This window comes from Protomyctophum bolini, assembly GCF_963924005.1.
Source record: "Protomyctophum bolini genome assembly, chromosome: 5".
Classification (NCBI taxonomy): domain Eukaryota; kingdom Metazoa; phylum Chordata; class Actinopteri; order Myctophiformes; family Myctophidae; genus Protomyctophum; species Protomyctophum bolini.
This window is the reverse complement of record NC_137866.1, coordinates 22,810,705-22,882,793: the sequence shown is the minus strand read 5'-3', so window position 1 is coordinate 22,882,793 and position 72,089 is coordinate 22,810,705. Positions and strand designations below refer to the sequence as shown.

The 72,089-nt window shown below is 41.7% G+C and overlaps 4 protein-coding genes across 16 annotated transcripts; 3 read left to right on the top strand and 1 right to left on the bottom strand.

Annotated features, from left to right (window-relative positions):
* Positions 1-3,078: 3,078 nt before the first annotated feature.
* On the bottom strand, positions 3,079-16,296 carry LOC308315861 (membrane cofactor protein-like). 10 transcript variants are annotated; one of them, XM_080764079.1, is made up of 13 exons: positions 16,135-16,296; positions 15,346-15,458; positions 14,141-14,338; positions 12,534-12,636; positions 11,934-12,013; positions 11,673-11,849; positions 11,314-11,490; positions 9,599-9,643; positions 8,979-9,044; positions 8,290-8,352; positions 6,823-6,886; positions 5,538-5,600; positions 3,079-5,265 (listed from the first exon to the last, which is right to left on the bottom strand). In XM_080764079.1, exons 2-12 carry the CDS (start codon positions 15,407-15,409, stop codon positions 5,546-5,548), a joined length of 1,092 nt encoding a protein of 363 aa, XP_080620205.1. In that variant the 5' UTR covers positions 15,410-15,458; positions 16,135-16,296; the 3' UTR covers positions 3,079-5,265; positions 5,538-5,545. The 10 variants fall into 10 exon arrangements, with proteins under 10 accessions (XP_080620205.1, XP_080620207.1, XP_080620208.1 ...); XM_080764081.1 differs by having other exon boundaries at positions 15,346-15,427; XM_080764082.1 differs by lacking the exon at positions 5,538-5,600.
* Positions 16,297-26,165: 9,869 nt separating this feature from the next.
* ptpn22 (protein tyrosine phosphatase non-receptor type 22) lies at positions 26,166-45,130 on the top strand. 4 transcript variants are annotated; one of them, XM_080763657.1, is made up of 27 exons: positions 26,166-26,476; positions 28,522-28,630; positions 28,954-29,030; positions 29,287-29,382; positions 29,639-29,677; positions 30,382-30,453; positions 31,378-31,437; positions 32,032-32,174; positions 34,727-34,793; positions 34,976-35,053; positions 35,183-35,266; positions 35,815-35,948; positions 36,287-36,801; positions 37,420-37,485; positions 37,898-37,975; positions 38,101-38,166; positions 38,278-38,399; positions 39,649-39,676; positions 39,788-39,898; positions 40,480-40,548; positions 41,030-41,163; positions 42,073-42,100; positions 42,838-42,900; positions 43,478-43,575; positions 43,700-43,730; positions 43,835-43,910; positions 44,268-45,130. In XM_080763657.1, the coding sequence occupies exons 1-27, from the start codon at positions 26,372-26,374 to the stop codon at positions 44,314-44,316; spliced, it is 2,598 nt and encodes an 865-aa protein (XP_080619783.1). In that variant the 5' UTR covers positions 26,166-26,371; the 3' UTR covers positions 44,317-45,130. The 4 variants fall into 4 exon arrangements, with proteins under 4 accessions (XP_080619783.1, XP_080619782.1, XP_080619784.1 ...); XM_080763656.1 differs by having other exon boundaries at positions 43,835-43,915; XM_080763658.1 differs by lacking the exon at positions 40,480-40,548 and having other exon boundaries at positions 43,835-43,915.
* A 13,018-nt stretch (positions 45,131-58,148) lies between these two features.
* Positions 58,149-63,830, top strand: ccn5 (cellular communication network factor 5). The gene is made up of 5 exons (XM_080763667.1): positions 58,149-58,395; positions 59,690-59,906; positions 60,426-60,674; positions 62,104-62,354; positions 62,468-63,830. The coding sequence occupies exons 1-5, from the start codon at positions 58,333-58,335 to the stop codon at positions 62,753-62,755; spliced, it is 1,068 nt and encodes a 355-aa protein (XP_080619793.1). The 5' UTR covers positions 58,149-58,332; the 3' UTR covers positions 62,756-63,830.
* Positions 63,831-67,436: 3,606 nt separating this feature from the next.
* LOC308315012 (P2Y purinoceptor 1) lies at positions 67,437-68,384 on the top strand (the record flags this gene model as incomplete). The annotated part of the gene is made up of 1 exon (XM_080762836.1): positions 67,437-68,384. The coding sequence occupies one exon, from the start codon at positions 67,437-67,439 to the stop codon at positions 68,382-68,384; it is 948 nt and encodes a 315-aa protein (XP_080618962.1).
* Between the last annotated feature and the right edge of the window lie 3,705 nt (positions 68,385-72,089).

Genomic DNA, 72,089 nt, shown 5'->3' with positions numbered 1-72,089 from the left:
TCTCATCACTCACTGTCTCTCTACTTCAGCTCTCTGCTTTCTGGCCTGATCCGTGGCACTGCGTTAACCTTTCCCTGGGGCAGAAGACAGAACCCAATTACATCTGGAGCACCTAACAGCGTCCAAGAGGGTTCAGCTGGGGTTCCCTCGCTTTCACGCCGGTGCATTTAAAAAAACACAGTTGAATGAAATATAGAGTTTCCTCCTCCCATTCATAAGGGTCCATTAATAATTCAGCCACGGGCATCAGCATAATGGAGGACTGATGAGGCATAAAAAAACTTTTGTTTTGTTGTTAACGTGCTGTGAGAGGAAGCATGACTCAAAGAGAACTGTTGTACATGCGCCATACTGATCTTATCCAAGTGCCACACAAATATGACGAGGGCTTAGGTTTTCAAATTACTTATTATATTTGAGCCCCTTATTGTGCATGCAAGTCAACTTGAACAAAAAAATTGACGTACAGAGTAAAAATGCAGGTCTACTGGGCAAAATACTAGGCATCTAGTAATCATCTGAAATTACCTTTAATCTGATTCCTGCAATTCAATTTATTAGCATGAATTTTCAACGAGTGCACATTCTTACTGTGTCCACTGGAGATTCAACTGATCACAGTTGCCTTGGATCTTTTTTTAAGGTTCGCCACCATCATTTTTCCTTCCACTGTGATCTTATACAAACTCAAAGGTATAGAACTTTTTAAGAACTCTTGTCCTGAATCTTTACAACCCTCTCCAAAGACCTTTGCAGTTTTCTACATCTATAAGGACCCACAAAGTGCTTTTTTCTGAAACCCATTAATATCAAACTACAAAATACATCGAATCAAAGCTAGTCTAGTTTAATGGCCGTCCCAATGCATTTCCAATGGAAGTCACATGGTTTCACCAAAAAAATTTGTTTGATGGATGTTTGTGCCCCCCCCCCCCCCCCCCATCAAACAAAAATGTTTGGTGAACTTCTTTAAACCCTGTAGACCCGAGTTCACTCTGTACTTTTATGATTTTTTCTGTCTACACCAAATCTCTTTGCCACAAGTACTCATGTTGTGAGTTACTGAGTTTATAGATCTGCTCTTTTTGGCTAATGTTCCCTTCAGCATATGGATACTGGGGTTCAAGTGGTTAAACCCCAATAAGCACATACATAGATGTGTGCCTTCGCAAGAACATTATTATCTTATTTAACTTACAGTAGTTTGTAAAAGATTTTTTTTTAAAGCGCCTGTCAAATACTACTTATACACTGGGCAGTGTCCATAGGTGATATCAGTGGTAGCACATCTATCATAAAAGTATCGCAGTTAGCTTTTGATACAATACAGTGGACAGTGTATCGTTTTACCATAAGAATCATAAAATATCTTGGTGAGGTGCATTCATCAACAGGCAATACATGTATTTAATGCATTGTTTTCCACCGTTGTGTTGGATATGGGGTGTTTTATGTCACAGGGCAGCTTTGCACAGAAATACTCCCCTTGGAAGCTGGTTTCAGATGGTGGCTTAGAGTATTGTCATCCATCTAGCACCATTTGAAATCAGTGTTCTTGGGGTGGGACGTATGTTTCTCTGTGGCACTGACCAGCGCCATGCAAGTGTGCCGTGCTGGGTTGACCAACTACAGTATTGACAAACGCACAGTAGGCAGTATCACTCACAGATTCTTCTCAGCGGTCAACATTGACATCAAAGGCATTGTCCTCTTTCCAAGGTTGACCGATTTCTTCTGGTGTTTAGAGTGTTATTATGTTTCTAGCACCATTTGAAATCGGTTACAATGAAGGACAGATCTCGTCTTGAACCAAACGGGAAACGGAAGTAACTTTCAGGGACCTAAAACAAGGACTTGTTCAACTGGAGATGCTGAATTTAATCTGTGAATAGATGAGCAAATTAATAAACAGTATTTAACCCATTTAATTATTCGTCTGGTTACTTTGGGTAGGATGAAGTACAAACGAAATGACTGAAGCCACAGTTTTGCCGTTTTAAATGTTGTTAAACTTAACTATTACATTGTCAGACATGCAATTAAAATCCATTAAACTTCTCAATCCTTAAAACATGATTTACAATGTCATTGGAAAGTTATCCCCAGGCAAGTCCACTAGATGGCACTGTGTCAATCACATATCCCAGTATTTATCCTTGATGTTGATAGAACATAAATTAATTCACTTCACTAAGCAATTTGATACAGCAGCTGCTCTTATCCAGAGTGGGTACCAAGTCTAAGAGCAAGACTGGAGTATTAAAGAATTATAAATAATTGGTCTTTATTCCTTGACAATGATATAAAAGGTTTTTGATCATTGTTGGATATTTTCATAATTCCAATGGACAGTAAAGTGCCATGTACAGCAATTACACCTATATATAACTCACTGCTTGTTAATGTGTGCATATTCTGTACAATGCAAAGATTCCAGGTTATATACGCAGTGGTTTTAACTAAGATACTGAGCTTTAAAGTAATTGTGCATTTCTTTCATAGCTGTATGTAGTAGTAGTAAGTAGCCTTGCTGAGCCATGAGACCCATAGGGCAGGAGCCTATCTCCTGTTTCTGTAGCGTGAGGCAGCTTGATGTACAAATACACCCCCTGGACATGACGCTAGTATGTTGCAGGGACTTACACCCCAAATCGAACCCTTGATGCTGAGTGTCAAGCAGGGAGGCATTGGGTCCCATTTTTAGAGTCTTTGGTATGACCCGGCCGGGGATCGAACCCAGACCTCCCAGTCTCAGGGCGGACACTCCAACCACAAGGCCACTGAGCTGGTAGTGTTATTGTGTAAAACATCACCTGGACAGTGCCTTGGAGCACTTTCAACCTAGCGTTCCTAATTATTGTGGGCATGACATTGGCAAAAACAATAAGCTCGTTCAGCATTGTTATAAAGTAGTTATGGTATACACATTTTAAAATTAGGTCTTCTCAAAGTGCTTTGTTATGGATTGTTTGACCAACTTGTTTTTGAAAAATAATTATAATTAAATAAAAGTAATATGTCAAAATATAAAGACTTTCATCTATTCTTCATGAAAACAAGGTGGAGTAGACCTCTGTGAAATGTGTGAATGATTTACTTTATTCGAATAACACGTTAACAAAATCGAGATCTGAAAAATAAAGCTGCATTATATGCCGAAAAACACAATATGTATTGTAAATCATACAGTATATACTGACTCACGTAAGTTGCTAAAATATAAAAAAGAAATAAAAGCCTTAGAGGCGAGTGCACACTTTTTAAGAGACCTTAAGATACCTACCAGGTATCTCAAAATATATAATAAATACAATCAAAATGAGTGATCTAAGTGGTCATTTAATAGAATGGCAGTGTGGAATATACGATTGCACTTTAGTCAAATAAATAGTCATCATTCATATCATCTATGAATTCACTTGGTGAGCAAAGTATTAATTAAATTATGGTGCAGCTAGGCCAAAATATAAGCCTGCTCAAAGAACTATCTATTTTAACAATTGTAAAGTTGGTCACGTGGCCAAAAGATGTGCCCACCAGCCAATGAAAAGATGTGCCCATAAATGTCTCCATAAAAGATGTGGCCACTAGCCTATCAGAGCCAACATGTGCTCACTGTTCACCCGTCACTAGCTCTCAGCCCCTCCCCTTTGCCTACTGCGAGCCTGCAATTTGATCCCCCTCTCTCCGAGTCCCGCACCCGCAGGAGAAGACAAACGAGGAAGGGGAGGAATTGGAGCCTCACGATTTTGCTTATTCCTTCTAAATCTCTGTATATAAACTATAGCTCTCTCAGCGATAGTCTTAGTTACATCAACATTGTTGTTTGACAATAGTTGTTTTTTGCCTAAGTAAAACAATTAGACTGTTCGCAACTTCGCATTGGCTTTTGATTGCATGCACACACACACACGCACATGCACGCCTGTAAGCCACCCCCCCACACACACACACACACGTGTCCCACACACACACACACACACACACAAAAACAGCGGAGCGCCAACAAAACGTGCCAGCAGACTCGCTGATTTAATGTTACAATAAGGATTTCATGGGGAACAGACTCAGTGACTGTACTCGCGGACAGTCGACTACCACACATACTACCGCGGACCCCCTCCGCCCCGCGCCGACGATCACACACGGCCACACGGCAAGAGTTCACCAACATGCGATCCAGACGATACATAATGACAGTGGCTGCAGCGGCTACATCATTTGTTTTTTATTCCAATTAATTTTGACGTGCGGAGTCTCTCTCTCTCTCTCTCGCCACGCCACACACACACACACAGGAATAGCCATGCAGGCAATTTCCTTCTTCCCATAGTGCGCGGCAACGTAACTATCTGGGGCACGAAATTCTAGTCCTCAATATGTACAGAGTTAAGTGCACATTCTCCCAATCCCACACATAGGCCTACACCTCAGATCATTCCAGTCTCCATGGAATAGTAGCCTCGATACCCAGGCTTTCATTTCGTCTGCGCGAAATGGTATTTGACAAAAAAAGAAAAAATCAGTGTTCACAGAAAGACGGCAAACTTAAGTCTTCTATTAAGGCATTTAGCACATGACAATCTCAACACTGAAACAGAAGTTACACAATTATTTCAATACTATTATAATTTAGACAAAAAGAATAGCTGGCATGGCACGACGTTTGATCCCCTCCCTCCTTTTACAATAATTTTGCCTGCAAAAGCCCAGTTAAGGTGCATAACAGGAATTGTAAAATCTACTGGTAATTGGATTTTTATTAAGGTACCGTTCTACTTGTTTTTCCCACATATCAAATATGATCAGTAATAACATTGTATGTTATACCTGAAGTATGGGCAAACAAAAAAATAACTTTTTCAAATCTACAGTAGCAAAATGTACAGATTGGGACCTGCTGGTTGGATTCTCTAGTCCTTCCCAATTACAGAATAGCAAAACAGTAGTGAAGCAGATCAGACATATCAGAAAGCTGCATCAGGGCGTAGGAGTGGAAAATCTTTTGATTAGTGGACTTTGAAGTACACAGAAGATATAAACAACTGCCAGCCAATCGAGGCTTGCCACCCTTGCAGCACAAGCAGATGATGGCACTAATTATTACTGTGTTGCAAGGTTTGAGGTTGCAAGGTCCATCCAGAGCCTTCCGCCTTCATGCGTTGTACATTCAAGGGGCTGGTCCAGCCACATCCTTCCATCTTGGTTTAGAACGTCAAAGGATGTTATAATGGTCCGATGTCAGTAGAAATACGACACTTTGAGCTGACAAAAAAAGCAAGATATTTCAAAAGACATACTTCGAGATAGTAGACTAGATTAGGTTTTACACAGGAAGTTTCACAAGATCCCTTCTGAAACAGGAAACCGATGGTTTAAAGATTAGCAACAGGTTGGTATTAATGTATTAGGAAAAAGGTGCCAGGTTAGTCGAAAAGGTAGCCAACAGTACCACACAAACGGGGCAGTTTTATTTTCCAAATCCTATTTAGTCACATGATATTGTTCCCATTATTCACAATATAATTTATTCTTACCCATAGTGCTAGAACGCGCCCTCTTCATCTATGGCCACATTTCCTGAGTAGCCACTAGGAGAGCTGTAAGCCAAAAGTGACTGGTCATCTTTGGCGAAATGTGTTATGTGACATGTCATTTGAAACAAAAATGCATATACTCTACTGAAAAGTGGAAAGTGAGACGAGTCAAAACGTTGTATGTTGCATGTCGTCACACCTATGTATGTATACTATGTTGAAGTAATAAAGTAGGCTTTAGTGAGAACTAGAAAGGATTGCTGGAATACACAAGATAGTAACACAAAGGCCTGGGCCGCGGCCGAGCGGTCCAGGCACCTAGGCCGGTAATCCAGCATGGCGGCATGGCGTGGGTTCGAGTCCCGAGCCTGTCGGCCTTTGTCTCCCCCCACCCCCTCTCTCTCACTTTTTCCTGTCTAATTACAGTAAAACGCCCCAAAAAAATTCTTTAAAAAAGATAGTAACACAAAGACCAGCACTGTGCAGCCATTTCAATTCTCTGCTTATCGAGTTTCCTTGAGGCCAAATACCTTGGGCTGGTGTGTTATTTTACTATAAAAGGAGTGCAGATATCCGCCAGGCTGGATTGCCTAGCCAGGGATGAATAAATCGTGGGTTGCAACTGCCAGGACCCAAGGAAGCTGTGTGTGTCTCTATAGAGACCCGTCACAATGGAATTACAATTTGGGCTTGACTGGATGTCGCATACAAAATCCAGTATACAGGTATTGTGTTATTTGTAGAAATATTTTGGAAGCCAATTACTGGCAAAAGGTATATGGAATATCAAAATTCCCTTTGACGGTCATTGTCATATAATGTTCTTATAGTTTTCCACATAGTGCTTTGAAGACGCTGCAAAATAAAAAGGAGTGTGGTATATATGGCGAGTTGAATCGTTCATGATCCAAGGAAACCAGTGAAAAGGAGTATTGTGGATTGCACAACTTGGAGCTCAAGAGTTATAAAGCCATAGTATGAAGTGGCGTGGTATAGCGCCACCGTGAGGCACATACGGCCTTCCTCGGCCTACTGGCAGCGTGCAAAAAGTTCTACGCTGATCGGCCTAACGGTTTCCGAGATCAGAACAGACAGACACAGACAGACAGGTGCATAACAACAGACAGAGGCAACATCGTCTTCCTCCCGGCCTGGGGGTTGATAAACAAAAAGCTCCACAGACACATGCAACATGGAACAGACCTATGGCCAGCCGTGCGTCAAGAGGACATTGCAAAAGGGCAAAAAAAAGGTGAAAGTTAGTTTGCATGTTGAAGGAGTTTACCGTTTCTTGTCCGTGTAGTACTTATAGGCAACCCCTCCGGTGATGATGATGACGACAAAACTAACTATTTTGAAAAGATAGAAAGAAAGGGAGATGTCTCAGCCCGTTGAACGTCTACCTCGCTAGAGTGAGACATGCCCATGGGCATAACACCAGAGGGAGCTCCCCTGACCTTTTCCCCCTAAATAAGGCTCAAATAAGGGGGGGAAATGCATTGTACCATTATGCTGCCACCAAAATATGAAACATCACTTACATAGTTGTTAAGACACTTACATTAGAATAGGTTATTGTAAATTAACAGCATATTAGTCAACTGTATATCTGTAGCATCATGTTTTTTAAATCTCTTTACCCTCTTTATTATACTGTATACAGTACAAGTAAGACACGCAAACGCGGGAAGCGAACGCAGCTCGTACATATTTGTGGTTTAAGAAGTTTAGTTTTTTTTAAGTTACGTTTTTTTAAGTTAAGGTAGGTGTGTGTGTGTGTGTGTGCGTGTGTGTGTGTGTGTGTGTGTGTGTGTGTGTGTGTGTGTGTGTGTGTGATACAGCTGTATTATAATAATAATAATAATAATAAAACTTAAAAAACTTAAATTAAAAATTTGTATAGCACCTTTCATGACATGAAATGCAGCTCAAAGTGCTTTACAGAAAAATGGAGAATAAAATAAAAGCAAGGCAACATTAAAAACAAGCAGTAATGCAATACAATGAGGACATGAATAACAAAAATAAAAAATGTCTACAGAGGCTGCCTGACGAAGGTACAGTGGGAGCTTGTTCCATGCCGACAGCCCGTAAAAGCAAAAAGCTGATATATAGTGTTCCACCACGCCTACATGCTACAGATTGGCTAAGGAGAGCTATATTTCTGGATGTCAGATCTTCAGGTAGTTTAACCCATTTAGACCAGAGTTAAAAACATTCACTTTGAAAGAATATTTTAAAAGATTTGCGCCCCATTTTTACGATGTTTCTAAAATAGCAGACCTACAAGCTCGTAGCGCACCTTGTAGATCTGCTATTTTCCAATAGCTAAATTATAACACAATGTTTAAAACACCTGCCATAAATGGGTTAAATTAGCTATTAATCAATTGGGTCTTGCTCACTCCTCACATGACTTTCCACACAGCAGACATCTTCTGTGAAGGTACAGCCATTTTCCTACCAACGCATCAATGTGTTTGACACATAATGTGTCATATCGGGTGCCACATATCAGGAATTATTTATAGCCGTCAGATACAATAACACATTGCCTGGATGCAGGTGGTGCAGGGATAAAGATCCTGTCCACCACCGCAAAGACCAGGGGTACGAATTCTCCACTTAAATCAACCATGACATTAAAATCTTTCTAAATTTGTTTTCCCCATTACTTTTCCAGTTGTATTATTTTCCAAAAACTATTTTTTTTCATGACTGTATAGACCCTGTAACGTGAATGTGAACTTACCCCCTAAAACAATCCACACGACTGGCGATGGTGGGGGGGGCGTCGGGCTGGGTATCGGTGGATCTACAATTAACAGGAAAGATATTGTTTTGACGACATCTATAATCTATACACATACTTATTACATGGCTTGGTTGAATGCTTGATTCCGATTGGTCAATCGCTGAGTTCAGTGGTGTGTTATTTCTTCATAATGTCCGCTTTATTTATTAATTTATATATTAAGTAGCCATGTAATAAGCATAATATTATAGGATAATGTATGGCTAAGGTGGTCATTGTTGATATTATAAATCACCTTCTGGGTGATTTATAATATATGAACAATGACCACCTTAGCCATACAGGTGATTTATATATCAACAATGACCACCTAGCCATACATCCCATATATCCCTTGCATACATGCATACATACAATGCAAGAATAATGTAAAGCAAGTAAAGAAAATACCATAGAAATTTGAAGACAAAACATTCCATTACAGATTCAAGCAATGTCAACACATACTACAGCAAGGGTGTCAAAATAGATTGAATTCTCCCCCCTCCCCCCCCCCCCCCCCCAAATAAAGAGATAAAAACCAAAATGAATCCCATGGGCCAGAAATTGTAGGTGATTATATGACACCCCCGTTTGACGTTTTAGATGAAATGACAAGTTCAACATGGACTACCAACATGGACTACCTGGCACTAGGGCTGTAGTGGAATGAGGGGTGGTAGTAGTGGTGGTGATCGTCGTGGTATAACGCTCTATAAAAAGGTATAAAGGTTTATTAGGCCAGGATTTCCTGTTCTCTTTGCACAAAAAAGGTTTAAGCTGTTTGACTTTATGACATCGCTTGAGTAAAAGCCACCAGGAAAAAGCCACAGCTACTAGCAGCCAAGGTTTGCTGTTACAGGGATAGTGCAAATAGTGCATTACCTGATCTATAAATGTACTGAATTATTAATTTGAGGTCGTTTGATCTCAAAGATGCATCCACACACACACACACACACACACACACACACACACACACACACACACGCGTACAAATTCCCAATTCATTAGTCATGTCGAAGGCAACGAATGACTTCACTTTCTTTTAGTCGACTGTAAAAATACAGTCGAAAAGATATCCTGCAAGGTCCGTGACTCTCTCCCCCTTGCAGCCTTAAGTGTGGCATTGGAAAAAGAGGACAGCTACCATACATGGATAACTAGATGTGAATATTTCTATGACAAAAAAAATGAGGTAACTAGCCAGACCTTGCAGGAGATTTTGACAATATAGCATTTTAGATTTAATGGCAATATGGACTACCTGTCGTCGTTGTAGTTCTAGGAGGGGTGGGGGGAGTCGGAAGCGCTAAAAAGGCATAAAAGTTTATCAGGAATTTGTGTCATTCAATTACATCTCCAAAACAGGTACCGTATTATGTGTTGAGTTTGCACACAAACAATTCTGAAGTTGTTGTTTTTTTTCACTAAAAGCAATAAGAAAAATGGCAGTTTGCTGTTTAACACAGACTGGACACAACTGTAGAGTAGAAGGAGAGATAGGGATAATCCAATGATCAAAGGATCCCCTGATGCTGGTCACACAGTTGGCATGTGATGAAAGAACAACCACCACCCTCAATTGGAGCATTTAACAACAATTAAGTACACAATAATACTGTCATTAAAAATCTACCAATATCTTTTTTTCATTTCACATTTCCCCATAGATAATTATTAATTTGTTTTCAGAAACCTCTGACTACAGGACTACAGAGCTCACTTAATGTCAATGGGTGGTGCTCATACATACACACTCAAACTCATACATACGGACATACACACTCATACATACGAACATGCACCGCTCAAACATCTATAAAAATGGAAATGAAAGTCCCACATGAAGTCATATCCATTACTTAAACGCAAGCAACACTATGTAATAGCATACAATGTCCCACAAAATGACAACGTTCAATTTGTAAACACTCTTCCACAACTTTATAGACTCAGGGAGGGCCCCTGCTAGGGGCTTTACTGTATTACCATGTACAGTGTATAGGGAAGACAGTTGAGGCTTTATGCCGGCATTCAAGCTCTAGGGTTGCACTGTGGTATAAACTATGAAGTTAGCAACATCACAGAAGATTATCAATAATGTATCAATCGTTTCATGTGGGGTCCGCCCACCCCTTACACTACGTCCACACACCATCTGCTGCAGGACTCTGAATAGTGCCGGCCTGATGCATGTTCTCATTTAGACAGTGGGCACATTGGAGTTAAGCAGACTGCACGACCACGTGCCAAAAATACCCAACAACACCACATTGTGCTACAATGTCCTTATCATGAAGATGCAATAGCCTACATTGACAATCTTCAACTGGTAAGACGACTGACATGTTACTATAATGACAGTGTCCAACGTGTGTTTCTAATGGGTAATGATGAATCTACCATATAAAACTATGCCTTTTCATGGTCAATTCCCAGCCCACAGAAGTGAAATCAGGGAGGGTAAACGGGCATGCTGAAACATTGTAAGTTCCTAGTTCCTGCAAAGCCACGCCTATTCAGACAAAAGTCTCAAACGAGAGTCTCACGTGACTCAACTGAGCAGAGGCGCAGAGAATCCTGGGTAATGAAGGCAAAGACGTGGCCACTGATGTGATACCCTACATTACATAGTGTCGATTTAATATATATACTCAATTGTATGACATTGTTTCCCGCTCAAAATAGCAGATCTACAAACTCACATTTTGCGACACTGCATGGTGAAGTATAAATCAGGCTTAATTTGGTCAATGCTATTGAGCAAATAGCACTAAGTGAATAAAAGTGGCACCAAGTGTATAGGTGGCACTAACTGAATAAAAGTGAATCTCCATCCATCTTTGTTTGCATTAGTAGAGAAAGTACTATTTTCTTTATGCTACTAAAGTGTAGACAGCATAAACCTTGTGAGGAAAAACATAGTCGTAGTTAGAGAGGCCTCGCTAAAGCAATGAACCGGAGCTACATTAGCCATACCTCTGCATGTTGGAAGTGGAGGTGTCCACCCGCTAATTTCACACGTCGAACTGTCTGAGCCGCTCAAATCAAATCCAGGATCGCACCCGAATGTCACATGATACTTATGTTTATAAGGTGGTGGAGAACCCTCAACCCGCCTCAGATGTGGGACATTAGGCGTTTCACATTCGACCACTGAGAACAAAGAAAACTATTTTAAGCTGGGCTGAAATGGCTGAGAAATATGGGACATGTTGACAGTAATGGTAATCAAAATTAGAAGGCTTTAAAATATATATATAATAATTGTTTGAGGAAGGATTAGAAATATTGAAACAAATGTTTGCGGAATGGATGAAAACAACACTGAAACTTACTTATACATTTTGGAGGTGCCGGACGGAACTGCCCATCTTCACAGTGTATCTGACTCGATCCATCGAGTGTGTAATCCTTATTGCATTTGTATGTGACAACATCTCGAAAAACATAATTCTCAGTCACTGGACTGTATTTGCCGTTTAAAATGTCCTCTGGCTTTTCACATGTCTCCACTGTAGAATAAAAATAAGACATCAGAATGTAGATACTCAAACATAATTACTTTATGGTCTTATTTAATTATTTGGATTACCAACCTTCACATCTTCCAAATCTGCCATCCCAGTTCGAATCAGCTCCACAACTTATTGTTTTTTGACCACCTACCAAATTGTGTCTGGGGGAAACAGGACAAAGACATTAAACTGCTGTAACGCACAATATAAACTCCTGACTTAATTTAACTCCAAATGAACACTGAAAAGTGCACATTCCAGCAGGATTTAGACCATGTGCGTGCAAGTCTACTATGATGGGACAATATATTTCCATCTACCCCAAGGTTATTAAACTGTCCTACAACGCCCACAAGTGCAGTAACTACGGTACACAAAATGTCAAACTGATACCCTAACCACTTAATCTCTAGATCTAGATACTTCGTTGCCCTGTAAAAAAAACAACATAAAAGAACATCCTCTTTGTTTTTGCAGTTAGGAAGTAGTCGGAACACCAGATAATGTACTTTTTTTTCATTAGCCAAATGGTATCAGATTTACTTGCTAAGCCTTTTGCATGCAAGTCCATGGAGCAAAATGAACTTTAAATATAGCACAGATTGTCAACCATGAACTTCTGAAATGTCATTGATCAAGATTATGAAACGAGACAGATGGAAGCATCGAGTCATCACTAACCCAGGATTGCAGATTAACTCAGCCCTGTCACCAAACTGATTACCATCATCAAGATATTCTATTCTTCCATTGTCCTGGTGCTCAATTGAGCTACAGGATCTCCCTGAAAAATAAAATAACAATAATTATAATAATTAATTAAAATAAAAAGCAGGTCGCATTTACTATGAAATCGTGCATTTCAGTCAGTCGGTTTGTTTGTCACCCCCACTGGCCCAGGCATTTATGGTCATGCCTGGAATGGAGATCCTGATGTCATCAATATTAAGCCAATATGGAAATGCCCATGGAGATCCCTGATGTCATTAGTATTGGCCAGCAACTCTACATATTACCAGTAAGACGCGTTAACGCGGGAAGCGAACGCAGCTGTTGTGGCAGACACACACACACATTGTGTGTGTGATACAGCTGCTCCCTCTGGTGGCGGGCGGGTGGTGTAACAGCGGGACAGACAGACAGACAGACACACAGACACACAGACAGACAGACAGACAGACATGATCTGCAGGGTCTCATAGTTAGTGCTCACTGCGTTCGCAATGACCTCAAACCCTTAGATCTCCATATATGGAGCTGACCTGTTCTGACATTCCATATGTTGATCCTTCCCCATCCATCCTTCCTCTTCGATGTCTCCCTTTTGACTGATACCCGTCCATTTAAACTCTAGACGGGCCTGCTCCAAAGTTATTAGTGCAGCCGCTCCCGGCAGTTCTTAACAGGCCCGAAATTTTGAGTGTATAGAGTGCTCTGCCTACCTGCTTAAAGATGGAGTGCCACATTTGTTTCCCCACATTTTTCCAGTTTTTCATGTGTCTATGAGGTGACAGTACGAGTACTTCATTAGACACCCTGGAGCCGTTTTGATGTGAAATGGTGTATTCACTTTGTATTTAGGGTTTCTTCCTTGAGGCTGAACCCTTGACAGTCAAACGGGCCAATGAAATAAACAGTAATATAGTGAAATCACACTATCAGCCCCTCCCCTAACCCCACCCCCTTTATCATACAACTACAGCTGTGGCCCACAGCTGTGGGTGCGGCTTCAGTTCAGGTGGATCACCACCCATCACCACGCACCAGGCAAACCAGGCATGAACTGGTGGGCGTGTCCACATAAAAGCATGATTTTAACAAATACTGTACACTTTTTGGAAAAAGTTCTTCCTCCTTATATTATAATAATACCTGATGATCATGTTTTAGGGTGGAAAGAAATCGTGGCACTCCATCTTTAACCCTTTTCCAATAGGCGAGTATGGGTGGGGCATTCGAGCCCATCTAGTGATGCGTGTGGGGCATCACAACACTCAAGACACGCTCCATATATGGCCAGTACATAACTCATTCCATATGATGATCTGACCCCCCCATGCCAAAGCGCCGGCGCTCGCCCTGCAGTCTGCCGTCACCTAGGCGGATGCGTGCACGCTTCTCGCCCTCAGGCGTCTTACTGGTAGAATTTATGTATGGGTTGCAAGTGTGATTAGATAAGCTGTGAAGAGTGTCTGAACTCAGATAAAAGAGGCCATTGTGTCCTTGAACTTTTGTTTTTACTACAAATAGCAGTCAATGTTTTAAGAATTAAAAGTGTAAATATTTACTCTCGCATGTCATCGCCACAATAGCAGGACTCCAGGTTCCAGCGTTGCATGTCTGATTCCGCACGCCCCCTCTCCATTGATAGCCAATCTCACACTCCCAGGTAGCATACGCTTTATCTGGAAATGTCTTTTTCAGGATATCGGCGCTAGTCAAAACTGTGTTTGGAGCTCCATCTTGGGGTCGGGAACAGTTTTGACCTATGAAAAACAGGGATACGTTGTTAAGTTTCATATCCGACCTGAGATTCAAATCCAGGTCTCACAATTTTATGTTGATTTTATCCAAATGTCACGCAAATCTGTACACATGCTCTCCATAGACATGTGATCAAGACAGGTTTGTTTGATTTCTCATAATCCATCCTGATTGGCTACGAAGCCAGTTTTCAGGAGTAGCCCGCTTTGTACAAATCGCCACAACTCCTCAACGCAGCGTCCGATTGCGGTGAAACTGTGCTAGGCTGAGGAAGAACTTGACAGTTTTCAAATCAGCGTCATGGTGGCGCTACAACAGGCCAAGTCACATCACACACACACGTTTATATTACTCCTAAACATTTTGCGAAAACATCACACACACACTATCCTCCTGGTGGATACCTGTGCCCAGAAGGGCACTTTTTCTAGTTTGTTGTGAAATCGTACCACGGTCTGTGTTATTAGCAAAGCAAACTGTAAATAAAGTACCCAACGGAGAAAAAAGAATTCCCCGCTGTGGCGGGGAGGACAAGTTCAGGTTTTACCCTTGGCAGTTATAAGAACGAGACACAGTGACACATTGACACTAGAGCAGTGGTTTTCAACCTTTCTCAGGTCATGCCCATTATTTGCCATTTGAGCGACGGACCACCATTTGATGAGATTTAGCCTCTCAGAAACAATAGTTTGAATATTTTTTGATGTTGGATTCTTCTACTACATTCTCTAATTGTGTAGATGTCTTAAACAATACTTTAACTCTTGAGAGCATGACATGAAACCAAACCAAATTACTCTCCATTGTTTAGCTGAGGACCACCTGGAACCCCCTCAAGGACCACTGGTTGAAAACGACTGCTCTTATAGGGTGATGTCATGTGATATAATGGAACAGTGCTCAGTGCTCACAACTGGCCACTGGAGCGTTTTTTCCCGGCGAGCGACAACTTTGTAGGACGGGATAATATTAAGCATAAACTGAACATTATTTACACTACAGTACTTACCCTGTACAGCAAAGAGGACAACGCTGAGCGTTACGAGCAAGTACAAGCCGCCCACGGCGACCATGACGTCTGTAGATCTTCTCTGCAGGAGGATTGGGAAGGTTGTTGATTTCCTGGCAATTGATTGATCCGATGATTTACTTTAACAGTTTGCATGGACAAGCACAAGGAAGTATAGTACAGTACGAATCATGCCAAATTACAAGGTCTACTAAAGGGATGAATCCAAGAAAGCTTGTTCCATTGTAGCCCTGATACATGACTGCCATGATGATTATCATGACAGTGACAATACGAGAGTCAATAGAACCAGGGCTATAGTTCCATTGGGGTCTTGTACTCGAAAATGAATGAAAACGGAGTGGACGGAGTGACTTTGCTTTTGTTTATAAGGTGTTAACACTTTAATACACGTTCCCGAATTGTACAACATTGTAATAAACACTTTCACCACTATCTGCTGGACGATTCTGAATTGATCTATCGTGAAGTTGAACAAAAGACGTGATTCGACCATTCGGCCGTTTTGGTTGGGAAAGCTGAAGCTAACGCAATCTGGGAAACCATTGGCAAAACAAATAAAAAACAGCCCCCTCTTTTCCGTGTAAACAGAGACTAGCGGCCCATATGTGCCCTCTCCCCACGCTCATTCTGTAGCTCCGAGATGAGCTACAGAATGAGCGTAGTGCTGAGGGAACATACTGGGGCTACAGACAGACAAGCTAACGCGACGCGCTGATAGCTTGTAGATAGCCTGGGACAAGCAACGTTCGAGATTAGGATACTTACAGTACTGTATATCCATTATCCAGTGGGTTGTGGCTGCCGCTTGTTGTCGCTGCCTGAATGAGGAAGGTTGGGTAAGGTTGTGTGTGTATACTTTAGTTTTCTGCCAGACAGCTCTGCTCTGCTGCCGGTTAGTTGCCAGGGGGTTACCCGGGTTGCCACTTGCCAGTCATTATTATCGTGGCGAGTCTTTCCGGTTAAAGAGGTGTGGCTTTAAAACTTAAAGGCACAGCCTGGGCTGGCTGTCACCGCCATATACAGTATATCTGTCTATGGTCACCGCTGTGTGACAGTGTGACTCATACTTGATAAAGACCTCACGGTGGAAATTATTATTATCGTTGTGTTTTGTTGCTAATAAATATCCCCCATACACACACTCCCTTCCGTTGACATTGATGACGAAATCCATCGGAAATTCGGAATGGCTTCATTCACAGTCAAACGTCCCACCCTTTCTCAGAGCACTGCCCTGGCACTGCCCCCCCCCCCCCCCCAAAAAAAACACACGCGCGCGCGCGCACGCACACACACACACACACACACACACACACGTCACACACACACACACACACACACACACGCACACACACACACACACACACACACACACACACACACACACTACCAAGGTCAGCCAACATAATAATCTAAATTAGACCCCTCAGCCAGGCTCACATTTGTAATTTTTATATAATTGAGTTGTGCTTGAAATGTAGGCTACTATAATTCTCCAAATTGTTAATAAATACTTCAATCAATCAAAGTGAAAGCACATCAATCAGTCAGTCAGTCTAGGGTTCTCAAACAATTTCAAGCACCCCAGGCCATCATAAGGTATAATATATAAGGCCACGGACAAATCATGCATGATTTTAGAATATCTTTTGTAAAAATGCACACTGTTTGAGTCTGTATTAGATTTAATGCTGGCAAAAGAAAATCAAACAAAAAATTATCGCCAGCCTGCAATAAACAGAGCTATATTTTGATTTAGGATGGGGTAATATTGCGTCCATCACTCTTACTCATAGCTGCTTCCTGTCCCTGTGAGTGTGTGCATACGTGTGTGGTTGAAAAGCAGTAAAACTAAATGACAGCCCTATATAGGATACTGTCTGCTGGGTTAATCTTTTGATAAGTTCTTAAAGTTGTGCGGACCACGTTATTATTGATGGTGCATGATCACCAATCATATTATAAAACCTTTTACATTAGGCCTATGTACTTTATGTTGTATAACCATTAACCACCTCACTGCTAATTCATTATTTGTTCAAGAGATACATTTTCAAATTCTGGAATGGTATTTGCATTCTTGTATCTCTGTGGAAGCAACCTTCGCTCCTAAATAGGCCTGCTTACTGTAACACGAATTAATGAGTAATTCACCAAGTATGAACACATGTTATACCTGCTGAGATGTCCACATATTTTGTGGACATCTGAAGATAACAGATCTTTAAAAAAAAAGTACATATTTTTAAGTTGACTTTTTGTTATGTTCAACAAGTGACACTGTCTTTCAGATCAGGCTGGAAGTGCTATGTAATTTCCGGGCCAGGATCTGATGGGTGTGTCTTGCTATTGTGAAAAGTACAACATCCGAAACCTGAAAACACACCCATATTCTCATAATGCTCTATTGTATGACCCGTTTCCTGGGAGGAATGGAATGACTATAAACACTATAGTCATAGCTTTGTTAGTTCAAAGAGAACATATTTTTCTGGATTATTATCGTCATATAACATTTTTGACTGTCTGGATACTGGATAGTGATGTCCTATGCATTAAATCTGTTAAATAACAACACTCACGGTTAAAGATATGTGGGAGCTACTGTATATGCTACCATGACATAAACCTGTGGGGGTTGCTATAACCTATCCTATATTAACCAAGATGTTAACCAAGATTTTTTCCTATGAAAGTAATGCACCATAGCATTTGTTGTGTGTAAGTTATTCACTTGATCCTGGCTCATGGGCTGGCATATTTCATGCCATTGTCTGTCTGTCTGTCTGTCTGTCTGTCTGTCTGTCTGTCTGTCTGTCTGTCTGTCTGTGCGTGCAATCATCATGTAATGAGCAGTCCATCTCGCTCTCTCACTGAAAATATTTAGTGAATCTATGAGTTATTTTAGAGACCCTGTTGTGGCCGAGTTATGTTACAAAACCCCAATACAACCACTCAGGAGACAGGAAAGGGTTTATACCTTGTCAGGCATTTTAATATCCAAAAATATAAATCTAGGTAGCAGAACAAGCATTATGTATCGATGTAGATACATTAATTAATTATATATAGGCTATTATAAACCAGGGGTCTTCAACAGGGGGTCCTCAGAGTTTTCTTTGTGATAGTGTAATTGAACCCTATCCCTATTCGGAGCGGAACTTTAGCCAAAGATATCTGATTTATAAATAAGCTAGAATTTACATAAAGATAAGCTTTTTAATTATATTATTCAATGTAAGCCAACACAAATACCTTTTGAGTAACACGGAGGTTAACAAGCCATATGGGACTTTAATTTGTCAGAAGTACACCCCTGTGTCATGAGAAGTTCTTGATTCTTGCATGTGTACAATAATGTTCAACATCCACACAGTTGCCAGTAAGAATTATGCAAAGGAACCCCAACGGGTCAGTGTATACGAGAGTGGCAGGCCTTCCCATGTCCTGAAAAGAATAAGACAAGAAAATAAAGAAATACTTAGTGGAAAATGGTGTTATTTCCACCGGGATATTTTCTTATTTTAATGGTGAATGTTCAACACACTGTAACACGATGCATTATAGCTATATCTTAGGTATGAAATCCAATGAGCAGAAGAATGTTATAATGAGACCTGTTGTCAAGCAGTTCCCAGAGTGTTTGATTGGTAAGAGAAGTGTGGTTTCCGCTTTCAAAGTGATGGGCTTGTTGCGTAGCCAGCCATGTAGTCTGAGACAGAGAAGAGGAGGTGCTGGTCCTCATGCTCAATCAATTCAATTCAATTCAAAGGGCTTTATTGGCATGAGAAAACATACGTTTACATTGCCAAAGCAGAAAGAACAATACAACAATACAGCAATACAATCAAAACAAAAATTATGTACTTTGAAGGTCAGAATCTTCAATAGATCAACTTCTGTGTACCAAGATAACTCGATGCAGGTATAGTGCAGGAATATACACAATGATTAGTCTTTAGGGTGGTTGTGTTCCATTTGATATCCTTCTCCTATCACAGCAACTCACAAATCTTGCTGCTGTGTTTGCACATTGTTGCTATCAGTACAGTCATAAATGGGTTGGCCTGAAGGGAATATAAAATAATATCTTATGAACTTGCACCGTGTGCAAAGCAATTCTAAAAGCATCATAACAAGACATCAGTAAACATTTTCACAGATTTGGGATTGCTATATAGGAAAGAAATACCTGACATAGCAATGATGTAAACACAGTTGTTTTCTCCTGGCATTAGGACCAGCACAGACAGCATGTTGCTCGTCTGGGTGCTGCTGATGTCATTCCTGGCAGTACAGTACAGTTTGGACACAGGCACTGCAGGGGGAGAGAGGGAGATAGTAATATGAAGTAAATATATATATTTGACCACACAGGGATGATCTTTGATATTGACATAGTTTTAAATAAGTTTCATTCTTACCATCAGTGACAAGCACATTTATTGAAGCCATGATGTCAGGATATTGCATTTTGTCGATCCCGACCCAATATTTCCAGTGTCTTGGAATTGAAGACCTATGACTTTTACAAATATCCTGTGTCTTCCTTTATCTATGATGCAAGACTTGTATTTGGCTTCTGCTTTGACAAAGCCCTCAGAATCCATTAAAATCTCACAAGTGGCTCCTCGACACCAATACTTTTTTACTGTACAGAAAGTTTGAATTCACCCCCAACTACTACTTTACAATTTAGGCATTTAGCAGACGCTATTAATCCAGAGAGACTTACATTAAGCAAGAACAAAAAGGCATGGGAATACATCACATAAAAACATTTATCAAGAAACATGCGTAAGCTAAGAAAGTAATAGTGGAATATCAATATAATGAAGCTATACATATAAACTATATACTACTATGCTATACATATGTACTATGACGTGCTATGACTACATACAATGCAATTATAGTGCTGTCTACATAACATGCTATAAGTCTGTATCAAATGCTATCTAAGTCTACAGAAATGCTATCTAAGGGGGTGGGGTAAGTGCTATATGGGCCATGATGGAGTCTGAAAAGGTGGGTTTTCAGACTACGGCGGAAGATTGGGAGTGATGCTGCAGTTCTGACTGCAATGGGAAGTGCATTCCACAGTTTTGGAGCCACTTTGATCTGTGTTTGATCACTGAACACTCACTGAAAAAAAGAAAGAAAGTTATTTCAATATAGCAGCTGTCACTTATCTATAGCGACACATGAAAATAGGCAATTTCATATAATTGATTACTTTAATATAAACTAAATGTGTCGTAATACATTCAGCGGCATATTGACATTGTGGTGGTCCTCATAATTAATAATTATATGGCAGCAGTTTGACAATATTACCAATGATGTAATATTAATAATACAGATGATAAAATATGCTATTTGTATTCAAGCCAAAATGAAACCAATACATTTTAAATTGTGAATTAATGTGTAAGTAAAAACGCACTTACCATGAAAAAGCAACATCAGATAAAATGTCTTCATTGTGCTGGTGTGAAAAAAGTGAATTGTGACAAAAGATTATCTAGAATGATGTAGCCTCATCTGTGATCTATAATTCTATAATGTCCCCTATAGCTATAAGGGGCATGGATGGGGTTAAGAAGCATGTTGAAGCAAAGGACTGTGGTGATGGCTTCCTGTTACAGATGTCGAGCAGCTTTGGCATTTGGCACTTCACTGTTCCACTTGTGGCTTGTATCTCACAACAGTCACAGAAAGCTTGCACAAAATCATTTCACCCACTCCTTTATACTCATCAGGTCAGGTGACAATAATGTTCAGTTTGAGTTTGACAATTATCGCTCATTTCTGTTTCACCTAGCAATTCTTTGCCATAAAACCCAAAGATAAGAGAGACTGTTATTGCCATCTTGCAGTTATTTTGGATAGTATGCCAGTAAACTGTCATACCTGCTGCTACACTGCTACACAGATTACACTATTAACTCAGTGATTGTATGTTCTGATAGTTGAGTAACAGGAGTCTCCACGTCTCTCCAGCTATTTACTAAACACAAAATACATTTCCGGTGCGGAAAAATGTCAGGATTACCAGCCTATAGGTGCCCGGAGTGATAGGCCAGCCCGGGCCAATCTGTATCCTGTCTTGAGTTCTCTACGATCTATTCTGATTGGATAAAATTGGTATTCCGACCTGAAAATGTATTTTCTGTTTAATAAAGAGCTGGAGAGACATGGACACTCCTGTTAGCTTACCTTTAAAGGGATATTTGCACTCCGTCCGTCCGTCCGTCCGTCCGTGTACAGTACAGCTAATCTCCGGCACCGTTAACCCGGTCGATGCCAAATTTTGCACACACTCCCTGGATGCCAAAGATGAACCTCTGCCCCAAATGTTCCAGAACGGCCTGTTATAGCGCCACCAGGAGGCAGACTTTTGTAAAACACATTTTTTGATAGTTACAGTTACAGTATCTCTATAGTCATGTGTTCAAGACGGATCTGTCTGATATTTCATATTCCATCCTAATAGGCTAACATTGGCTTTCAAAGTTTGCAGGATTGGCCCGTTTCGAACAAAAAGCCTCAAATCATGAACGCAGCGTGCAATTTACGTGAAATCTTTCACAGCCTTTCCTACTAGGCTGGGGAATATATCCCACCATTTTCACATTGGCCTGTTATAGCGCCACCAACAGGTGGATCTTTTCAAAACACATTTTTGGAACAAACCATCCAATTGCCATTAAGGCGTAAGAGAAATGGCACCCTTTTCACATTGGCCTATTATAGCGCCACCAGGAGGCCACAACCTGACATGGCCTGGTGGAGACCTGTTCCCAGAGGGGCACTTTTTCTAGTTAATTGTGAAACACTTCTGGTGTCATTTTAATGTCTATACATACTTACTCTGGCTTCTGTGTGTATACCCCAGGCAGTTTTTAAGATGTTATATTTAGATAATTGATCTACATTTGATCAGATACAATGAACTTCAAACTCCAACTCCATGTTAGACTCATTGAAAACACTTCCCTGCAAGTGACTGGTCAGTCCTTTTAATGCACGAGGGGGCCATGTTTTTTCAACTTTTTATTTACATTATTCATTTGATTACATTTTCAAAAATATAATTATTCAAAAATATTATATATAATTTAAAAAAAGAAGACGAAAAAAAGTAATAAAAAAACTATGGCCTCCTCACGCATTAGCAGGACATTATAATTAATCAGCACCATGCAGGGATGTGTTTTTTAAATGAGTCTTAACTGTTAAAATCTTAAAAGGAGGGGACATGTCTGATATAATGAATATCAAATATCTATGGAAACAACCACCAAACTGTCTGGGGAGCACACAAAAACCAGATTAGACCAGAATTACCCAAGTGTTTTAAAAGTGAAATACCCCCTTCAACAATGGCTACTATTCCTTTTATTTCCTTATTAGCCACTAGATGTCCCCATCTTACTGAAAGAGAAATAGGTGCACTGGTTGAGCGCTCTCACCACGGGTCAAAGGTGGTGTTGGGTGAAATCACCCCTGAGCTATATCTCTGAGAAAATGGGAGGGGATGGGAAGGGAAGCCTCCCGCAAGTCAAACATATCTATTACAGTCAGTAATCTTCCACATGAAAAACCAAGGAATGGTAGGACCACCAAAACAATTTATGTGTGTGTGTGTGTGTGTGTGTGTGTGTGTGTGTGTGTGTGTGTGTGTGTGTGTGTGTGTGTGTGTGTGTGTGTGTGTGTGTGTGTGTGTGTGTGTGTGTGTGTGTGTGTGCGTGCGCGTGGGTGTGTGTGTGTGTGTGTGTGTGAGTATCCTATGCTTGATTATTAATAAAGTGAGTGTCAAAGTGAGTTTAACATGTTTAACGTTGTTTAATGCAATCAGATATGTGCCTAATAATTATGACATGACATCAGCTTGTTGACTGCAATATATTCCTGTTCGCGGATGACTCTGCCCTGCTGGTCTCGGACAGGGACAAATTGCAGGTTGAAAAGGCCCTCATGCAGCTCTGAACTCGGTAGAATGTGCCCTGGGAAAAACTGAATCCATTCTTTGGATCAAATAGCAATCTCAGCAAGGCCGACGGCTTCTCAGTTAAAGTGACATCCCGTTAGGTCGACCTACGTGGCCGGTAAGGTTAGGGTTAGCGACCCACGTGGCCAGTTAAGACTGAGGCGTGGCCGGTTAAGACTGAGGTTAGGGTTAGCGACCCACGTGGCCAGTTAAGACTGAGGCGTGGCCGGTTAAGACTGAGGCTAGGTTTAGCGACCCACGTGGCCAGTTAAGACAGAGTTAAGATTCCTGTATACAGGATCTCCTCACCGGTCAGCAAAAATACTTTGAAGACCCTAGCAGGAGCCCTCATACAAGGTTTCTTCGACTATGCATGCACCTCATGGTACCACAGCACTTCGAAGGCCCTAAAAACAAGGCTCCTATAACATCCCAAAACAAACAGGTACTATACTACTTGGCCTTACCCCCAGAACCCACCTCACCCCTGCTCATTTTGTTAGGTTGGAATGGCTTAGGGTGACGAAAGAGTACAGCAACTTGCATTTTGCAATGGGCCTGGTCTACAAGATTCGCTACACAAAAAGATACCATGTGTCTGTCAAAATACTTCCTTAATGTCAACGAAGTCCACGATCATAACACCAGAGGAAGTTCCACAAACCACGTTCAACCCATATAAAATTAATTTCACTCCTATGCCACCAATATGTGGAACGCCATAACCAACAGCCGTTAATAAATGTGAATCCCTAGACTCCTTCAAAAGCACTCTCAAAGAGCAATTAGGGGCAGGTGAAATTTGAAACTGGCCCATGTTAAAAAGTAAGTCCCTCTTTTTTTCTATACTGTACTTTTCCTTTTTTCGCAACCCATTTTTTCACCCAGTGTCAATTATCTAATCTACACTTCCTCTGCCAACCTGGGGGGGCAGAGGACTGACCTCGACTGTGCCACCGTGCCCCAGACTTTTCCTTTTTTCTAACCATGTAGGCTATGATGATTTCATTGCAATTTTATTGCATAGAAGTGTATATTTGTGTCTTTAAATGTTTTGATTAATTGAAAATGGAGGACCCTTATGTAGGCTAAACAAGTCTTAGTGCTTTTTCTAGGTTTAGGTCTTAACAGTTTTAGTATTGACCTGTACTTTCCTTGAACTGTACCCTAGCGGGCAGGCTATAGAACCGTGTCTCGCTTTTGACAAAAACTAATTATAGGTCGTTTATAAACATGCTACACCTGTCTCAGACCTACAGGAGCATATCAGATAGCCTTTATTGCAACCGTATAGGTCGCAGATTACTATGACCTGTCAGTCGATCCGTCATGCCACCATATATGGACATCAGCCCGTCACGCCTCGTGACACGCTGCATATACTGTATGGCCATCTCCATATATAAAGATCACGACACAGAACTCGTCAAACCCTGGATAGCCATACATGGAGAAGACTGGATCATCACCTACATCTGCAATTATATCGAGCCGGCCAGCAACTCTACATCTGAGTTCTCAACAGGCCCGAAAATTAAGGCCAGGCCCTACCTGGGCCCTCATCAAACCCTTCACACTCAAGACACTGCCCCCGCTGCCACCCTTAGATCTCCATATATGGAGCTGACCTCTTCTGACATTCCATAATGTTGATCTGACCTAATCAAACCCTGTACATTCAAGACACGCTCCATATATGGCCAGTAATTCATTCCATATGTTGATCTGATCCCCCATGCCAAAAGCGCCAGCACTCGCCCAGCAGTCTGCCGTCACCCAGGCGGATGGATGCGTGCGCACGACCTGATTCTCGCCCTCAGGGCATCTGAAGGCCTATTCGTAGTCTGGATTTTCGGTGGTGAGGTGACCACCACTCCGGTGGTGAGCTGACCACCGGAGCTGAAATAACGTTGAGCGGTGGTGAGTAAAAACAGAGAGAAGGGCTGGAGCGGTGGCGGTGGTTTGCTCTTCACCGCGGCTCGTGACGTCATGTTGTAGTTCGGTGGTCACCCCACCACCGAAAATCCAGACTATGTATGAGCCTTTACTGGTAGGTATAATTACATGGAATAAAGCAACAAATCATTTTGATTTGTTTGTCAGTAAAATATAAAAATCACACCCGTGTGAAGTGAGGGGCACTAATATATTAAAGTCTAACTTATGATTGATTAGGTGACATTAAATTCTCTTTACTGTTAATGGCATTTAATGTTTGTGTTGGGGACAAGATGACGTAAATTCTCCCTTCATTGTCAATGGCGTTTTTAAAACAAACATTGAACTAAAAACAAACATTAAACCTGTATATAGGAGGGGCTAGCGCTCCTCAAAAATATATGACTGAAAGTCAGTCAGTCACACACACACACACACACACACACACACACACACACACACACACACCCTTCACCATCTCCTCCTCCTGAGAATACTTGGGAGCTTGCCCTGACTCAGCTGTTCCAAGTTCATGTGTATGCACATTAGTGTCTCTCTCTCTCTCACACACACACACACACACACACACACACACACACACACACACACACACACACACACACACACACACACACACACACACACACACACACACACACACACACACACACACACACACACACACACACACACACACACACACACACACACACACACACACAGTACAGTAAATAGACACTTGGATGGCTCTAGGACCCAGTGAGAGATACCCAGGGGGAGCGGCGCAGCGTTTTTTAATCTGACCACAGAACCTGTTAGCTCACTCTTTGCTGCTTCCTTTAAGGCAGCTCACATGCGTCACACACACACAGTTGAGAGCAGCAACAGAGAAGTGCTTTTTTTTGCACACAAGGCTCTGGAACAGAACTACTGAACTGCCCTAGAGGAGCTCGGGTCCCTGGCTGGGTTTGCACGCTCAATGACCTGTAGTAGAGGAGGACCATTCGTGTCCTGACATGCCTGTGAGAGGTGACGTATATCCCAGGCAGTGGTACTGTACAGCAGCCAGCCATGGAGCAGCAGCAGGTCTGGATACTGAGGAGCCTCCTGGCAGAGCTAGAGAGCAAGGAGGCTGCGGAGGAGGATGCACAGAATAGCTTCGCCGGGGAGTTCATGGTGAGTTTAGTCAGTGTGTCACGTCACTTTTTTTTGCTACTTTGCTTTGAGTGATTTGAACATTTCATACACTGTCATGTTGGACGGTTGATTTAGTCACTAAAAAGTGTACTGAAATGTCACTCATCACTGTCAAACGTTTACAGTCTTTATACTGTGGCACTACTAATATACTGTGATGAGAACACAACATGCAGGCAAGTGACTTGTGCTGCATATATGTGTTCATGACAGTATAAAGGGTGCTGTTATTAACAAAGGAGTACTACAGTATTATGCAACTGTTGCAAAATGTTGTGGAACTTCTGGCCAGTGAGTGTACCAATGACCATGTCAGGGGCTTCCTCTTTGAACTGCATGGTGCTCCACTGTAGTAACAGACGCACAGTGAACAGAAAAGGGGAACTCGAGGCAAACCTGTAGCTTCATGCACAACACTCGCCATCACACATGCACATGCTACAATGCCTGTGTCTCACACACACACACACACACACACACACACACACACACACACAAACACAGTAGTGAACGCACGCACTAACACACACACACACACACACACACACACACACACACACACACACACACACACACACACACACACACACACACACACACACACACACACACCCCATGCCAAAGGCACACCAAAGGGCACACCTGTATTCATATCGTACTAGGTATATGAAAGTGTTATCATGCTTATCACTCTGCAAACATGTTTTGTTTACTAAAGCCAAATAAGAAGTCTACCAGTAACCACTTAAGCCCCGTTTTAATATTTTCACGAATGTTCAAAAAGAGCAACGATCTTTGAAAAACGTGTTAAAACCTAAAAAAACAAGAATGATAAAAAATACAAATTAAACACTTTCAACCTGGCCGAAAAAAAGGGACGCCAGGGTTGCCATGGTTAAAATACGGAAATAACAAAGAACTGATAGTTTTACGATTTATCTAATAGTTATATGTATATTGCAATATAAATGTCTGCCTGTAACAAAATCCCAAGGCCTGGACTTGGTCTCATGGGCACGCCAGTGCGCTTCGGCCACTCCGTTTGAGGACCACTGCCCTGGGATGACATCACTCGGAAGGCAGTTGCCATGGTGCTATAAGCTAGCCTCACATGGTGCCCGAGGATAGCTGCCTTGTGCTTCACATGCCGCTCCACCGCCGTCATGCTTCTGAAGCCCTGACCACTCCAGGGGAGTGAGGCTTATTGCATCACTTCCGCCCAGTAACAAATAGCGCTCTGTAGTCTTGGTGGGTGCACAGATGGTGTACGAGAGGCCTTTTAACCGACTGTGTCAGGACTGTGAGAACAGGGCTCCGAACAAAAAGGCCAGTGTTTTGTAAATAGGCAAAGAGTGACTTTATTCCGAGTGCCACTCTCACTCATTGGGGCCAGTATGGAAATCCTCCCGGTTTGCCACCGTGCCATTTTACCAGCATGACCCTTACAGTCCAATTAGTAACTGGTGCACTGCAGTTCAAAAGAGTCACTTTAGTTAGGGTACACATGTAGTCATAGCCACCATGACTATTCTGTTAGTATAGCCTATACTGTTTGTTCCACATAACATACTATATTGTTATTATACTGATATAGTTCCCCATTCTAAGATAGTGTACTTTTCACATCCACTTTTCATCATCCCTCTTTAACAAATAATGTGCATGGCACGAACGGATCAGTCTAAATCTCAGAAACCCCAGTGACACAACAATCTCAGAAAATAATCTTTATAGTTTAATACTGTCACCGCCGAGATAATGCAATGGACAAGTGGATATAGAGCGTCGCAGTCCCACCCTTTCATGACGACACCAGGCCCAGGAAATGATTCCCAATGCATTTTTCCCATAGACATTTCAAACGGTATTTATTTAAAGACGGTTACATTACGCGGACAAAGCCAACTGGAGTCGTGACAACTCATGAGAACAAACACAATATTTTGGACCAAACAAATAATTACAAAGGGGACTGAAATGGGACTGAAATTTCAGTGATTTTTTTCCCTAATCTGTAATTGCAGAGGCTTAGGAAGCAGTCGACGAAGTACAAGACGGACAAGACGTACCCCACCAAGGTAGCAGAGACGCAGGACAACGTCAAGAAGAACAGATACAAGGACATTATCCCCTGTAAGAGCTGTCCGTCAAGACATTTCAGTGTCACTGTTTTGAAAATGCAAAAATGGACCTGTGCAACAACAAGTTTTGCTTTATACTGTGCAGCGCTGCAGGCTAAATGCAGGCTAACTAGTCTTTACATATACTGTATTGTTTATAATAACAATAACAATAATAATAATTATAATAATAATAATAATGCACAAGGGATGATCACAGATATAATCAGACCTTTTCCCTTTTATTATTTTTATGGCACATTCATGTGCTTATTACAATGTGCTTTCCTATCCACTTGATACTTACAGAGGTTTAAAATTCCCTCTCTGCTCTAGTTGACCACAGCCGAGTGAAGCTCAACCTCGCCATCTCAAAAAATGACTCGGATTATATCAATGCCAATTTCATCAAGGTAATTGCATGGTACCATTTTATGTTCTATAGCATTTCAATGTGGGAATTGCATTATTGCCTCTCTCCCTTTTTCATTTTTGAGCCTTATATATATGCAGTCATTTACCTTATTACCTTATGGCCAATTTGCTCTTGCTAAGAAGTAAGAACCATATGGAATGATTGAGATGACTACTTAGCTACTGTATGAAAATGAGTAAAAAGAATAGGGACAATAAATTTGGATTCTATTCCCTACTGTATGTTGTGTAAAGGGGGTGTCGGGGTCCGGTGCCTACATTGCCACTCAGGGTCCTCTGCCTCACACAATAAAGGACTTCTGGAGGATGATTTGGGAGTACAACATAGAGGTACAGTAAGACCATCTCTCTCTCTCTCTCTCTCTCTCTCTCTCTCTCTCTCAGAGCCTGGACTACATTTGCTATACTTCTCTACTAGCGACTGCACTGACGACCTAATTGGACACTTTCTCACGATTGGCTGCCTCTAAACCAATGGGAGACTACTTACCCATAAAAACCCATAGTCTGAATGGCATAAAAACCCATACGCTGCAACTGCACCTGGCAGTTATGACTGAGTCATTCTTGTTTCCTTATCCTATAGGTCATAGTAATTGCCTGCCGTGAGTTTGAGATGGGCAGGGTAAGGTCATTTCATTCCTCACATTTCATTCATTTCCTCCATTTACAATCTAACTGCAAAATCCACAGTGTTAATTTGACACAGAGTTGTATAAACCCTCTCTATACTTCGTAAACCTGGCTTTGTCCGCATTTATTGATAGTAGGCTATACAGTACATAGACAGAAGATGGGGATGCACAAATGCTAATGCTAACACTAATATTTTAGAAATAGGTCAACAATACAAATGACGTTAGTTTTGTGGATTAATTAACTTTTAATGCGTGGTTCCCTGTGCCCCCCACAAAAAATGACCGGAAATACTTAATAGTTCACCAAAACCAGAGCAGAGCTCCCACCACGGGACTCGGGCAATCAATTAATACAGTTGCATCCACTATATTAATGGCAAGTATTTCATACAGCTTAAGTTAAAAAATAAATCTGAACTACGGTATCCCTTTAAGTTGCTCTGTACTTGGTCTGTTCTTGTTACCTCTACAGTCTCTACACCACATCTCTTTGCTGAAAATAACAGTATCTAGACAGTACAAGCTCACAAGCCAATATTCTCTCCAGTATAGGGAAGTGATGCTAAAGGGTTTAAGTGGTTAAGACTTAAGAGTAATTTTTGTCACTCTCAAAATTAAACCAAACACTGTGCATCTTGCAGTTCCATTTATATTTGATCAAAAGATGATTGTGTCAAACTCTCGTTTGCAGAAAAAGTGTGAGCGATATTGGCCGGAGAGACGAGAGGAGCCATTTGTCTGTGAACCGTTTACAATTTCCTGGGTGAGTGTGTCCTTTCACTTCCTATTTGAACTGGTTCCTGATATTCTGCCATACCCTCAACTGAACCATGACTCAAGTTAACTTACAGTGAGGATATTTGGCTATACAGTACACACAGTACACACAACTAGTGTAGATACCACAGGTCAATGTTCACACAGCTTGCCTGCTGACTGTAATGAATGCTTTACTTACATCTCCACAGCAAATCAAACGTTTTGTAAAATAATGCTAATCATTAGAAATATATTATTTTCCATGTCATCTTCATTTTTAAAATAGTAAAATTGTTTTTAACCCATTTTGGGGCGGGAACCCCTTTTGGTGTTTTAACTAAGCATTATGTTATACTTTAGCTGTTAAAAAAAAATAGCAGATCTACAAGCTCAGATCTACGAGCTTGTAGGTCTGCTATTTTTTTATTACGTTATCTACGTTTCTTTTATTTCGCCGTCCGGGCTGATTAAAAACAAAATCCTTCTGGTGATCAACCGGCCACTGTAATGGGAATTTTAGAATGGCAACTACAGTGCCAGATATATGCATTATTGTGTATATATCTTCCTTCCATTAAGTGTCTTTGCTCACCAATGTGCTCAGTGTAATTCATGCAGCTGTCAATCTAACAGCTGACTTGACTCCTCCACGCTGTCAGCAAAGGTATACAGTACTTATTTGTGTGTCGCCCTTATGTTTAGCGCAGCTCCATATGGACATTCAGTGTGGCATCTCTGTTAAAACAAACTTGCATTGGTGCCCAACAACTTAAGGGAACAGCAAAATCCAATCAAAACCGAGCAGTGCATGCCAGACCAGATTATTTTTGCACTGGCAGATTGGTCTGGTTTCCAGGCTATATAGGTACACACCGTCTTTCTCTGCTCGGAGAACCTAAAACTGCACTGCTGTCTTATTCTCGTGCAGGAACATGAGGAAAGCAAAGGAGACTATCTGACAAGGACGCTACATATGACCTATCAAAGTGTAAGTTGTGTTGATACTACTACGCCCACACTGTGAAACAGAGGATTATCAGCTCATGCGTTGTTATAGCCACCACAACCGGCAGAATATTTCATCATAGAGACTCTACACATCATAGAAACTACTACTACTGTTCTCTCATATCATTCCTGAAACAACAATCATCCACAGCATCAAACTTTCCCAATGTGGTCAATATTGTCATGATGGAACTACAAAAGAAAAGACTAGTCTAGATCATTGGTGACCACACTTTTTTGTCTTGAGATCTACTTTCAAAATGACCAGATCAACAAGATCTACACACCCAAAAAAGCATTGCTGAAAATTGCAGCACTGGCCTTACATACTATGACTAACACAATTGGAAAGGGACATAGAATTTGTAGTTATTTGTACATGACTTTCTTTGTAATGCTATTGCTGTTTGTGTGCAACACTATTGAAAGCAAATTATTGCATTGTGTGTTTGATCGCAATCTACCTTCTGGTACTCCCCTGCCTGAGTTTAGATTTACAAGTTAAATTAGTAAATGACGCCTAAAAACGCTATACTATTACAGTTGTTCACAAAGCGTTTTGTTCTTGTTTCAGTGTAGCCGTACTTTACATCAGCTGCACTACATCAATTGGCCAGACCACGGCGTTCCCGACTCCATTCCTCCCATACTGGAACTCCTGCAGGAGATGCGTTCCTACCAGGCCCATGACGAAGTACCCATATGCATCCACTGCAGGTCAGCATTCATCATCTGACACGTGGACCTAGCTCCCCCGCTTCCAATCCAACGTATCTCAACTCAGCAAATTTCTATGTGCTGAGATTGTGTTATAGTATGAGGTCTTGACGCTTTTCGTTCTGTGTGCTGGGCACATTTGAGAGTAATGACGTATCGTTAAAAAAGGGGGAAATATATTTGTTTGTGCAGTTTGCACTCTTCTCCAGGCAGTGAAGAAACATTGCGTTACTGTATGTGGCAACCAGAGCTTGTTCTCAGACGAACAGAGTGACACACACAAGCGCGCATGCACGCACGCGTGCACACACGCGCGCACACACACACACACACACACACACACACACACACACACACATACACACGCACGTCGCACGCACGCACGCACACACACAGGAAGTGTTTGTATGGGTGGACAACCAGCAGCCCACCAGGCCTGAAGCACATACTGTATGGGGCATTTCCTGTCATAGTGTCTGTTTCTATATGTGTGGCTGACTGTCACTCCACTGAAGCATTCACTTTCTTGAGTCAAGCTTGTGTACACTTCTGGGCTGGCCTGTGTACTTTGCTCACCATTCATTGTTTTCATTTACATGAAATGAATGGCATGAATAATATGGTGACTATTCACATTAGCATCAAAGCCTGTCATAATGATACCATGCCCACACCTGTTCAGAGGATATGAGGTGGCAGGAATGGAATGTTCAGCTAGAGGCAGACGGATCACCACACGTGCCGGAAAGCCATCTTCTGTATAGACCGCTATTACAAAATATGCTTATGACTCTTAGTTCAACTACAAACAGCTGCATTATGTGATATGTTTGATAGTCACAAGGCCTGGAAATAATCTGTACTATCTATGGCTGTGGATTGGAGCAACGGTGCACCTATGGTTCCCAGGGGCCCAGTGACGGTGCCCTGTGGCCCCTGGTGGGACCGCCATTACCCGAGACGCAATTCAGCCGCTGCCCGAAAATTACCAATCTAGGAACTTGCTCAAATTTTCCTATAATCAGCAGAAGTGAGTGCCTGCCAGGCTTGCCACTTCCTTGTGTCCATTGTGTTTATAATTGTATAGTCAAAGACATTATTTGCCTTAATTGTGCCAGGCATTGTGCGGCGTGCGCGATTCCAATCCAATTGATTTAATCCAATTGACCGACCCTTCCTTTTCGCTTGATGTGTCTATATACCAAATGAAAGCCCGAATTTCGTAGTTTACATAGTACTTAAAATATTTAAAAATGAGCAAGATTTCAGCGAGTTGTGACTCAATGAAAAGACGAGTGTTCTTGCCTCTATGCGGGTTGGAGAAAACACTCTTCCATGGGCTAGACCGTATAAGGCTATGAAGCAATATAGAACTGGGCATAACGGGCAACGGATAAGGGATCTCTTAAAGGCAATGGCACGTGGACTGGTGATTGGTTTAATTATTGTAACGCCCAAACCACACCTATGCATAATATAAACGGGTAACGGAGGTGTTTTAGGGATTTAGACAGGTAACCAAAATACCAACTTTAGTGGGGGAACACCCCTTCCCCACTGCCAAATCCCAAAACAGTGTATTTAGAAAGATCAGGCGAAAATGGAGCCCCTAGTCTAGGTGTCAAATTTGATACAGATCTGAGCAACGATGCACGCAACACGTCCAGGTGTTACGTTTGTTACTCTAGACAATTTTAATATTGAATTTTAATCAAATCGAGGAGGGGTGGGGAAATTGCTTTTACTGTTTCTCCCAACAGATGGCAAGGCACTGATCATCAACATACAGACATTGGTTTTTGTCAGGTACAGCATAGGCAAAACGATTCGCAAGACAAACAACAATGTGCAAAAAATAACATACATCCATACATCAGATACTTGGACAGGTGACTGACGTCTATCTATAATTAACCTTTTTAAACCTACTTTCTTCCATAAAAGACAGACAGACAGACAGACAGACAGACAGACCTGCAGGTATGACAGACAGACAGACAGACAGACAGACAGACAGACAGACCTGCAGGTATGACAGACAGACACAGACCTGCTGCAGGTATGACAGACAGACAGACAGACAGACACAGACCTGCTGCAGGTATGACTGACAGACAGACAGACAGACAGACAGACAGACAGACAGACAGACAGACAGACAGACAGACAGACAGACAGACAGACAGACAGACAGACAGACAGACAGACAGACAGAATGTCACTTTTATTACAAAGCCTGGTCTGTACCGAGCCCAGGGAGGAGCACGTATGCTAGCCTCCTGAACCCTTTACATTTATCTCTCTTATACACAATGACCGAGCAGAGAATACATTGGAGGTGTGGTCAGTGGTCAGTGGACAAAAGACATGGTCAAACATGGGTCTTATGTAAGAATAGGTCATCTGACAGACAACCAACAGGTGGAGAGTATTCTCATCTTCAAAATCCTATTACAGCCTGCGGGTACAACAGACAGACAGACAGACAGGCCTGCGGGTACAACATTGACAAGTAAAATACGTTGTAATAATCCTAGTTGTTGTGATTCTAGTGCTGGCTGTGGTCGAACAGGAGCTCTGTGTGCCATCGATTTTACTTGGAACCTTTTGAAAGATCAGGTGAGATACCGCTACTCCTATTATGTGACCAATTGGTTCCATTTGTACGCTGTCAGTCTTAAGGATTTTACTGTGTACTGTCATATTTTGCAGTTCTTTAATCTAACAGAAACTCAATAACAACATTTATGATGAGATAGAAAGTGTGGTACTGTAGTTTACGGTACTTTGTCTGGTTTCAGATGATACCTGTGGACTTCAGCATCTATGACCTGGTTAAAGATATGCGAACACAGAGGTCCTCTCTGGTTCAAACCAAGGTGGCTGTTTTTATTATTATTATTATTATTAATTCATCATCAAGTGTGCATTTTGTTTTTACCTGCCTTTGATCAGTTTGTCCTGTATCAGATTTTTTTTGTTGGATATTAATTGCCTTCTAACCTCAGGAACAATATGCACTGGTCTGCAGAACCATCAGGCACCTATTTGAGACATATTTGCAGTTGGATGCACAAGTCGACAGAAAAGAGGTGAGCCCACAGAGCCAAACCTATAAATCTTTAAAAAAAAACCAACAAGATAGTCCTCTCCCGATGGCCTGTATTCCGGGGAGCGAAGCCAGGGAACATTTATACTAATACTCAAAAACTGACATACAAAAACATCAGCATAAAAACACAGTTGCGCTTCTCATTTGATTTTAATGCGGAGAGCTGTAAGCCTCAGACTAAAACAGAGGAACGACATACTGTGGGCTGAGAGAGTGGAATGCTGAATCAGGTTTTATAGTGTGTCGGTGCTATGTCAGGAAATGAATAATCTAACTGGACATGTCTCTACAAGGTTACTGTTCTGCTCAGAGCAACTAAGACAATTGTATTATACTCCCAGTTTAGTGATGCTTTCAAATGAAACGGTCAAAATGACGTTGCATTCCATACAACAACGATGATGTTGTGCTTTTAATGCAAGTTGTAATATTTCATATTTATTTGCCACAAAAGCAAACAAACAAGATTCTACTTACTTTTGATTCCCTTATTAAAGGTTGATATCATTCCCATGTTAAATTGTCCAGGTTGCAGTGGTTCCGTCTCCTGTCTCATCAGCTGGGAGCGGCACACTCTCTGACCTGAGTGAGGAGGAAGAAATACAATATTACTTGGAACCAAAACCACAATCACATCCGATAGATGAAGAAGCCCAGCAAAGGTGAACATTACTTGCATTCGTTTAAAATAACAGCAAGGACTTTTAACCTCTTTAACTCTCACATCCTTGGTTAAAACCCATTTAGACTTGACATCGACAGTCTTCTGAAAGAATATATATATATTCAAAGATTTGTGCCGCATTTTCACGATTTTTCAAAAATAGCAGACCTACAAGCTCGTAGCGCGCCACTCGCGCTATGAGCTTGTAGATCTGCTATTTTTCAATAACTAAAGTATAGCATAATGCTTAGTTAAAAACACCAAAAGGGGTTCCCGCCCAGAATGGGTTAAGTGGTTAATTCACGTTATTTAATTTTTTACATTATTTTTTATTAGGTTTCCTGTAATCGAAGACATGGAGCAGACCAATTATGCAGCGCCAATTCGCATTCCGGATGAGGAGGAGGAGTGTGAGGTTTTGACACAGACAGCCATACCCTCGCCGTCTGACATCCTCGTCGCCCTGACCACCAGGGACAAACAGAGGGAACTACAGAGACAATGCCACTCGCAGACGCTTCCCGAGGCTTTATCCTCCTCCTCCAATAACCAAGACCCCCGGGGGGGTCTGACTCTGACCTCACCCACCACCACAGGGCATGCCGGCCAGCCATCATCCCCTGACATCCTGGAGAGGATGGAGGACAGTGATGTCACGGTACCGCTAAAACCTCCGTTTCCCCCGGCGCCGGTGATATGTCTGACGGTGGAGGACCCTTACTTTGAATCGCCATTTGACGGCTCTGTAGAGGAGACTGTTCTGGACAGCCGGTTGACTCCTGACTGCGTTGTCTCCATACCAAGCGTGGCCCTGAATGACCAGACTCTTGAGATTGAATCCCCTGCCTCAGGTAAACATGCAGCAACACGTGTCAGTCTCAGGCGTGGTTAATATCAGTGGTTCCCAAAGTGGGGTCTATAGGGACCCCCCCCAGGGGTCCTTGAGGGAGTTCCAGGGGGTCCCCAGCTAAATGATAGTTTGGAACCAAATGGACCCTTATGGGTCTGCTCTGAGAGTGTACAAATGGAACCAAATGGACCCTGAAGGCTCCATTTGTACACTCTCAGAGTTAACTTAACATTGACTTTAATTAGGTGGGTCCCAGAGATATAATTTCCATAAAATGGGGGTCCGTAGACTAATGCATGTCAAACTGGGTGTCCTTGAAATTAAACAGGTTCAGAATCACTGCTAGAGCCGTAAATAGATTATCTTATGGGGGTCCCTGGCATATCTTTTCATATGGGGGTCCGTGGGATAATTAGTGTCAATTTGGGGGTCCTTGACGTGAAATAGTTTGGGAACCACTGGTTAATATGAAGCCATATAAGTTTGAAGGTATAAATACGTATATATATATATATATATATATATTTTGTAGGTACAGTAACTCCTTCAGATGAGCATACACCTCCGCCAATACCTGTACGAACTGCTGAATTAAATTAACATGAAACTTTACTTCTAGGGAGCTCCCCTTCACCTGTCCCTCAGCTTCCAGAGAGAACCCCAGAGTCCTTTGAGTTGGCTGAAGGTGAGGGAAAATATACCGTAACTAAACTTTTACGTACTGGCTTTTGATGAAGGTTTGTCACTATCAAACTAGAAAATAATATTTCAGATTAGTTGGGCTCTATACAAGTCACTCTGAGCACTTCATTGCCGAGCTGTTCTATCGTAAACTTCCCCTTTCACAAATTTGGAACTTAAGCCATATTTCATAGCATTTGATATTCTGTATTTTATTTTAATAGTGGCCTATAATAACTTGCCCAAAATAGGACCCCAGACCTAAGTGGTTAATACAATCTGCTGAAGCTATAGCACAATAAAGTATGTATACCATGCTTTATTGGGGCCAACTCTTATGCAGTTCTGATTTAATATGCCGTACTTGTGATTAGTGATTCTATGGGACCTAACAAGAAGCGGTTTGTGTGTCGCAGAGTGGTCAGATCCCTTTGAGAGGTTAGAGGTCATTATCCCATCCATTGTTACTCCTGAGGGGCCCACAGAGATCGGAGGTGAGTGCAGTAAAACCCTGTGTCACAGTTTACCCTTTTGTAAGAATTGAGAGTGAACAAATGGAGCCTTCAATGATCCATTTGGTTACATTTAGAATGAAATTAACATGAAACTGTACTTCTAGGGAGCCCCCCTTCACCTGTCCCTCAGCTTCCAGAGAGAACCCCAGAGTCCTTTGAGTTGGCTGAAGGTGGGGGAAATATACCGTAACTAAACTTTAAAAGTTGACTTATCAAGAATTCATGATTCAGAGGGGAAAAGTGTGTAAGATGATTAACCTGCGTTCTTCCTTGCCGTTCAGCTCCAGTGGAACAGAGGATCCCAGTCTGGACAGCAGCACAACGAATAGGAACGTCTTCAGAATGGTCTGGCAAGTCCCTCGCTGCTGCAGCACTGGAGAAGAAAACATGGAGGAGGAGTAAGGTGGGTAACTACTAGCACATGGGAGAAAAGAGACTGCCTGCAACACTCCAAATTAAATAATGATCTCAAGGTGCATGGCCCAACAATATCATGAGAGGAAGAAGGCAGCCAACACTCAATATATGTCCTTTTGTCAGCATTGAGAAAGAGGAAGACCTATTAGGTTGAAAGTTGAAACACGTATGTGTTCGTTGCTCTGCACGGTGAGGTAAATAAAACTACATGTGAAAAGGACATTTGAGTGCTGGCTGGCTGCCTTCTTCTCATTGTAACTAGATCATACCTGGTTATTCTGCTGTTTGCTTTGCTTTTAAGTAACGGCGCCACTGATCTGCATTCTCTCTGCTGGCATTCTCTCTGGTCTGCCCTGGAAGGCCAAGTCTAGGCAGCACACTACTAAAGAGAGCAGAGCACAATTGGACAATGGGTTATATGCACACACGCCATTTTGGAAAGAACTTGCACTTGGGCCCCCTTCCCTACTTCCTTCACAGGTGTTGCCGCTGATGCTAATGAAGGCTAACTGTTCGGTTCTGCTCAAATAGAGTCAGAGTGCTGCTATTGTGCCTGTTGGCTCACTGGAAACACTCTGCCAACTCTGAGACTGCACAAATTAATGGAAACAAATGGACCTTTACATTTGTACACTCTCAGAGTTATTTAACACCTTAAGTAGGGAAGCAGGGAAGCAGGTAGGTTCTGTGTTATTCTGTGTGCATATAGCCCATTGGGAACAGTAGTGAAAAGCTAATTCCCTTGTGTGCTCCATCAGAATAAAGTGAAAGAGATAGTAGAAAACGGGTTAAATAAAAATGTATACTGTATACATGAAAGCAGACATGATATTTAGAACATTATCATATGCAGGTGTGTACATGTTCTCATACAGTTGCACATGCTACTGCATATAACATTTACATAGGCCTACCATATGTTTTCTTTTTAGAAACAGTAGCATCGTATTGCAGGTGCTTACATGTTCTTTTAGAAACATGAGCATCATATGGAGGTCTTCACTAGTGTTTTTACAAAAAATAGCATCATTATGCATGTTCTTTTAGAAATATTAGCATATGCACTTTATGCAGGTGTGTACATGTTCTGACTTTTAGAAACATTAATTAACATCATGCAGGTGTGGGTCTATCCTATTGGACAGCTCAAGTCAGTCGGACTGTGATTGACAGAATTGTTACTTGAGAAAACAAAGATAATTATGTAACAGCAGCTAACTTGCTCTCTGTTTCAGAGCTTGAAAATAAAGACATCCTTCAAAGGTAACTTCTTACGTCATGCCAACTGAAAATAATGATTACAAATCATTACAATCAATACAAATCGTTACAATCAATACAAAATGGATGACTAATATTATTGTATTTTCCCAGTGGCAGCTCCAGCACCTGTAACATTTACAGCCATGGCTTCACGTACAGCTATAACTCTCCCCGCGGCTCCCCCAGCACAGTACCCAGTGACCCCGCCACTAACCCCTCAAGGTGAGACCCAGTGACACTTTATAATAATGGAGGCACGGTATATTTATATTTATAATATCGTTCATTCATTCTCTCCCATTACATATCGTCGCTGTCGGGGGGAAAAACATGTCCAAAACCGTCACTTTTAAGGAAATGGGAAAATAACCTGTGCTCCAATGGATCCAATTGGGTGGTCATTATTTAATCACAACAAGCCTTGTTAATACTTTTCATTGGTTCAATATTTATAAAACCACACTTAGACATATTTTTGAGAAAATAGCAGATCTACAAACTTGTGCATTGTGAATTGTGAGCTTGTTGATCGGCTATTTTCAATACTTTTGTGTGACACTATTGTACAACAATGCATTAATTAGTAGGACATTTTATAAAATGTACAAAAACATACAAATTAGTGGGACATTGTATTAAATTTACAAAAACATACAAAGTTGAAATATGGAGATACAAGGTTTCTGCCTGACAGCAGCGATATACTGTACAAATGTGCCAAACGAAACAAATACTGTATTTTAAATTGAAGTACATAAAGATGTAAAATAAATCATACTGTCGATTGTGTGTGATTTGGTCAGCCTGCAGGAGTCCCACCCCGCCACTTCCTGACAGAACGCCAGAGTCTTTCATCCTGGTTACTGAGGAGGGTGAGTTGAGTATAATTATTGCTGTCAGGCAGAAACCTTGGATCCACGTATTTCTACTTTTTGAATGTTTTTTTTTTTCACGTGAATTAATGCCCTTGCTTCGTCATCGTACAGTGTCAAACAAAAGTAGCAAATATCGCATATTTTCAAACTCACAGACAGTGCCGCATCACGACACGTAGATCTGCTATTTTTGCGCTATATCCGAACTTGTAGATCGGCTCTAGAACAAAAAAAGTGGTTAAGTATTTCTGTGGGTTTTTATTAATATTTTACCAATGTAAAGCATTAACAAGATTTTGTCACTAAATAATAAGTACTGTACATTGGATCCATTTTTTTACATTTCCTGAAAATAAATGGTTTTGGACATACAAGGTTTACACCTGACAGTGACGATAGAGATAGACAGCATGGATGGATCTTAATATTCATCTCAACTATACTTTGTTGAGCTTGACTCCATTCTGCTTTGCTATAGCTGGTGAGAACGCTGTCCCCGGCCTGCAGACTTCTGAGGCCGCACACACCTCTACAAGGATAGGCACATCCTCAGAGTGGTCCGGAACCTCTCGGCACAGCACATTCCAGACTGTTGACATGAACAGGAGCAAGGTAATTATTCCAACCCTAGCTCCGTATTAGATTGTGCATTACATTCATACACCGCTGGCAGAGAAACCATGCATGGCACCGACCTGCTCATCGGGAGAAATTAGGGGTTCAGTCTTGCTCAAGGACACTTCGACAGTCATCATGGCAGCCTCGTAAAACGAGGAACCGTTCTCCTCAGCCATTCACTTCTTCTCCTTCTGGACTAACTGACCTATAGCTGGACTCTCTGTCTGTGTGCCTGCTGGTGACTGTGGAGTCCAAGGTGTGAGTGGAAGAGCCGAGGGGGCAGTCTGGGCACGGGAGCTAATTCCCATGATCCCAGCCAATTCCCATGATCGCCCGCAGTTTTTGCTGGTAAAACCTCTCCAGGGTCCTGATGTTTTTCCCGATAGAGGATCCAGCTCTCTGACCGGTAGAGAAGGGTTGGAATCACAACAGCTCTGTAGACACCAATCTTGGTTTGTGCAGACAAGCCATGTTGTGAGAAGACATGGTGGCAGAGCGCTTGCTATAGGCTTGATGGGCAGAGGATCCAACTGGGAACCTTCCGTTTCGCAAGCGGCCGCTCTACCTTCTGAGCCACTGCCACCCATACGGTATCAGGGCTCTACCCCCATTCGTGAATCTGACGTTTTTACACATTATTTTAATTTATGAACAGCTTAGTGAATGAGGCCCATTGCATTTGTTTTACATTTACACCCCAATCCTATCCCATGAGCTTTAGGGAAATATTTGAACATTTCCACTTAAAAAAAGGGAAAGTTATCTTAAGTAGGCAATTATTTTCAGAGGGCCTGGTGATCCAAGCATGTGCTATAAAAAGCAATGATGGTTTACCTTGTGATCCAAGCTGTGAGTCAGACACCCCACAATAACATATTCATGTGCTTTCATATGTTTCTGCAGAGTGTTCGGGCTAAAAGTTCAAAACAAGGTAAGCTTCTTTTTCCACTCGTGACAGCATAGCTTGTTCGGCTACGTCTATACAAAAACTGTTGGACATTATCCTCAAAGTTGAGGACCAATCAGTATAGGCTATTGGAATTTTGGCCACCCGTAAAAAAAAAAGAAAAAAAAAAAGAATTCTTTGCTTGTTGAAGTTCAATATACAGTATCTGGCTAATAAGACAAATATGCATTTTACTTGCCCTCTATAACAAAAAAATGAAAATAAAAGCACCTTAAATATTTTATTTCTTTCATAAATTGAGAATCTTTCACTTTTGTTGATGATGTCATATGCCCATGTGTGGTCCAGCCCTATGGAATTATGGAATACAGAATTTATAATTTTGTTCTCTTTGTTTTCTTTTTTGGGAGACAAAATATCGGTCAGAATATCAGCAATAGGTGGTTAGGACTCATTCCCACCCAAATATCTGGCTGTGGTATAGTAACAAATTAATGTTCAATCTAGAATAGTTATCATTGGCTCTTCTGCACCAGACTGTGTAGGATGCCACTGAAATATGTGATTGTGAGATTGTCAGATTGAATGTACAGTATATTGTATGCCACTCTATGGCAGGTTATAAACATTCTATAATGCTCCTCATATGCATTAGAGCGATTCATTGTCAATGACAAGACAGAACCTTGAAAGATAAAAAATGTCAGACGTCTGTGGTTAATGTACAGTAGGGGTAAATATTAATTTAATTTCCTCTGCAGAGCCCCTCACTCCAGTTCAGCTATTAGCTCCGCCATCTGTGGTCATGGCTCCAGGGGGAAGTGGTGAGTTACAACTGACAATCAGACCCCTTAGCACATTATTGACCTCAGCTGTGTAAGGCATTGTTTTCTGAAAAGCAGTTGTTTTTTGTTTTAAGTTTGTAATACATTCAAGCGCTAGCCCCTCCTATATACAGCTTTTGTCCCCTCAAAATGTCTGCAACACAAAAATGTCCCCACACGTCTCATATTTGCCATCGACAATGAAAGGAGAAATTAGGTCAAATGTCCGCAACACAAACATTAAATGCCATTGACAATGAATGGAACATTTACGTCATCTTGTCCCCACACGTCTCATATTTGCCATCGTCAATGAAAGGAGAAAGTAGGTCAAATATAACATAAATTTGTGGGAAGTTATTCTGATTGGCCAGTATGAGATGTACGATGATAAGAGCGCCCCTCACTTCACACAGGTGTGATTGTTTTAATTGGAGGTGATGTCATACAGTATAATACATTGTTTTGAAAGTAACTTCCTCAACACAGAGCATAAAGGCGTACAGTACGTATCACCACGTATGCACCTCATGTCCAGAAAACAAGAAGCCGTTCATAATGTCATTGTTTCTCTCAGCACAAGTGGAACAGCCCAGTGCCAACTACAGTTCCTCCCTAACAAATCTGGACACGTCTGACCAGAGCAATGGGAAGAGTGGCATATCTAGAACAAAGGTATACGGAAGCTACATAAAAGGGACCCCTATTTGGTCCCTTTTGCACGCTCAAATGAAAGGATTTCGCTGTGCATGACTAATTTGTGAAATCTGAAATAATTACTTGTTTCTCTCCATTACAGAGTTTAAAGTTTTTTAGGCACAAACCAAAACGTAAGTAATGGACAGCACCCTTGAAACGACAGATGCTGAAAAAATGCACTGCTTTCCCTACGATACATTTGACATGGACAATTATTATGTAACTCTTTTCTCAGCTAAAACTGGCCCACTACCAGCACCATCTCTACCTGGATCAACGCCATCTCATGGGGCTGCCTCCTCATTTTTCAAGTTTGGTGGGCCATTAACATTATTCTCACATTTTCATGTATGAGGAGGAGCTGTGCGTTTTTATATTTTTCAGTAAAGAAGCTACCGGTAGCTAAATTGTGCTTTCAATTTTCTTTATTTTATTTTTGAGTGGTGCAACCACTCCTATAGACAGCTGTGTGTGTCCCTGGGTCCCTGGGTCTGTCTGTCCAAGCACAAAATAAAATAGCATTATAGTGTTTGTTCACCACCAAGTGTCACTGTTGCACAGCCTAACACAGACACACACAGGCCATGGAGGAGTACAGTACAGTACAGTACAGTACGTACAGTACCACTCACTGCAGACGGGTCTGATTTTTTTCTTTTTCTTTTTAGGATTTGGGGCTCGTTTTGGGAAGCCAAAAGGCCCAAGAAGTCATCCTGAGACTTGGGTGTAACGACCACATCATGGTGGTACACAATATCATGTGAATCCAGAAAGATAGATTCATGATGGTACTTATTGCTTCAATAGACGCATCGACATTTTGAAGAAATGGTACCGAAGGATATGATGGAAGATGACATGGCATGACAAGAGCTGAATGCTTCTCTCTGTGTGTCTCTCTCTCTCTCTCTCTCTCTCTCTCTCAGGTGTATGTGATGAACCTTAAATGAGCTTTTCACAGCAACAGTTAATTGTAGAGAGCTCTTGGCTCTCTGAAGTGTTTTGAATATCAAGTAGGGTTGAGTGTAATTCAATGACATCAAGGACAATACTGCACATGTGGACCAATGGCTTGAATGGGCAATTAATAAGTGACCTTCTTTAGAATCATTTAGTCAATCATGCACCCAAAGCTGGTAAGCTTTATGCTTAATTTATTGTACTACGGTGTCACAACATGTGCGTCACAGATCTGTGACACTTTGTGAGCTGGTAGAACTGCTATTTTTTTAAACACTTGTTGCTAATGACCAAAGGTCATATTGTCAAACTTATCTAAGAGATGGCTGTGCAAACTGGAGTATATGTGTAATGTGTTGTGTGTTTGAATTTGTTCTAATGGCATGGAACAACCAAACTGACGCTGCTTTTTATTTATGTCTACAGTCATTGGAGTTTCCACCAAATAGGAAATAACATTCAGTAGATGGGCCATGCGTGCCTTTAAATGTTTCTCTGTTCTATAACTTGCAAATGCAAAGTTTAGAAAATGAATGTCCAAAATAAAGCAAATGATGTACAGAATAATGTATAAAACACTGGATACACACAAAATGTATTTATTTTAAAAAAATACAGAAAGTCTATGCATTCCTATTTTGTTTTTCTCTACGTAACAACGAATCACACTTGAAACAAAATGCATTAAAACTTATCGCCTGACTGCTCAAACAATCCAATTATTATTATACCGTTATTAAAAAGTATAAAAAAACATCTCAGTACAAACATCGACAACAGCAATTATTGGTTCTACAACACAGCATGCCCTGATGGAAAGGCAATGTACATTACAACACAACATAATGTGACAAAGGGCAGATTTGACAGGACTGTAGCGTAGCCGCCCATTCATTTTTTAGATAAATTAAAAAAGTTAACAAGGTCCTATGACAATTAGCTGTCTAACAAATGGATGACAAAGCTGGAAAGAATCATATTTGTTCTCAGGTGAAGCACATGAGTAGAAATGCCAAAGTGTGACGAGAGCAACATATTCCCTTATCATCATCACTCAACATAAACCCATGGTGACATCCGACTGACACATAAACCCCAGTTTTTGAATGAGCCCAACTGTATACAAGGCACTAAGACACACTCAACGGTGGGGCAAAGGCAATGTCACATGGCTCCTATGTCCCTCTCTGAGCATCAGAGCATCATAGATGAGCTTAGGTGAATAAGAAATGTGACATTCTAAATAGAATTCAGAGAGCAGAGATGTTGCAGTTTTACTAACACAAGTGTAACAGAGTTAGAAATATGAATGTCTACACAATCATACTCTGGACTCGCTCGAGTCGCTCCTGGCATTTAAACACATTCATATAATATGACAGAATACGGCGCGCGCGCACACACACGCACACACACACACACACACACACACACACACAAACACACGCACACACACACACACACACACACACACACACACACACACACACACACACACACACACACACACACACACACACACACACACACATCTGTGGAACAAGTGGAAATTGACATAAAGTACAAACTGAGTCGTTTTCAACGGAGCTCTCTCTCACCTCTCTTGTGTAACGCTGATAAAAGGCATGGCGGAAACGAGCGATCTAAACACAAAAGTTCCTTCCGCCGAATCCGCCGTATAGACTGTTAAGAACTCAACATACTGCGCTGTGGAACCACGTGACATACCAGTTTCATGCACGGTGCACGTACCGTGAACGGCCACTAGGCGGAGCCATGGTACAGTGTAATGCAGTGGAACAGCTACACTGCCATCTCATCAAAGCCTAACTTGCTTCACTGAATCATTTTAAATAATATTTAAAATGATTTGATTCATCAAATTGTTTCTATATTATAGAAACAATTTGATGAATCAAATCTAACAACTAAAACTCAATGTCTTCCACTGTGTCAAACCATTGTGATTGATGCTGCATTAAACTACTTTTACTGGGGACCACCTGGAAATCCCCCAAGGGCCCCGGGGGGTCCACGGACCTCGAATTGAGAAGCACTGGTAAACATTTGTATTCAGTCAGCTTGGATGATTGTCATTTTTAACCTGTTCAAACCACTGTGATGCTGCATTACCTACGTTTACTGGGGACCCCCTGGAAATCCCCCAAGGGCCCCGGGGGGTCCACGGACCCCGAATTGAGAAGCCCTGGGATGCATTCTAAGCATTTATGCTCAGTTAGCTTTTATAAATGTGAAAACAGACTGTTGCGTGCTGCTGTCTACTCGTGAGGTTTTTAAGTTTGTGAAGAAGAAGAAGACAATACACAATAAGAACAATATGCACAAATAAGAATCACAGGCTGAGTTGAGACCCTCTACTATACTGTAAGTGACATAAGCATATGACGCTGCATGTATGAATTAGAGGCAGAAGAAGAATGGCCCATAAAAACTTAATATTTTCACTTTAAAAAAATTACTAAATGTTTTTGTCCGTATAGGTCCAAATTTCATGTGTAGAAGTTTTCGTGCATTTTGATCCAAGATACTGGGAGGAGATACATTTTAAATGTTTTTCATATAATTAAAAATGGCGGGTGGTCTAAAGCAGGGATACTCAAATAGATTTACCTGTGGGCCACATTACAAAAATGGCAAGGGGCCTGTCCAATTGTCCATGAGTAGCTGTCTGCCTTCCTGCCTGTCCAATTGTCCATGAGTAGCTGTCTGCCTGCCTGTCCAATTGTCCATGAGTAGCTGTCTGTCTGCCTGTCTATGAGTAGCTGTCTGACTGCCTGCCTGTCCAATTCTCCATGAGTAGCTGTCTGTCTGTCTGCCTGTCTATGAGTAGCTGTCTGCCTGCCTGCCTGCCAGCCAGCAAGTTGGTTAACAGAAAATAAATTGTTATGACTGAGTAAAATAAAATACAATAAACACAATTTGCCTGAAAATAGATTACCCAGCTATGACCTTTTTCATGAAAAAAAATGAGTAGTGATATGGCTGACTGAGTAAAATAAAACAATCTACCTGAAAATAGATAGCTATAAGTGAAGAGCAATTTCCGCAATTACCATTTCCGCAATTTCCGCAATTTCCATTTCCGCAATTCCATTTCCGCAATTTCCTCAATTTCCATTTCCGCAATTTCCATTTCCACCATTTCCGCAATTTCCGCAATTACCATTTCCGCAATTTCCGCAATTTCCATTTCCGCAATTTCCGCAAATACAATTTCCGCAATTTCCATTTCCGCAATTTCCGCAATTTCCATTTCCAACTATTAATGGCAGCTGGGTTTCATCATTCAAATAAAATAGAATTCTGTCCGTTTAGCTATAAAATTATGTCAGGGAATAGGGATACATGCAGTATATGTCTTTCATTTGCATTGCATCTCCCCCCCCCCCCCAAGCTTTTATTTTCGTTCGAGTAATAGTACAACTCTAATAGTATTACTTATAATAATGTAATTAAAGATAACTTCATTCAGATTTATTTATTTTTATTTCATTTTCCAGATTTTTACTGCATTTCGCGAAACCGACTGCACCGTTCAGTCAGAACACTTAATTAATGTTAATTACAATGAACTTATCCCGTGGATCATTCGTCCTATTACGGAACATCTGGAGTTCCAAAGAACTGACTCCCAACACCAAAGTTAGGTTCTTCAACTCCAACATCAAAGCGGTCCTCCTATACGGAGCAGAAACATGGAGTACTACAGCTGCCACCATCAAGAAAGTACAGGTCTTCATCAACAGCTGCCTGCGGAGGATCCTCCACATCCGACGGCCAGACACCATCAGTAACAATGAACTCTGGCAGAGAACAAACCAGCTTCCGGCGGAAGAAGAGATTAGGAAACGCAGATGGCGATGGATAGGCCACACCCTACCCTTTCTACATTATATAGTCTACAAATACACAGAGTACAACCTGTTCACTCCATACAGACACCTGTTGATGAGACAGAAAACTAGGGCATGTGTTTGGAGAAAACTAAAGCCTGATTTATACTTTGTCAACAATATCGTTGTACAATGATGTATAAATTGGGCTTCAGAAATGTGCGATCCTCCCTTAAGAGGATGAAGCCATTTCCTCACCATAGGAGATGTGATGTCAGTGAGTGCCAACATGCAACATGAACACTGTGTACTCAAATGGGTGTTCACCCTGCTTCAGCCAGTGGCTACGCCCTCACTAAAATGATCCCACCCTCAATTAAGTGGAAACATTTTACATGTGAGTGAAATAATCTAGTGACTAGATTATATAATTTGATTGAGACCCATATGGTCTTATTTTTGAGTGTCGCAACCACTCCTATACGGAGCTATGTGTGTCGAAGTTCCGGGGACCCCCACATGGAGTTGCACCACCATAGTTTAATGCCTTCTGCCTTAAGCTGCATGCCTTAACACAAAAACTGCTCATGACGGAACGTTATCTCCATATCCCCAGGTGAAATTGGGGATATACACTTTATGGCACCCTCATAAAGTGTATTACTGATATCAAAACATGGATGTCAGAACATTTCCTTCAACTAAACGAAGTTAAAACCGAAATCCTCCTTGTCGGTGCAAAGGCCAAGAGGGAAAAATTATCCACATACCTAAAATCAAGAGCACTTCACACCAAGGACCAAGTGAAAAACCTTGGTGTTATCTTTTACAGTCACCTCAACATGGAGGCACATATCAGAAACACCACAAAACTACAGTTCTAACAGGACTGTGTCCACAGGGCACCACAAGGATCTGTCATCTCACCAGTCCTGTTCACCCTGTACACAGATGACTGCAGCAGCCCAGACCCTGACATACTATTCATCAAATACTCAGATGACACGGTTATTGTCGATACCACCAACACCAATAACCGCATCATTGGGGTAATGGACGGATTTGCTGAGTGGTGCAATAACAACTTCCTGGACCCAAGCCCCAGCAAAGCTATGGAGCTGCTGGTGGACTTTAGGCAGGGCCCGCCCACTCCACCTCCGGCCCTAGAGATAAATGGCCAGGCAATAGAATGCGTTGAAGAGTATAAATACCTCAGCACCACCATCGACCATAAGCTCACATTCAAGACCAACACGGAGAACATTCACTCCAAGTGTCAACAAAGGCTGTTCTTCCTCAGGAAGATGAGGAAGCTTCAGGTCCGACCATCGATCCTGCAGGCCTTCAACAAGTCTTTTGTAGAATCAATAATGACCTTCAACATCACATCATGGTTTGGTGTGATGCGTGCCATCAACCGGAACCCCCTCGATAGGGTGGTTAGGATCAGCGGCAAGATCATTGGGAGGGAACAGGAGTCATTCATCAGCATCCATAAAAAACTGACAATAAAGAAGGCCTCTCAAATAGTTGAGGACAACACACACTAACCACTACGAACTAATGCCCTCAGGCCGGCGATACAGAGCGTCAAAACTCACTAAAAGGGGCTCAGCTAGCTTTGTGCCAATCTCCATCAGACTCTTGAACGCCTAGGCTGAACCCTCCCTCCCCCTCGTTGGAATCTCTAACAAACAACCCCCCCCCCCCCCCCCCCCTTTCCACCTGATGGACTATAGTGAACGCATAGGTTGCATACAATATATATTAGATTATTAATTATTAGTACTTATAGAACAGATTTTTAATATATTATGCTTTTAAGTAGTTTCTCTTCTGTAGGAAAAAACTTTTGCACACCTAGAAGTCAGGCGTCTGCACATGTGATTATAGGCTAGTGGACATCAATGAAAGGAATAGAATTCACCCACACTGTATATTTGCTCAGTACAAGAGTATTTTTCTTTTTAATGCAACGTTTCGGTCCCTCCGGACCTTCTTCAGGCATCATTGAAGCAGGTCCGGAAGTAGTTTCTCTTAAAAAGTCATTTTATATAGTAACTGTGTATGTGTGTATTTCTTGTGGTCTTTACCACTGCACAAAATACGTTTCTGAAAGGAAATTAAGCTCTTTGCTGCATGTCTTCCCCCCATGCTCAAAATATGTCTCCAGTTGTCTGCAAAGTACAGTACAACTCCTACTTCATTGCACGTTGATGTCCCTTGCAGAAAATATCAGATTTTCAAGCTAACAGCACTCCCCACCTGGAGTTAGCACACGATCTCAGCTAAAAATATTGACACTACTTTCCATGTTAGGAAGTGGTTTCATACATGAATTGGGCCCCTGTTCCGTATTTATTTGTTCTCGGTTATTTTTAGTAACTGCAACTAGAAATGGATGTGTTATTGTTGATTTAAGTGTGTCAACAAATGCACACAGCTATTTTGACTTGGTTTTGCTGCAATCGCTCTCCGCAAACAGCTCCGGCTACCCATTTCAGGAAGTACGCCGATATATTTTTCAGTAGGCAGCCTAGATCTTAAGTCCTCTTCTTGAGGTCTAGACTGCCTCAACATCAAATATTTGATGTTGGGTCAGATCAGTAAGGATGAAGTCATTTTATTCAAATTCCTCTCTCACCTGATCCAACGATAACCAAGTGTTACTGCGAAGGCATGCTCAAAAACGTCAGATCTCAGGTCCAAACAAACCAGACCAGTGAAGCTGCATTGGATTTCACCCTGGCATCCCTATTTTGGCCAGCATGTCATTATTAGTCTTGCATCAATCTGGGAACCCATCTGCAAAAAAAGTGGAAAATCATTGAATTTGCCTCCCAATTCCCCGCATATAGAGACCAGATGTCGGTCTGTTTACTCTCCTAGCAGCCCTCCTCTTCCGGTGGTGCTCCTGTGTTTTCATTCCTATTAACAACAACTCTACATGTTGTAATTGGAGTTGCTGACAGATTCAGCTGAGGAGCTTTGAATCCGTCTTGAGAGATTAGTCTCGCATAGCCGCCTGGCCCAGCCAGCATGCTTTCTGGTTGCGAACGCAGTGAGCACTAACTATGAGACCTAGCAGATCATGTCTGTCTGTCTGTCTGTGTGTCACGCTGTAACACCACCTGCCCGTCACCAGAGGGCGCAGCTGTATCACACACAAAACACACACACACACACACACACACACACACCTTAACTTAAAAAAAAAAACTTAACTTAAAAAAAAACTTAACTTAAAAAGAAAATAACTTAAAAATAAATCTTAAAAAACCCCAAATATGCACGAGCTGCGTTCGCTTCCCGCGTTTGCGCGTCTTTCTTGTCTAGAGGGACGGGTAGCGCATGGAGCAATTAAGCGCTGTATAATATTGGTTCACCGATCTGAGCTGAGGAAACTGGCATCACCACTCATCATATTTCGAGCGAATGCCCCTCTGCACTATAGTTCACTCCCAGATGATCAGAGATATCTGCCTATGATATATTTTGGGACATCTAAATTCAATATATGCTGCTACAACAGTGGAGAAACCAGTGCTATACCAAACCTACACCCACTGTTTTGAAAACCAATTCTGACACCGTCCCAATATAAAGGTCCACCCTGAAGTATTTGCATGACACGTGGTTACATATCCCTCTAAAACTTGTGATACAGATTAGACAAATTCAAAGATTTTTTATTATAATAATAAAAATCACACCCGTGTGAAGTGAGGGGCGCTCTTATCATCATACATCATCTCATTCCGGCCAATCACAATTTGCGTCCTTACCATCGTCTTCAATGTTTGTGTTTACACAAACACTCAAAGCTGGCCATTCATTGTCAATGGCATTAATGTTTGTACAAACCCTCAAAGCTGGACATAGGAGGGGCTAGCGCCCCTCAAAAATTGTGAACATAGCCGATCTACAAGTAGATCTTGTAGATCTGCTATTTTCACTATATTTGAAATAGGCCTTAAGAGGTTAGTTTGTAATGTAGGCTGCTTTTGGAGCAAAAGTATCCAAAAACACTAATACTCAAGTAAAGTACAGATGCTCACAACATGTACTCAAGTTCCGGTACTCAAGTAAATTAACTTTGTTACTGTCCACCACCACCACTACACGACAAAGTATAAATCCAGTCTGTTAGACTCTTTTCTGTCAGCAGATCTGTCATGGTTAGAGGGTGTATGTAGGTGTCTGGACCATCTGTGCTCTTCCTCTATCCCTGTAGACAGTGGAGTGACCTCGGCCTCACGTACGTCAGGAGGTGACCTTTGGACAGGACGATGTCCTTATCGGAGGCTTGGGGTGTTCCTGTGGCAACACTGTGGGATTTTCACACATCCAGTCGGAATGCCTGGAATCTAGGTATCATTTCCTAACAGGGAAAACATCTTGGCTACTGCAACTGGACTCCTCCATGGTGGAAAGTGTGTGCGCGTGCGTGCGTGCATGTGTGTGTGTGTGTGTGTGTGTGTACTTGTATTACCATAGCTGGCTACTTGAGAGCCAAATGTCCAAGTATAGTAGAATTTTAGGAGCGTTTCACTTGTCCTCGCAAGAGTGGTTGTTTTATGGTTAAAAAGCTTAAAAAGATTATTATTTGAGTTGGTATTTTAATTACAAAAAGATTCAGGTTGGTATTAGGGTCGGATTTGGCATTTAGAGGTTAGGTTTAGGGGTTAGGGTCAGAGTTATACTTCAGTTTTACTATTTGTGCAGCGATGTCATGTGATAAGGAGAATGCATATTTCCATGGATTCTTGGACTTGAGAAGCTTTCACATCTTCTCTTCTCTTCTCTTCTCTTCTCTTCTCTTTCATCATTACAGACACATGTGTTGTTTGGAATTTAAGTAATTACTGTTAGTTTACAGTCAGGATTAACTCATGTCTCAGTTGGTTCCTAGTTTTTCTGATATTTTTAGACTGAAAACAATTGAGTTCATTGTGTAATACATTGCGTCATACACCAGCTGTATGCCCATAGTCTTTCTTCTAATTTCAGAGGATGCACCTGGACATGCAAGTTCTGTAAATAGTGTGCCTAGTGCTCATTACATTATGTAAACTTCAGAGCAATTTCCCATCTGTTAAACCACTTGCACCTTCACCCTCATTTAATCCTCGCGTTTGAAAGCTTTACAACCAGGTTGTTTAAAAATGGGCTCTCTCCCACCTTTCCTGCCACTGCTCAATTTAATATCGTGGAAAGATCAAAGATGAAAACACAACATGTTTTAAGGCCTCATGCTCTACATGCAGTGGAAATTATTTACTGTGTGAGAATGTTGACCAGCAGTCACCAAGCTCAGCCATCTGATAAGATTTCAAAGCCGTATGTTACTGAAAGAGCACATTGTCTGGAAAGTTGACTTTAAGAGAATTTTGAGAAATTACTGTAAACCTTGGATAAATGCCCCTTTAAGGTAAGAGGAAACTGAACAGAGCGAAAGAGAGAGAAGTGTGATGTAAATGAATTTTCATTCAGTCTTTATTCATTCACAGTCAAGCAGATGATCTGAGTGTTTATTGTATTTTCAATGAATGAATCCATCTGTCTGTGACCTCTGTGGAGTGTAGACACTGGCAGTGATTCTGTAATGCCCGTCATGTCTTCGCCTAGCGCCTGCCTTACTGGAATAATGAGTCAAATACAACTCACTATACCAATATCTAGAACAGTATAATTTCCACATGCTTTTTAACTTAAGGCTAGGTTCGACTCTGTGTGCTATTTTTGAAATGTTTTAATGGACATCGGTCGGCGTGCCCACGCTTCATTGTGGAGATACCTGCAGATCTGGCAGACGCTGCGCACCACTGCTCGGAAAGCTGAGACCACTGGTTTCAGGGACTCCTGGTGCCAAAACCTCAGACACCAATTACAAGTGCACTTTGAGACATTCTCCATGTTATGTATGTGTCAAATATTGCCCTGGGAGACGTTTTGACTATTATTTGTGACTGTTACAGCCCACAGCCTGTTTACTCTGACTCACATTCAAATCAATCATCGAACAACTACTGGGCAAGACCCAAACCCACTAACCTTAAAGCTGGCAAAGCTGAATATTGTCTCGGTTTGCTGAGGAGACAAATGGTTTGGGTGAGGGGGGGAAAAAGAAACACATTCCACAAAAAGCATGGCCTAAAACTGTAAGGCAAGGTTGGAACATGGTGTGTGTGTGTGTGTGTGTGTGTGTGTGTGTGTACCCACCAAGTCCTTCTACTCCAAAAGCAAAGAGCTAGAAAAAAACCTAATAGAAAGTATGTGGAAAGTTTTATCCCCAAATTCCTCCCCCTTTTTGTAAGCAAATGCTATCCTCATTCTACACCACACGTGTTTTAAAGGTTACCCCTGATCTTTGGGGACATGCTTTCAAGCAATTGATAACTAACAAATTTAAAGCAATTGATAATATTATATATTTTTTAATTCAAATATAAAGCATAGTGGCATGCTGTTGTTGATCACTATGTAACCAGCTGCATGTGTAATAGGTTTTAATCATGTTTTTTGCGTTGTGTGTCACGACAGAATTTTCTTTGCTCCTTTCCTCTGTTCACAACGTGAATAAACAAAGACTATAAGCTGCAAATTATCTATAATCTGAAAATGTCTGCCAGGCGCAGCCAAACAGTCTCCAACATATTTTTAGGTCATTGGATGTTTTCTGTGAACATAATGTTAGACATTTTTTGCTACATAGTGACAGATTAGATGGATTTTTTTTCCTTTTTCTTCCCGGTACTTACATTAGTGCTTTCTTTTCTAACATTTACAGGACAAATAATATTTGCATTACTTTGCCCTGCAGTCTATGTGTGTTTGAATAAACGCACAATCCAATAGGGCTTCCGTACATACCATCTCAAAGGAAAACAATATTCCTTCAGGCTGAATGGGGTCATTGTACACATCTTAGGGGTTTCTCCAAAGGGTCAATGTCGACTGTCAGTCATTGTGATGCTTTATTATCTCTGAGCTTTCCAACATAGGCCTACAGTATGTGGGTTTTTGAAGGCCTGTAGGGCCTACATCTTTTGGCCTAGTTTCTGTTATCTGATAGGAATTACACTCTACACACTGATTGATAAGGGCTTCAATTGATATGGTTTTGGCTCATTGTTTCCATTGCATTATTGTCCGCATATACAGCAATCCAGACATACAATAGCTTGCCAATCCAAAAGTACAGAACATCCCATTTGAAATGTTTTTTCGAGATCAAATGGGTTTTTTAGCCCTGCTAGCGGCGGGGCTCTAAGGATGGCTTTGCCTGTAGGTCGGTCGGTCCATCCGACACTTAGGCCAGGTCCCAAACAGCATATCTCAATAACCATTTGATGGATTGCCATGGAATTTTCTGTGTACCTTCATAATCCCCGAGTGAAGATCATCACCATTAGATGTTGCATCACCATTAGGCCACAATGTTTACTTGCACACACAACAAGATATCTCAAAATCTGTTGGTTGGATTGCCATGATTGTTCAGTGCATTCATGCTCATCAGTGAAAGGAACCTATAATGTTTTTGGTCACTGGCTTTTCCTTTAGCGCCACCCTTAGGCCACACTCGCACACAGGCTATCTCCAAATGTTATTGGATGAATTGCTATGACACTGAGTGCATTCCTGTTCCTACTATCGTACAGATTTTGATGACCCCAATTCTGGTAATGATACTAATGAATTAATTATATTAAACTGTAAAGCTTTTGGGCAGTGTTGGGCAGATTAAGCTACATGTAACTAAGCTACGTAGCTTACATACTTGCGGTAGCTGAGCTACATTCATATTTGTGTACCTCGTCAAGTAGCTCAGCTACTTTTTGGGTCATTTTTGTAGATTTGTATCTGTAGCTTTGCGAGCTACATTTCTCCAGGGGCAGAAAAAGCTTGATAAAGCTATACTGTTATATGGTCAGCTACTTCTAGCTTTACAAGCTACGCTTTCGAGGTAGCTGCTGACCCAAGTTCCCAACACTGCTTTTGGGGTCGTTTACAATTTGCTTTGTCTATACGCCTATCAGCTTATAGACTTCTATAAGCCTATTATAGAAGTCTCACCTTTTCAGTGGATACACCGAAATTACATGACAGTTACAGGCCACAGCACGTAACATGTCTGTATTTAGTTATTCTTTAGCACGTCTGCAATTACTTAATACATATTAAAGCTGAATATTGTCAACAATTCTTCTTCAATGGTTTCTATTGTAGCATTGCTATAATTCATTCTTCAGTGGTTACGTTTCCTTTCTCTTTGTTACCGTTACTTAATTATTTTCTTTTTCTTTTTAAAGAGTATTGTAGGATATACTGTAGCATTGTAGGATGTACATACTTTCTCTCAGTCTATATTTTCTGTATTTTTAAATGCTGACCCTGCGAGCTGAGCTCCACGATTTCCAATGCAATTCTGCAGATGGCAAATAAAGTTTTCTTCTTCTTCTTCAGTTTTGACAATTTGGGAGATATACTTCCAGGTTGTATATGATGCCTACAGTACAGTTTTTGCCTGTTGTATTTGGGTTGTTCCAAGCACTATCATTGTTGAAAAGCAGATGGAAAGGTGTTGGGAAACAGTTGAGAAATGAATCAGGAATGAAGCAGTGGGCCCACACTGTTCTGACTGTCTGTCTGTCCACCTGGGTCCCACCTGTCCTGGACATGCATTGCATACTTTCCTCCTTTCAACCTCTGTCTGTCTCATTCTATTTATAACCCATCACTGACATCTTTCCTGCCCACCCAAACGCTGTGGGAACCAGATGATCGTGGAATGCGAGAATTCAGTAACTTTTTTGACAGAGAAGCCCTGAGCTCTTGCCCACGTGGCACAGCAGCTGTTTCACTGTAGATATACTTACTGTACTGTGTTTATGTCCATAGTCCGTTCTGCCGGTAACAGTGCCTTCACTCTGAAGGATATGCTGTATGCTATACAGCTATGACCCAATCTGTGTAATAGTGTTGAATGTAGCATATTGACTGTGCAGGCAATGGGACTTTACCGTCACACAAGAGCCACGTTATGAATGGAAGTAGATGCAGCTACTATTGAGTAATATAACTGTTTAGCAGTGCTGTCAGTACTGCATGTCTCCTTGTATAGCCTTCAAGGAGCCCTCTGACAGCATTTGCTCCCTGAGTTCCTGTTGAGGTGCAGATTGTAGCTCACAATAGAAGAGATCACAGTGACTCAAGTTCATGCCAACCCCAGACATGCTACACTAACGCCATGGAAACCAACGGAAATGTGAGGGATTAAATACCCTTTCAATCGGCCTTAAAATAATAGATTATAGTTCCAGGAGTTTTTGAGGTTTTGGAAACAGCAACTAAATCGTGGAAAGATCGGTTCTATTTCGGTCCTCTGCTAAGAAAAAAGCTTGGCAGCCATATCCTATCTGACCTATGCATATCACCACAGCATGTAAAAACATCAGCAAGATAAAATCTCATTGATCTAAATCAGAATAGTCACCACAAAGCTCTGGGGCGTGTTTGACATGCCGTAGACAACCTGGATAATGTATTTTCCTCCCTTCAGTTCGTGTTAAACGGGGTAAGCTTAGAACACCAAAAGAGTGGAAAGAAGGGAGGGGAGGGGAGGGGGGTAAGAGAAAGAAAGGTGGGAGGTGTGGTGGGGTGGGTGAGTGAGTGTCTGGAAGTGGAATTGGGCAGCAGGGAGCAGGAATGTGAAACATTTCTGATGCTGCTCCAGTGGCTGTTTACACGGCAGTCAGCCTGTGACATCAGAGTACGGACTTTATAAATGTCAGCGGTGCACAAGAATGAGCATTGAGCAAACAGCTGTACTGCTAGCGCCAGCATTTACACTCACACAGATTAGTTAGCCAGATAGACAGACCGAGCAGCTATACCACCAGCAACACGAGGCCCCATGGACCGGCCACTCTGTGACAATGTGATAGCGTTGGCTTTACTGCTTTGTATGGGTGCACAGGTGAGGACACTCTGTCTGTATTTGTGAATGGGATGGCTGTGTGTGTGTGTGTGTGTGTGTGTGTGTGTGTGTGTGTGTGTGTGTGTGTGTGTGTGCGCGAGTGTGCGTGTGTGTGTGTGTGTGTGTGTGTGTGTGTGTGTGTGTTCGTAGGGGGGTTCTTTGCTATCTTGAACATGAAGCTTATAATATATTTTCCTCGCATACTCTACTGAAATCGAATGTGTTATTGTGTTATGTGTTCTTTTATTTGGCATTGTTAAAAGTGTTTACACGCTCAGAGTTGAATACACTGAGGATTTGTATTTACGGTATGTGAGCACTAAATATGGCCATTATTATCCTGTTTTGTGGTAGATTTAAAGGTTTAGAAACAAAGTGAGAATGATACAATTGTGTGTATCTACTGTTCTAGAATCCCCCCCCAGCCCCCATACAGCTGCTGAACACATTATATGGGATGCTATAGTCATTGAGGGGAATCCCCTATTCTTCTGTTCTGAATAACTCAGACTGCATGGGACCATCAGACGCTGTCTGTGGGTTGGTTCCATCAGACACGCTATTGAAAATTGTCCTCTGACTAGACCAGTGGTCCAGGGACCACCAGTGGTCCTTGAGGGGGTTCCAGGTGCTCCCCTGCAGCTAAACGATGGAGAGTTGGTATAATCAAACGGACCCTTAAAGGTCTTTAACTCTTGAGAGTGTAATATGTATAGTATATCAACAACAAAATATTCTTTGGTCTGAGAAGCTAAATGTCATCAAATGGTGGTCCGTGGCTCAAATGCTGAATCAATAATGGGCCTTGATGTGAAAAGGGTTGAAAACCACTGGACTATACAGTGCTGGATACAATGTTTCCTAGTACTACCTTAAGAGACGCAGTTTGATAGGCTACTGATAAAAATACAAATAAGAAATCTAGTCCCTGGATGATGATGATGATGGTGATGATGGTGATGGATGGTGATGGCAGTGGATGATTATGCAGTAATAATCCGGATTAGGTGACCATGCTGCTTATCAATGTCATCATCATAATAATTATAAGAAAAATATATTTTGTGATTCTTCTTTGCAGTTTCCTCATCACAGAATAATCCACTATGAGTATCTAGTATCTAAAACAGCTTGGATGAGATTGAATGTATAGATGTTCTTGACAGGCTAGCGAAACCAATCCCTGCACATTTTCTAAGTTTCCTTTCCTCTGTGTGTGCGTGTGCGTGTGCGTGTGTGTGTGTGTGTGTGTGTGTGTGTGTGTGTGTGCGCGTGCATGCGTTGTCCCTGCCAGGTTATATGCCAACAGTGTGAGCAGCCATGCCAGTGCACCAGTCCAGTCCCCCAGTGTCCCACGGGTGTCCCCCTGGTTCTCGATGGCTGCCAGTGTTGCCAGATGTGTGCCAGACAACGAGGCGAGCCGTGCAGCAAGGCGTTTCCCTGTGACAGCCAGAGAGGTCTACAGTGTGACTACAGCGCAAGCTTCCCTGGAGACCCTGGGGAGTGTGTCAGTGAGTGCCACTCTCCCCTCAGATCCCCTGACCACTGATCACCATGGGAAAAGCTATACGAGTGTACCCTGGGAGGCTGACGCTATAGCTCCCCTGTGACCCGATTACAAACAGACAGTCGTGTTTAGGGCCTGTTCATCCGAGCGTGGCGGGGCGGCTGGGCTTTGACTCCAAAATGTCTCAGCTTCTATTTTAAGGGCTCATGTTGACACACCTCCTCTAATGACCGCCTGTTGAGCATGATAGATTGCAGAGACAACACACATGGATTGAAAAACAGAGTCTTCATCTTCTCCATAGAGAGGCCTGGTTTCCTATAAAAACCTAACCATTGGCAGGGACAGCCACCCCAGTGTCCTCATCTTTTCCTCTGTTCTTCGGCTTCTTCCCTCTCCATTCCCTCCCTTTTCACTTCCTAATTGGGTTTTCCGATTCCATCAAAGTCACGGGCGTGTCTCCAGTTAACCCCATCATGGTTCAATAAACTGAGCAGAGCTCTGTGCTCTTAACGTTCCACAGGTCAGGAGGATCTGAGCTGTGAGGTCAACGGAGTCACCTATCACGACGGCCAGGCGTTCCAGCCCTCCTGCGATACCTACTGCCACTGTAGGGGTGGAGGGGTGAGCTGTGTTCCGGCATGCTCGCTGGAGCTCCGTCTCCCGACTCCAGACTGTCCCAACCCACAACACGTTCTGCTACCGGGGAAGTGCTGCAAGGAGTGGGTCTGTGAGAACCTGGAGAACACCGTTATTCAGGATGCAATCACAGGTAGATGGATGGATGGTTACACCATCTAGGACAGGAACACAGCCTGTCCTCTTAGCCATGTTTTTGTTTAGCTTCATAAAAACCGTCTTGTCTTGTCTTAAAGTTGAAAAGAGTAGCTATGATATGGAAGCCTCACGTGAAAGCTGCAATAAGCTAACCTAGGATTACCTCTGTGTAGAAATGTCTACTAAGACAGAGCTAAGACAGAACACCCACGTGGGTAGGGGAGATATTGCGTTTTGTGTTGCAGACTTCTCAACCAAAATGGTAAATATGGTAAATGAATGGTGGTCCTATACCCGACCACAGGGGCTGAATGTCTTAATGGAAGAATGGGAGTCCACCTCCATCCACTGCAGATATATTGCCTTAACATTCTGTACCATACAGATTGGTCACACACACACACACACACACGCGCGCGCGCACAAACCATCCGGATTGCTAGCTTTAGACCCCAAACATCTTCCTGATTACAGCCAGATTGACATTTACAAGACATCTCTCCATGTCATTGTGATAGTGAAGCCAGATGTTTTCTCATGCATCACTGCATGCTTCAATAACAGACGTTACTCACCCTTCATCAATCTGTGAGACAATATTATGCTTCCTACATTTATTTGAGGTTTGTCACTGATGGTCATGTCTGGAAGCTTTTATTGGAGTATTTTCTGCGTTTCATTGGGGCGTGTCTGGCCAAATGAAAGCTCTCCAAGTCCAAATATAACCAGCGTTTTCCCAGCCACCCTGTTTCTTAAAGTTTCATAACAGCACCCACAGCGGAGCTATGTAACAATTAAACACATGGAGCCAAGTGGGGACTGCAAAGGGAGCATAGGAAAATCACTTTTAAGAGCATCTGGAATTCCCGACACTGTCTGAGTTAAAACTACGTAGTACATATCAATAGTTATGGAACATCTTGTTCTGTTTGAGATTGTTTTATGAATTCATGACCTAAGAGGAATGCTATACAATGCCAGACGGTTACTTGTATTACTTCTTGTATATTTAGAGATGTTATGATGGGTGAAACACTTGTGTTAACTTTAAAAGGTCCTGTCATTTAAGCCAGCTGAGAGTCACTGAAACACAGTGACCGTTGTGAGTTGTTATATAGCAAGCACACGTCAGATGAGGTCAGCATCTCAACAGAGAACACAGAGTAACATAATTCTATAAGGTCCCCATTCACATGCTGCTGGTTTATTGCGCAATTGACTATTTTAATCACCAGAAACTGCTGCTAATGTAATAATATACCCAGAGTGTTCCCCACCCAGTCTTTCTGAAACACTGTACATTGACTATGACATCAGACAAAACATCAGACAACAGGCCTAATGTTAAGCAGTGCAGAACATTGATTGAACCTGATGTGTGAACTTCTTATTCTGATCGTGCTTTAACTCATATTCCTCTATAGCCTCGAGAAATGACCAGAAGTGGGCAGCTTTCCCAGAGCGTCACCATCCCAATCAACTGGTCCCACACGTCCCCTCCACCCCCACCTGTGTAGAAAAGAGCACTGAGTGGAGTGCTTGTTCCCGGACCTGTGGGGCCGGCGTCTCTACCCGCGTGTCCAACCAAAACCCAGCATGCAGGCTGGAGATGCAGATGAGGCTTTGCAAGGTTCGGCCTTGTCATATGGTCCAACTGCCCCATATGAAACCCAAGGTGAGCCACCAAAAACATGGACTTCAAACAAACTCCTGAGTCCTGTATACCTTTCAACGTGTCTGCTTTCTGTTCTCATCAGTCTCTGCTTTCATGTGTCATTTTTCCTCCAGTGGGGACGCCGTGGGCACTGCAAGGCCAGCTACAGGTCCCCCGCACCCATTCGGCTTATCCACCATGGCTGTTACAGCACCCATCTCCACCAGCTCCGGTACTGCGGACAGTGTACCGACGCCCGCTGCTGTACCCCGTACCACACACACACTGCTGAGGTGGCCTTCCGCTGCCCCACTGGCAGACTGCTACGGCGGAACGTGATGATGATCCACTCCTGTGTCTGTCATTACAACTGCCCCAGCCGAGCATATGCCAACCCTGCCCTGTGGGGATTCAGGCCCTGACTGGCACCAATTAAGCACTGACTGACTGACTTATTGACTCAATTGTGTCCACTCAGGACATGATATAAGACAGCCAAGACAGGTGTGTGTAATCTCTTCCAGCTGAGTATTGTCTTTACACTGTAAAATTCTAGAGTTCATTTAAGTCTGAGAGTTAAATGAACACTCAGGATTTTACTGAGTAGCGTTAGTTTAAGTAAAGGTACATTAAGTTGCTGGTAATGAACTGTGACCACATTGGGATGAAAACCCATCGTGACAAACTTCATCTGCACTAAGAATTCACTGCACCAGTCCTGTCCCCTCCTGCACCTTGTGAAGAAACGATGATGGGGCATTTCCTTAATGATCATTTCAGAGTTGATAAATACTAAATACAGTACATACTACAGACTATGGAAGACACTTGACCATGAAGGTTATTTGGTCAGGACAGTGTTAGCTTTAAAGACATATTTACGCTAATGTAAATACATAAATTGTGTGTGTGTGTGTGTGTGTGTGTGTGTGTGTGTGTGTGTGTGTGTGTGTGTGTGTGTGTTATAAATTTGTCTCATACTGTAATGACACCAACCTATGTGTTGACAGATAATGTATCCTGATATGTTTAAAATGTTATTTGTAATGTGTATATTTCTATGTATGTTCATAGCCAGATGACATTGCACTTGTTTTTTTCTTGATTCTTTTTTTAAATTCTAGTTTGTTGTAAATAGTTTCATCATAGCTTTTGAGATGTAATACAATTGTTTGCATTATTTCATGCAGGCTACATTTATTTTACACTAAAAATGTTTATATTTGTGTGTTGACAATATCTGGGCTTTTGTTATATTTTGTACAGTATTCATAGTTTAATTTCATGTCAATATGTTTTATATATTTCTTTTTAATCCATGATATTTGTATAGCGTTCTACTGTCAGAGTTGTAATTTGACCACAGTTTACAGCACTGTATATACTGTAAGGCTGACTTTATGAGTTGTTTCATTCATCACTTAATTTTGCACAACGACTCAGATATTGTTTTGCCGTGTTCGTCCTTAAACAAATTAAAACTATTTTGAGAAAAAATACTTTTGTGTTCCTAATCTTAATGAGCTCACACTCATATGTCTGTCTATCAGCCTATCTCTGTCAGAGCAACTATGAGAGTGTGTGTGTGTGTGTGTGTGTGTGTGCGTGTGCGTGTGCGTGTGTGTGTGTGTGTGTGTGTGTGTGTGTGCGTACTAGATAGAACATCAACGCCCACTGGCTAATAGTGACTAATGCGTGTTTGAAAAAAGAATTGTGTCTGCGATGTACATCCAACACCATGGTCTTTTCAGTCTGATCACATTGGTTTAAAAATAATAATAAAAAAAAACTAAATACTGACACCTAGTGGGCCTCACTGGATCTACTGTTAGGTTTAGGAAGGTGCACTACATTGTGTTGTGTTCATGTTACACATTATAAACCGCCTGTAACATAACCACAAAAATAAAATCTGAATCTGAATTTGTCTTCTGCATTCAAGTTGAATGTTTTCAGAAAGGGTTAATGATTTCACTCTTATAACCAATATCAAACACTCTACAAGTCTATTTTAAAAGTAGTCCCATTTTGGTAAACAAAACCGTTTTAAAACAATGCAAAACAGGGCCTGTCATCCCAGTCACAGGCCTTGTCACAGGGATGTCAGGCCCTGTCACAACCATGTCACATAATACTTACATGATTCTGACCATGAGACTGACATGAATAGTTCCCATAGAATGATTCCATTTTGTTGATTCATCAGTCCAGTTATTTTACCTACATTTTGGAATTTACCTACCTACAAATTTAAGCCGTTTTGTTGTTACATGATTCATTAAATTGGGACTTTCTGTCTAGTCATTATTTGGAACTTTCTGACTAATTGAAGCACAATCGTATAGTTGGGTAGCACTAGTTGGGTAGTAGTGTGTTTATCAAAGAAGAGAGCCTATAGGCTATATTATTAAATTGTATAAGCACTGCAGTTCAGTCACACAATAGTGATGATTCCATCCTCTATTCTTATCAATAAAACTTTCATATATAATTAAAGGAGAATTCCATGCTAGAAGGCTTTCTTATACCTTTACCTAGTTGTTACGAATACCGGAAGACTCGACCTGGGGCGAGTTCTCTCTTTTCTTTTCTCCGGAAAGTGAAGAAGACTCGCCAAAAGGGGAAGAAATCTCGCCCCGAAAGTGAAGACGACTCGATTCCGAGCGATTCGATGCCGATGGAGAAATCCCACATAGTTAAATTACCTCATAGTCATGCTGCATGCGCTGTTGGTCGATGAAGAATTATAATCCAAGGTTTGTCAATCATATTATGGTTTATGGTTGAAAGTAAACCATAATAAGTAAACTTTAAGAAGAGATCTGCAGTCATTGTGCTGCATACAGTGCAGAGTGCATGAGAGCAGCTCCGCTTGCTAATTGAGTTGACATTTGCGCAACTTCACTGCATGGCATTACAGTAATTAGTTATTTGGCAGCACCTGCTCCAATATAGGCCTAAATCAAACTTTATTTATATAGCACATTTAAAACAATAGAAGCTGACCAAAGTTCAGGCTCCACAAGGTTCTCAGCGCAATGGCGCATCGATAAAAGTTGGGATTTCACTAGTGGCATTATTCAGGCAATACTCAACAGATTGTTATAATTCCAAGTGATCTATGTGAAGTTTATATTTTCATTTGGGTGTAAGTAATGTTTTTATGACATGGTAGCCTATATTTAATGTCCACTGAGCTGTGGTGCGCTTGCCTATACTCTCTCAATGAAGTGAAGAAAACTCGCCAGAGTGTGAAGAAGAGTCGCTCCGGGTAAAAGTGGCGAGTCTTCTTGTTACCGTTGTTACGTCCCCACCAAAGAGGTCTAGGTGTTATTTTGTGCAAAAGCTCAGTATTGGCTATTTCCCCTGATATAAGCCCTCAATGAATTGAATTGAATTGCATTGAATTGAATGGGGCATTGGGGTGTTGTGCTAATTCGCTTATTTCCATCGCTCAAAAATCTTTTTTTTGGTATATCCTCTCTTCATAATGTAAATAGTAGGCTATCCCAAGCGGCACACTTTACTACTTAGATGGAAATAAGCGAATTAGCACAAAAACCCAACCCCCATTGAGGGCTTATAGGGGAAATAGCCAATAATGCACTTTTGCACAAAATAACACCTGCATGGACCTCTTTGGTGGGGACGTATAAGAACTACTAATAAAGGTAAGAAAGCCTTCTAGCATTGATTGATTGATTGAAAAATGTATTAACAGTTTGCAGAATTACAGTACATTTTAAGCACAAACTCAATACAAAGACTGTTAACTGTGAGTGGACGACCCAATTAAGCATTACACTTGTTTACAACAGGGTCCACCTTGTTCAATTCATCAAAACAATTAGAGACATACAAATAGACACTTCTATATAGTTAAAGAACAGAGGATTCAGATTTTACAGGGGCCAGTTTCGAATTGCAGCCGTCCGTATGTGCCCTTTGAGAGCGGTTTTGAAGGAGTCAAGGGATTCACATGTCTTAATGACTGTTGGTAGGGCGTTCCACATTTTGGTGGCATAGGAGCGAAAATAATTTAGTCCCTTGTTTGAGCATGGAATTCTCCTAAGATATGTAGCCTACAGGAAGCCCCAATGTTGAAAGGAAAGTAACACGTACCAAATGCATGCAGAGAAAATTCATAGGCTTACAAGTTACAACTCTGTGTGCAGATCTTAGAGTATAATCTAGTGCAGATGTGTTGTCCGGGGTGCCCCTTGCCTCATGACAAACTCCAACCAAAAGATGGCGCCGTTGGAGTGTTTACCTGAGTTTGTGTAGCCTATATTCTTTCTGTAGGATTATCAAGGCCATCAAACTGGTCAAAAGAGGAGAGGAATGTTTGGAACAGGGATTCCATGTATACTGTAAATGGCTTTATAAATTATATAAGTTCCCCCATCCTATATTTTAATTTGGCTAAAATAGAACCCTTCTATTTTAAAGTGTTAACTTGCTCCACCTTGTCATCTCACCATCATATACATACAGGAAACTGAAACAATGCTAACTTCCTCCTCTTCAAACACTTTTTTGCGTCTTGTAAAATGATAGGGATAGGCTACTATAGTTTGTATTATAAAATGATAGGCCTACTATAGTTTGTATACTTGGATGATAGGCCTACTAGGCTACTATAGTTTGTATACTTGGATGATAGGCCTACTAGGCTACTATAGTTTGTATACTTGGATGATAGGCCTACTAGGCTACTATAGTTTGTATACTTGGATGGAGAAAGGCTCATATTGTCTTGTAAAATGATAGGCGTACTATAGGCTACTATAGTTTGTATACTTGATGGAGAAAGGGTCATATTGGAGAGCAACTTCGTAATTTTCCCCTCAAGTATAATGATGAACTTCAAACTTATACTATTTATTATATAACTGTCTTGTTTAAAACTGTTTACTTGCCAAAGTAAACATACTAAATGAGAGTATGTCAGGTAGCATTTCCTGTTTACAGAAAATGTGAAGAACAGGAAATCTTTGAAATTCTCACCTCTGTTTCTCATACAGTATGACTCACAGAACCGCAGCCTCAGAAAATAACTTAAACAGCAACAACGTATTTTTTTATCAGAACACAGGAGGCAGAATGAGGAACATTTCATGTCAAGGAGTTAGCTTTGACTTTTCACAGCAGTTCTTACCCTGTGTTTATTTTGTCGTATTCATTGTTGGTCTGATTGCAAATGGCTTTGGATTGAAATCCTTGTTCCATAACTGGAAAAAACTGGGGAACGTCAACATTTTTGTTTTCAACCTTGAAATAGCAGATATTTTGTATTTGCTCACACTGCCGTTACTGGTTACCTACTATGCTTTGGGGAGTAAATGGATCTTTGGAGATGTCTTCTGCAAGATAACAAGATTCTGCTTCAACTTAAACTTGTATGGCAGCATTGGTTTCCTCACTTGTATCAGTGTTTATCGTTACCTGTCTGTTGTCCATCCGATGAGAGTAATGGAAAGAATAACCCAGACACACACTGTGATTATAACCATTATGGTCTGGGTCTTGGTGTGCATTCAGATTCTTCCAGACATGTTCTTCACTAAAACATACAAAAACCAAACAGGTAAATGTTATGAAACTACTTCTAGGCTTTATGTCAACGATTACCTGACGTACAGTCTTGGATGGACACTGACTGGGTTCTGCATTCCATCACTCATCATACTGGGCTGCTATGGACACATGATTGTGGTTCTCTGCACCAAACCGAACATTGACACGGTGCTGAAACAGAGATGCTTGAGACTACTGTTCATATTGATTGTACTTCTCTCAGTGTGCTACATCCCCTATCACGTGCTTAAGAATCTCAACTTGAAGGCAAGAATTCTGGCAAAGGAACGTCAATGCCAGGAGTGGTTTGATGGAGTCTACATTGCTCATCAGATAAGCCGTGGACTTGTGTGTCTGAACAGTGCCATCAACCCACTGATTTACCTGCACAGAAACAAAATGCTTCACAATCATCTCAGGCCGCGATGCTTCAGGCGGGTACGGCACGGTGTCATGGGGTCAGGGACGGATTAAAGTGAAAAAGGTGCTGATTCTTTCCTAATGTGGTTTTTAACTGTCCTTAGCAGTCTAATGGTAAGGCTGACAGAAATGGATGTGGATGTGTTGGATGAAGCTCAAATTGAACTTTACTCGGGTATCTAGTTTGCAAGTTTTCCGTTTTCAAGTATGTTTAGGAATGGAAATCCAATCTGTTCAGTTCAAAGCTTGTTGGTAGCGTGACTTTGAGGACATTCTGAATACAAGGGCCCCCATTAGCCCAGGGCCCCTGTGCACGTGCCCAATTGGCACAAGCCATAGTTAATCCCGGCATGGGGTCTTCCATCATGAGGGAAATTCACACCACAGGTCGTTAAGTTTTAGGTGATACGGTGACCACCGTAGTAAAAAACAGAGAGATGTATTTGGGTGAGTGGCGAGTCTCTTATCACCACAGCGTGACCTCATGTTGTAGCCTAGTTTTCGGTGGTCACCTTATCACCTAAAACTGGCGTATGACTATAGGCCTTTAGTGACCATTTGGCTAATTGTCTCACGTTTTAGCCAAGTAAAAATAACACTCGTGTGATATTTGTGTATTTTGTTACAGTGATTGACATAATGCTTTCTGTCTGTTTAGCGTGCTTTTGTGTGTGTGTGTGTGTGTGTGTGTGTGTATGCACGCGTGCGTGTGTGTGTGTACGCGTGCGTCCGTTTGTGTGTGTGTGTGTGCGTGAAGTGAAACCTACGGCCTCAGCAATATTCTGCTGAAAATGTGTGCAAAAAAGAATAGCAAAGGAAAATACTATACATTTCACTTCCTCTGTAAGTGGGGTCTACCATTTTAAACCTATAATCACAACTACTAGCCTGAAAACCAGTCAAATCTGCCACAGGAAAAATCGGGGAGATTGGTCTGGCCCTCCTCAGTTTGAATTACATTTAGCTCACTCCAGAGTTGTGGGTGACCAATCAGAGCCCGCTATTCAAATTTCAAAGCGAGACTTTTATGCTCTGACGTCGGAATCTGTTTGTAACCGTCCTTTGGAAATAAATCTTTCACGCTGAAGTTCCAGACTAATATCTGCAGTGATATTAGTCTGGCCATGCCAGGCTATATAATCACAGTTTATTTGGTTGTAACTATCCTCACTTATGTTACACTAATCTGAGTTCCCAGAAGTTTTATTTTTCGCCACTAATGTTACACTTATGCTATACCGTAGTTTGGGGTCAAAAGAGTAGTATACCCAAATGCTGGTGGCCCTTCACCCAATCCTATATTACCAGTAAGACGTGCAAACGCGGGAAGCGAACGCAGCTCGTACATATTTAAGTTAAGTTATTTTTAAGTTAAGTTTTTAACTTAGCCATAACCATATAAGGAGTCCCCAAAGCAGCTATACGTCCAAATCACAAACAAATCACTCAGCTCCATATATGGGCACAAAGGTGGGACACACAGACACACACAGTCACACACACACAGACAGACAGACAGACATGATCTGCTAGGTCTCATAGTAAGTGCTCACTGCGTTCGCAAAAATTGACTTGGCCATATAAGAGTTCTCATTGGGCCTGGACCGCTGGCCTAGTGGCCGTGTGGACCACTCCATATATGGAGCAGTCAGCTCCATATATGGAGCTCAGAGACGTGAGGGCCGCAAAAAGGCCAGGACTCATATAGGTGTGAGCCTATACGAGTAGTGCGTAGTGGCCCGAACCTCTATATAATAAAATAAGCACTAATACTATCTCTCTCTTTGTTACTCTCCCTACTGGTACTCAGTCATACTCGTGCTCATTAATACATACATAGGTGAACACATAGGTGTACACCAGGGGTGTCGAACTCAACTTGGGGCGAGGGCCGCATTGGTCAAAAGGTTACTTGATGGGGGCCACAACCAGTTGCGCACGCACGCTCGATGTCTCAGTCAGTCACTGCTATAATCTATCTATCTATCTGTCTATGTATGCTCAGACCCAGCCAGCCAGCCACACACACACATAGTGCTCAGACCCAGCCAGCCACACACATAGCTCCGTAAGGGAGTGGTTGCACCACTCAAAAAATCTTCAAAAAACTGAAGAGGCTACTGGAGATTGGAGAACCTGATTTGGACATGATCTGATGCAGGACAATGTCACTATGACAGAAAGAGAAGATGGGTCTGGCCACATTCATTCACCCCATAATCTCAGTGGAAATTGGGGAATATGTTGACAATAGTCGACAGCTCTGCCGATTAATAATCGATGAATTGAACCCACCCCCCATATTAATCAATATCAGATACAATTTATAAGATTTTATATTATGCACATGCCATGGTCACATAACCATTATATGTTGAGTGCATGCTTTGATGGTTACAGTTTTATAATCAGTTTTGATGAGTAAACCTTTGTGGAGATCTTCTCAGTTCTCATTGTATGCTAGTTACTGCCATTCAGGATGGAAAATGAAATCCATTTGGATTTGGGGAGAAGTAGTTTCATAAGGGGCTGGTATGAAGTACTTGATATAAAGAGAACATGTTCAGTTCACTAGTCTACACTCTACTCTACACCTGCCTTCATTTCATCTGATTGTCTGTCTGATGAAGGTACATGTTCGATATATCATGCAGCCTTACTTATTAGCCTATATTTTAACTATAAAAAAAAGAAAAAAGACACCCCTGGTGTACACGGACATTGCTGATTGTAGGAGTGGTTGCACCACTCAAAAAATCACATCCGTGTGAAGTGAGGGGCACTCTTGTCGTTTTTAATATACTGTACTTCATGAATTAATTTCAACTTATGTTATTATCTTTTAACCATAATCATACAATGTTTAAAAAAAACTAATCTTTTCACCACGATTGGTTAGCAGATTTGCTCGTCTACATATGACGTACATTTTCCCTTCATTGTCAATGGCATTTAATGTTTGTGTTAACACAAATTACGTCATATTTGAGGCACCTAATTTCTCCTTTCTTTGTCAATGGCAAATATGAGACATGTGGGGACAAAAGCTGTATATAGGCTAGGCTAGCGCCCCTCAAAGATCACACTCGTGTGAAGTGTGAGGCTCTTATCATCCAATAAATGACGTCCACATATGACGTAAATTCTCCTTTCATTGTCAATGGCAAATGTGACACGTGACGAAAAGCTACAAAGCTACAAATACGCAAACACACTAGTGCCCCTCAAAAACGTGTAGGTCTACAAGTCTCTGAGTGATCCAATGTTCGAAAATGATGTAATATTTACATTTGAATGTGCCCCACCTCACTGTCATAGACCGACCATATAGCATCCTATGGTGTGTCAATTTGATAGAGGACCTCCCAGCATGCTCCGTGATCACACCCAGAATTTGCGCAAGCAGGGCGATTACACTACTGTAATCGGCTGCGTATGTCGGAGGTGTCGCTCGGCCAATCAGGCCGATCGGCCGGGTATGTACGGTATGTCGGTATACATTCCACCAGTCAATGAGAAACCACTGTTCTGTTCTCGATGTAACTAAAGTACATTTCAAAATTGGTATAAAGTCAATACGGGGTATATATCGGCTGGGTATGTCACTGTATTCCACCAGGCAATGAGGGACCACTGACCACTGCTATATTTCAAACCTAGACAACAGCAGAGAGCTTAAGGACTCAGAGCAGCAGTCGTACCAGCAGTGGTGACCTCATGGTGCGCTCTGCTAGCGCACAAGTAGGCCATACATGGCCT

Excerpts from the sequence above, each read along its gene's own strand:
- ptpn22 (XM_080763656.1), top strand. The coding sequence starts at position 26,372 with ATGGAGCAGCAGCAGGTCTGGATACTGAGGAGCCTCCTGGCAGAGCTA. Across the intron at positions 38,400-39,648 it reads AAACATGGAGGAGGAGTAAG|AGCTTGAAAATAAAGACATC; the intron begins GTGGGTAACTAC and ends TCTCTGTTTCAG. Across the intron at positions 43,576-43,699 it reads GTGGCATATCTAGAACAAAG|AGTTTAAAGTTTTTTAGGCA; the intron begins GTATACGGAAGC and ends TCTCCATTACAG.
- LOC308315861 (XM_080764079.1), bottom strand. The coding sequence starts at position 15,409 with ATGGTCGCCGTGGGCGGCTTGTACTTGCTCGTAACGCTCAGCGTTGTC. Across the intron at positions 12,637-14,140 it reads TGTGGCGATGACATGCGAGA|GGAGATCCTGTAGCTCAATT; the intron begins GTAAATATTTAC and ends TTTATTTTTCAG. Across the intron at positions 5,601-6,822 it reads TACTACACGGACAAGAAACG|CTCTCCTAGTGGCTACTCAG; the intron begins GTAAACTCCTTC and ends TTTGGCTTACAG.
- ccn5 (XM_080763667.1), top strand. The coding sequence starts at position 58,333 with ATGGACCGGCCACTCTGTGACAATGTGATAGCGTTGGCTTTACTGCTT. Across the intron at positions 60,675-62,103 it reads TATTCAGGATGCAATCACAG|CCTCGAGAAATGACCAGAAG; the intron begins GTAGATGGATGG and ends ATTCCTCTATAG. Across the intron at positions 62,355-62,467 it reads TGCCCCATATGAAACCCAAG|TGGGGACGCCGTGGGCACTG; the intron begins GTGAGCCACCAA and ends TTTTTCCTCCAG.